The sequence below is a fragment of the Nothobranchius furzeri genome, chromosome 17, assembly GCF_043380555.1.
Source record: "Nothobranchius furzeri strain GRZ-AD chromosome 17, NfurGRZ-RIMD1, whole genome shotgun sequence".
In the NCBI taxonomy this organism is placed as follows: Eukaryota; Metazoa; Chordata; class Actinopteri; order Cyprinodontiformes; family Nothobranchiidae; genus Nothobranchius; species Nothobranchius furzeri.
In genome coordinates, this window is record NC_091757.1 from 57070544 (window position 1) to 57140543 (window position 70000).

The 70000-nt window shown below is 42.8% G+C and overlaps 1 protein-coding gene across 1 annotated transcript; it reads left to right on the plus strand.

Annotated features, from left to right (window-relative positions):
* Positions 1-25892: 25892 nt before the first annotated feature.
* On the plus strand, positions 25893-42543 carry tars1 (threonyl-tRNA synthetase 1). The gene is made up of 20 exons (XM_054731672.2): positions 25893-26056; positions 26725-26802; positions 27595-27672; positions 28558-28748; positions 29990-30113; positions 30333-30457; positions 31271-31388; positions 31463-31527; positions 31610-31688; positions 31843-31989; positions 33232-33330; positions 36729-36895; positions 38194-38356; positions 39465-39602; positions 40344-40421; positions 40505-40605; positions 40711-40815; positions 40922-40994; positions 41870-41984; positions 42092-42543. Exons 1-20 carry the CDS (start codon positions 25997-25999, stop codon positions 42238-42240), a joined length of 2253 nt encoding a protein of 750 aa, XP_054587647.2. The 5' UTR covers positions 25893-25996; the 3' UTR covers positions 42241-42543.
* Positions 42544-70000: the final 27457 nt, after the last annotated feature.

Sequence of the window (70000 nt, forward strand, 5' to 3'; positions counted from 1 at the left end):
ACTGGTGATGCAAAGGACAACATCAATTATTTCTAACACTGAGCTTCACTTTGCCACGAGGCCGGTGGCTGGGTTCTCTGTGTTCTCCTGCAGCACAAAGCAGAAAGACCAGCAGCACCTCAAATTAAAACAAGTATGGACGCTTGTTTTAGTTGTTCAACAGTGTACACTCTTTATTTTCTGCCTCTTATAAAATAAAAGATCAGAAAATCTTCCCAGTGGGATATGTCTCCCAGAGGGAAGTGTCTGGGATTCATCCATAATCAGACACCCAAACAACTTCAGGGCATCGGCAGGTTTAAGGGAGCCAAATTTAAGACTTTTAAAGACCTTTTAACGGCCACTTTGAATCTAAGCTATAATTTCCAGCTATTACCTGGAACCGGTGCTAACCACGTGGCGAACGTGGGATTAGCCATCCAGTTACCTTTAAACTTGCACTTCCCCATGGCGCAAGCTCCCACTAGCTTAACCAGCTAACATGCTCATCTAAAAATAGCCCCTTTCACAACCAACTGAATGTGTACGGTTCCGCTTACGGCAACATCGTACACAAAAAATGCTGAACACTAACTAGAAATTCACGAAAATTTTACAGAAATAAAAGAATCTTGTTTATTGGGTCTATGGTAATTTAAGACCTTTGTAAACTGTATTTATGGATTATTTGAAATTTTTAAGGATTTTAAGGCCTTAAATTTGGAAAAGCTAATTAAAAACTTTTTAAGACTTTTTAAGAACCCGCAGATACCCTGAACTTCAGCTGATTCCCTTTGATGGGGAGAAGCAGCACCTCTAGATGATGTATTTGCTCATTCTTTCTTGCACCCTAATAAGGATGCTTCTGCACCTCTGCAAGTAAATAAACATAAAACTTTACAACTTAAGCATTATTCACACATCAGGATTTTTCTGTTGTCCGCTGATTTTCACAGAGAAAGCACATTTGTGGTGATAAAAAAAACATGGAAATTCTAGTTTTGGACCTACAGTGTGTGGTGTGCACAAGCCCCCACAATGCGGCTCTAAAATTGAGTCAAACCCGGAAGTACCAAAAATTGCAGTTCCACCCTCATCCACTAGGGGCTGGTGTCAGAAGCGAGCAAATCCTCATTGACTCCCATGTTAAAAATACCAATTTCACAGCAGAAATATACATGTTTACAGCCTGGTACCAGAACATGTTTTTGGTTTAAATGATCTAGTTTACACTCATGACAACTCACCAAAACAGAGCAAGTTCCCATTGACTCTAATGTTAAAAATGCTCATTTCACAGCAGAAATATACATGTTTACAGCCTAGTTCAAAAACATTTTAGGTTTAATAGATTTAGTCGAGTTAAGCTAGCTAGTGGCTACTGTCACACTCTGTCCTGTCTCCCCGTTCTGTTCAGTCATGCGTCACTGTTGATTGCTCCCACCTGCCTCTCATCACCCAATCACCCAAGCTCCCAGCTCCTCATGCATTTAAACCCTCTCAGTTCTGCGTGTCTTGTCGGTTCATTGTGTCATTGTCCTGCGTGTTCTCTAATAAATCCTCGTTAACTGTTCCGGTCTGTCTGCCTGCCTGCTTCTTCCCCTGCATTCGGATCCTCACCTCTGCTCCGACCGTCTGCACGCCGTGACAGCTACAATAGTTCATTTGGTTACAACCCTCCAACCGTAACAGCTCCACCCTCAACTCCACCTCTTTTCCCATTTTTGGATTGTCTGGGTGTGACAAGACCTGTGACGCGGCTAAAATAGCAGTGGCGGGAACCTGGGCAATGGGCAGAGTGTATCCATCCTTTGGCTTCCACCAGCTGCAACAGGTTGCGTTTTGACAGCGTCCCAGACGAGCAGGGAAGGGTTTCTCAGGCTTTGAGTCTACATTTTACACGCTGCACTTCCAGAATGGGTCGAGCTCAGCAGTTCAAATCAAGCCAGACATGAAGTCAAACACAAAAGTTGTGCAAAACATGTAGAAACTTTCAAAATAAAAGTCATGTGCAGATTTTCAGTTGCTTAAAAGGAGTATGGCATTTCCTGTAAAACCTCTGTAGCGAAGGTAAACAGGACACAAAAGCCCCATTCCCACCTGTACCGGGTCGGCCCGGGCCGGGTAGCGTAGGTTGTTTACATATCTGGGTGGCCTGGAATTTTCCCGGGCCAACCAAGGCTCATTCTCGGCCCTCTTCCCGAGGGGTACTGCTTCAGGCCGACCAGGGCCAACACGCCCACTGCTGACAGCAAACTCACACCTTCCATTAGAGCAAGCCTCTGATTGGTGGGTAGAATCAGCCCACATGGGCTTAAGGCAAGGATGTGTGGAATCAACCGGGCCAGGCTGGGGCCGACTGGGGCTACCCGGCCCAGGCCGACCCGGTTCAGATGGGAATGGGGCTATAATAAACCACAGACCTTTAGTAGACATGCTGCCGTCTTTCTCCTTGCTTCGTTGTCACGTGAACCACCAAAACCATGCATGGTGTTGCAATTTTCCTGTCATTTTGTGACCTTGTGGGACCGCTTAGGTTTTGACTCGTACCATAAAGGCTCCCAGTGGGATGAGGCGCGTTGCTGAGCTTGCAGGTAAAACGCGTTTATTATGTAACGCATTGATCTGGGTTACAGTTTAAAAAGGTGTTATTTTTTGTTGCAACTGCTGAAAGATTGTTTTTGGCTAGAAGATCAAACGCTGTTTCTTAACAGAAAAGCCTTTCGGTTCAAATTTTATTTTTGCTTTCCAAATTTCTGTGCATTAGCAAAGCTCTCACATCTGTCAGCCAATAAGAAAACGTTTATATTGTTGAAGCTGAATAAATGGCCTTGCTTCTGTCCATTTTCTGGTTTCAGAACACTCTTACGGTGAATGAAAGCTCTCGGATCAGGCTGAGCTTTCTGGAGACCCAAAGCACTCAGTAAGTGTTCTTCGAGCACTCTGCTGTAGAGTTAAATGGAAAGTCTGCAACCTTCTACTTTATTGGATTGTGTGGGCGTCTGCACCAGGCATTAGGCTAAATAACTTCTCTTTCTCCCCAAACCCTGTAATGGTGTTCAAGGACCTCTGTCTGCCAAAGGTCAGCGCCTGTCAAAGACAACAGCCGTTAAATTAGAAATACGCCCTTCTTTCCTTCGCTTGACCGCCCGCGGTGGTGGTCCCATCAGGTGTATTAGCCGAAGTACAGGGACAGTGCATGTCCCTCAAAAGTAGATGAGTTCGTAATAGCATTCTGCTCTTCAGACATCAGACGCCTATTGTGGACAGAGATTCTGACCTTGAAGTTCAGGGGAGCTTGGCGTGTAAAGAGAATTTATAACAAGAAAGTTTTGGTGTTGTCAGGATCAGTTACAGCCGGCGGGAAAAGTCATTTTTCTGTACTTAGAATCTGACTCTGAAGGTTTAGAGAGAGGGAACACAAGTCTAGGAAGGAGTGTGTGTGCGTGTGTGTGTGTGTGTGTGTGTGTGTGTGTGTGTGTGTGTGTGGGGTGGGGTGGGGGGGGCAATTTAGTGTAACTAATAATTACGTGTTGCAGGTAATGGCGGAAGAGGAGAAGATGAGGAAGAGAGGGTTGGAGTGTGTAAATGTAATTTTCTAACAGGTGATTTTGTAAATTGAGGTAATTTTTGTAAATTAAAGCAGGAGAACGATTTCTGCAGGAGCCGCTGAATGCTTATGAGCTGACTTATAAAGGAGATGCGAGGGAAAAGCGAAGTCTGAACGTTTTTGCAGGAAAAGTGAAGGAAAGGCTGAAGTTTCATTCGTTTCCACAGCGGCTCTCAACAAGGTGGCTTAAGGAGAAGATTAGGCATTAATTACACGGTCGGCTGTTTATTCCTGCGCCTTTTTTCTATGATGCTAAATTTGTGTTTCATCACTAATAAATGTGATCTGATGTTTGACATTGAGCTTTTGTCTGATTGTGATCACCGACATGGATTACGTTGTTATCAAGGCTTGTTTGAAAGAAGATGGTTCTGATTTTATCGTGGTGGTTCAGAGTAAATCACTTTAAGAAAATAAAACCATGACTTTATATTCCCATCTTAAAAGGGAAACATAATCTTATTGCACACGAATGAAATGAAATGACCCTCTTCCAGGTTCTGATGTGAGCTGCGACCGTGCAGGACGCATTAGATCTTATCTGGGTGTCGACTGACGCCAAAATCTGCTTTAAAAGTTTAAGAAGTTGACGTGTTCCTGTACATTAAACATGTAAAGAAGTCATACACTCATTATTTCAATAAATCTGGTCTGTTTTATAAATATATGCCTTGTGAGGCGTTTTCTGAAGTAAAAAAGTTCTGGCGCTCCCGTTTTAGGGAATAGAAATCAGGAGTGTGGTGGAAAACGGCAGAATTTGGAGTCTTAGCTCAAATCCACACTGAAGGCATCAGCGGCGCGGAGCGGCAGCGAAACCTCGCTGCTTCAAACAGAATCTATCGTAGTTTATTATAATTGATACAAAACGGTCGCAGAAGCAGCTCGCTGCGCCGCAAAAGAGAGGATTGGGTTTTGCTGCGAGCTTCTTCTGGGACACATCCATTTCTGCAGTTACCGTAGGGCTAGACAGGAAGTCGTGCACGGTTTCACAGTAAAATGTGCTAATTTTCTAAATAAAAGATGTGATTTATTATCTATTTAGATGAAGTCAAACATGTGACCTAATGGCTAATTTACTAGCAGCATCCTTCGAGAAGTGCAACCGTGTGATTTTTCATGGCACAAAAGGATATTTGACATCAGACACGGAAATGAAACGTGATTTCCTTCTTTTTGGTTTGTTGGCAGATGGTGTAAACCAACCATGACCTTTGAAGTCTCGAGGGATCTTGTGATCTTGTGGGTCCGGCGAGGAGGACGACTGAGAATCCTCTGGTGCGGACTGATGCACCACAAAGCAAACGGGGAAACCGTTCCTTTGCCGTTCCGCACCACTGATGCCTCCTGTGTGAATTTGGGGTTATTCATTAATATTCACGATGTTCTGAAATCTTGCCTCTGATTGGCTAACAGCAACTCAACTCTTCCTCTGACTTCATTCCCTCTTCCTTTTGATTAGGAACAATCCAGTTCACCTGCATCAGCACGGTGGTAGCGCTCTGTGCTGATAAAAAGCTGAGTTCAGACAGAATTATGTTTCTCATAAACTATAAGAAGTCAGGTAATCGACTTTAAAATACGTTTAATGGTTTTTAAGTGTCTTAATGGTCTTGGGCCTTCTTATCGTTCAGACCTGCTTTTACCGTATGAACCCACGCGGTCTCTGCGCTCCTCTGGCAGCCGTCTCCCTGTCATCCCTAAAGTCAGGACTCATACTGTATTCACGCCGAGGCGTCTTTCCAGTACTACGGTCCTCGCCTCTGGAACGAGCTGCCAGGGGACCTCAGTGTCACGATACGAGCAAGGAGGAGGTTAGGACCCAAAATGCAGAACCCAGGATGACACGAGGCAGGAGTGGAGATTAAGAAACTCCTTTATTTAGGATGGCCCAAAACCAAAAATAAACCCAAAGGGGCGGGAAGCCAAAAACCAAAAATATCCAAATACTGATCTGGAGATCCAAAAACACACTAGAGACTCAAGAAGCACTAATAACACTAGAGATCCAAACGAGACGAGACTGAGAGAAAAACAACGGACCGACAAACATACAGAGACACAGACACTGGGACACTGGGAGGATGAGAGGGAGATGAACTGCAGGTGTGTGGGGAGAGAGAGACCAGGTGAACTCAACACTAATCAGGGAGAGGGCGGTGAGTAGAGGAGGAATAAAAATAACAAGATCTAAAACAGAACCTAAAAACAAGAAGAGCCAAATAACAACTAACAATCTGGGAAGAGAAACACACCAGAAGAGACTAATAAATGAACAGCTGAAACTAACGGAAAAACACGACAGTAAGAGACACTACAGGGGCGTGACTAAGGAGGACCACGGGGAGCACACGACCTGGAGGGAAATACCTGGGGGGGAAGGAAAACTAGAGGGGCTGCAGCTCTGGGAACACATGAGGAAGGAAGACAAGGACACATGAGGGCGCTAGGAGACACAAAAGGAGAACCTAGAGAGGGATGGAGAACACAAGGAGACACATGAGGAGAGACCCAGACGCAGACCATGACACTCAGAGCCGCAGAGAACGTTCATGTTTTTGGAAACAGGCTCAAGACCCATCTTTTTAGCTTAGCTTTTAACTGATTACTCTCACTTTTTAAATAAATCCATCCATTTTCATCCGCTCATCCGGAGTCGGGTCGCGGGGGCAGCAGCCTTAGGCGGGAGGCCCAGACTTCCCTCTCCCCAGCCACTTGGGCCAGCTCCTCTGGGGAATCACAAGGCGTTCCCTTTTTTAAATTTATTTTATTTAAGGACCGTGCACATCAATAAACATTTCTCTACCTCAACTTTTCACCCTGAATGAAAACTAAACGTGCACAGAACCGTTTCATGAAAGCACGCTTTGATCTGGAGTGCTGTCCAACTCTTTGCCAGGCGACGGTGTGACAGGAGCGGAAAGCTCCGAGGTAATCTTTGTTATCCTGCTAGAAGTCATGTTGCCCACAGAGAGACGATTCCCAGACTGTTTAATCAGCCATATTAATCATACATTATTTATTACAATTACAAAAGCAGCTCTCCGAGGCCCTTCAAGACATGCAACAGGAAAAAGTGTCTGCATATATTAAACCAGCCCTTTGGCACTTCTCAGCAGAAAAGTCGTGGAGGCCCGAGTTGGCAGCCGTCTTTAAAGCAGACCCAAGTCCTTCCAGAGGCAGAAAGAAAGGACACACACTTTAGTGCTTTGTGGTACATCACCCAAAATGCCAGAAATGCCCTGAAGGCGCGCCTTTCTCCGCTGCGTCTGCTCTTAAAGGCGTCAGGTTGGAACGCTCAAGTTGATTGTCCCCCCCGGATACAAAAATAAAAGGGACAATGCAGGGATGTGAAAACATTGTAAAAAGACCGTGTCACAGTTGTCCTTATCGGTTTTTTGGTTCAGTGCCATAATTTTGAGCGTCTTCTTTGCCAGTACAGGTGTTGCTCCAGGCCATCCATCATCACGGCACGGCAGAGCTGAGGTATGCTTAGGTGAGCCTGATTAAAGCCAAGGATGCCTCCCGACCTGCTCTCTGAAGGAAATGAAAGGGGAGGGAGGGCTGGAGACTCCTCTCCATCCATCTCCCTGCTGCTTTATTCATGTGCTATCTGCTTCACTGGCTTTTGCATCGTGTTCGCTCTCCATTACTTGAATTGTACAGCAGGTGCTGGTGAATTGTGCATGTCTCATTATACGTTCCACAATGCCTTCCTCTCAGCTCCGTTGTGTACGGATAAGTGTGCCTGCAGAGATTATTTCCAATCATCTGTTCGCAGGATCTACCTTTTCATGAAATAAGAATAGAATTAACCAGTGAATTCATTATTTGTAGTTTTACGCATTAATAAATAACACTGCCGCTGCTGCTGTCAAGACCGGATCATAAAAGGCGGATAAAATTTAAGCTAATTTCATTAAAACTGTTTGTCAAGAAATGTCCTTTGTTGCTATTTTTACTGTTAAATAAAATCTCTTAGTTTAGCTTTTGTACCTTTTGCTCCAGCATACCAACCATTTTGTGTGCTTTTATTAGATAACACAATAATTGTTGCACTAAAGTGCACGTCGCATAAATGTCACAGATGGGAAAGGTCACACTGATTACTTTACGTAATGTTGGTTGGCTTGTGCATTTCCACACTCAGAGCAGTGAAACAACAGGAAAACTATTTATTTGTTGGTTCGATTCTGTCTCTGTTAAAATGCAAAATAAGCAGCAAATTCAAATAAAAACCACCAAAATGTTCCAAAGATCGCACTTGCATCACTTTTCTGTTTATTTTATTATTTTATTAAACATGCTGTCTCTGCATGTCTAAAAGCTAATGTTATTGTCACACGTAGACCTCTAACTAACCCAAGCATGCACCAAGATAATCTTCAGATCTGAGCGTGAGGCTAGAGGCTCAGTAGAGTTCAAATAGAAGCTTTGAAAGGTAAAATGTTTACCACGAGCCTCAAGACTAGATTTAACCATGCATTAAAAGTAATCAGTCAATTTTAAAATCAATTCTAAAATGTAAATCCGAGAAGAAATGCCTGAAATGGAACGACGTGATTTGGTTTCCTATCAGGCTCTGCAGACGGGGACGGGATTTCATGAGACTCAATACTAAAACAGAGCTTTATTAGCCAAACAGGCTTCGGTTGATCCATCTATAATTGCTAAAAGAAATCTCAGCTTTGAAGAGAAATGGCTTTTTTAAAGAAAAAGTTACCCTCTAGACTTTTTTCCTTTTAAACCCAGAAACATCTGTTCATGATCAAAAGATTTGGTTAAAGGTGCATTGTGTAGAAATGAAGTAAACATGACATCCTGTGGTAAAATTTGGTTACTGCAACCACATCTCTGGAGCGTTTTGCCGGCTGTCAAATTACTATTGTCTGCGCTGCAGTATTGGCTCACAGGAGACATGGCAACCCCACACTCATTGATGGTAAACAGTAGCTCATTTCTTTGTTTTAAAAGGATAACCTTCCTTAAAATGACTGAAACATTAGACTCTGTTGGGATTTTCTCACTGTAAAATTCTCACTATGTTCTTACATTTTGCACCTTTAAGATGTGAAAACACAAGAAGGTATTTCTCTGTTATTTCTCACAAGATGATATGAAATAAAAAGCGACTGTGCTCAGAGTCTGGAGGTGGACGAAGCTCGTCGTTAGAAGCCACGATCAGTCGTAACAGACAGCTTTCCACATTGATGCATGGTCTATGAGTCAGTCGGCTGGCAGCATATTTAGTCATATTTATGACTGACAGCTGGAAGTTTGGAACGATGCTGCAGGATCTTCCACTTACTGACGCAGGGAGGTCTCCAGCATTGCTTGTGGCTGGCATTCAAACAAACAAAGATACTTTATTAATCCCAGAGGGAAATTAGAGTTTCAGTACAGACAATTCTGAGATCAGACATACAGGCATAGACACATGACAAGAACTGGTGACTGTGGTCATTCGCAACCCAAGTCGTGCTACCTTAATAGAGATCAGAGGGTTACATGAGGATTGGTTCAGGTGGAGGGAAAAAAGACACTTCAGAGTTACCCTCCACCAGGAGGACAGCTTTGCTCTGCAAATAAACACCTCAAACATATATGCAACATACTTCAGACAACACAACATAAGTGTCCACTAGGTGGGGTGGTGGGTTGGGACTATCCCCACTTCAGTTCCTGCAGCCACGATAAGCAGCGCATGTCACCTCAGTGTGGATAGGGGGAGGAGCATTGAGGGTTGGAGGGTTGCAGTGACCCTGGAACGTTTCAGCGGCCTTCCCGCAGTCCCGCCCAGGCTGGGAAAGGAGACAGAGTTGAGTTGCCATAGCGACGGCACATTCCACATATCTTCTGAGGGGGGAGTTTTCGTTGGAGCCTTGCAGGCTCAAGGACGCCAGATTCCGATTAGAAATTGTTTTGGGGCCAGACAGAGATAATTTCCTCTCTGTCTTACAGTTTGTTGGTCCTCAACCTCTCAGAATCCCAATAATGGACATTAAACTATCCCAATCCGTGCTGATTCGTCCACTCTCTCCTTGATGGCATTCATCTTTTGTGCCGATGAATGAATCTCGGCCAAAGTTCCAAGCTTACGATTCATCTCGACAATTATGTTAGTCTGTGAATTCACAGCGCGGTGCAATCCATCTCTGAGCTCCGGGATCAGGCCAATATTCCTCGACAGCTCGTTAATTTTCCGGTAAGCCACGTAGCCTCCAAGGCCAATGAGCCGGAAACCCGACACCACGAATATCCACACGTCTTCAGAGTCCTCCACAGACAGCTGAGATAAACAAATCAAGTTCCACTGTTTCCAGGAGTCCATGATGTGTCCAACTGGGTCTGTCCCGGCGGGGCATCCGGGAGCCCCTTCTCCCGTTCTCATCGTTGAAAAAATTGTATCAATCTCATTGAGAGACCAGCTGACGAGATCCATTTTAGTGATTTCAGTTTCCAGAAAAATGCAGAAGCAGCCGTGCACCCAGCACACAGACAGACAAAGGCCTTGAGGATAAGATATGGAGGAGAGGTTGAAAAAAAAGCAACAAAATAGCCATTTTCACTCTGAACCGTTCTCTGGTTTGACGTTGTTTCAGCGGTCATCAAGGATATAAAGGTTACAGATACAATGAATGTCACTGGTGTTTTAGTTCACCTAGTAAGATGTCTGACTCACAAACAGAAGAACTGGGTTCAATTGCTGGTTTGTCATTTGTTATTTGGAGTTTTATTTATTTTTTTACAATAATGGGGGTTTTTTTTTACAGTAAGATGCCCAAATTTTTATTTGAGACTCGCCGAACGGCATTGAATTCACAGATAAAAAAGATGTGGGTTCAACTTTCATTTTGGAACAATTTTTCAAGCAAGGGAAGGGAATGATCTGAGCATGCAGGAGGACTGACCCATCATCAACCTTTGTCGGCTGTGCTGAAGAGAAAGCTACAGAACCACATTATTTAATTAATTAGCTGCATGTTCTCCTGTCCTCTGTCCTCTGGGCCACACACACACACACACACACGCACACACACACACACACACACACACACACACACACACACACACACACACACACACACACACACACACACACACACACACACACGGGACAGTCTCAGCTGTTATTTTCATTAAGGAGTGTGCACATACACCGTGCACACCTCATGCACAAGCTTACTTTTGAAGCTGCAGTTACGCGTTAGGCCTGAGTGGCGATCGCGAGCATAAATCTTCAAACTTCCTCATGGAGCGACGGTGGCAGAGGAGTTAAGTGCTCGCCCCGTAATCGGAAGGTTGCAGGTTCGAGCCCCGCTCAGTCTGTTACTGTCGTTGTGTCCTTGGGCAAGACACTTAACCCACCTTGCCTGCTGGTGGTGGTCGGAGGGACCGGTGGCGCCAGTGCTCGGCAGCCTCGCCTCTGTCAGTGCGCCCCAGGGCAGCTGTGGCTACATTGTAGCTCATCCCCACCAGGGTGTGAATGTGTGTGTGAATGGGTGAATGACTGATTGTGTTGTAAAGCGCCTTGCGGGGTTCCAGGACTCTAGAAGGCGCTATGTCAAATACAGACATTTACAGTCCCTTTAAGTTCTCGCATTAACAAATGCATAATATTTTTTTGTTTTGTATTTTAGGGAGTCGCTCCTCTGGAAGCATCAATGTTCTTTTGGCACAAGCAGAGGACATAAAGTGTAATCTTCTAATGACAGTCGGGCCGGCTTGGCTCACATATTGCTGCAAAGGTAGCTACAGCAGATCCTGTTAACTTCAATTTGCTCACTGCTGCTGAGCCAGCAGACTAAACTGAATGATAAGGGGCCAGATTCAAGCCTAATCCTTCTATCACGCTCCGTCTCTGTTCTCCACCCACCCCAGCACACACACACACACACACACACACACACACACACACACACACACACACACACACACACACACACACACACACACGCACACACACACACACACACACACACACACACATACATCCCTGTCAAACAAACCACTACCAGTTGATTTAGCGTCGCCCTTGGCTACAGAGATGCCAGTAAACGTTCCTCCAGATGTACTATGACGTGTGCTTTGTTGTTACCCATGTCGACTTATTTCTTACCAGAATGCAAATTTAAAAGAAAAGCTTTGTGTCTTGTCTCTTATCCTCTCCTTCCCTGCATATGCCATCCCTCTGGCTACACACAGAGTTTGGAAAAGGCAATCTTCCCGTAGCATTTGACATTTTGCTTCAATGCTGTAATGGCAGCCAAAGCCTTTTAATCCCGGCCCTCTTTGTCCCTCAGATGTGACCAAGAAGAAACAGTACACGTCTTAAAATGTGTGTTTTTTAAGGTCACTGTGCATGATTACTTTTTCATCACTTGCAAACCTTATTTCTCGATGGAGCTGCAGAGAAAGAAGCGAAAGAAAAACAGCAGGCTGAATTTCTACATCTTCATTCCAGCTTAGTCCTTGAACCCTTCTGAGAGCATCTTTTTTCCCCTTTCTCCATAAAAAAGAAGCAGCAGAAATCTTTGTTTATTGTGCTTTATTTGACTGCTGTCAGAGCTGTTTCATGTGCATCAGCATTTGAATTTCAACTCAAAGGGAAGAACCTCTGACTGAACCAGGAGCTCTGCAGGAAGCTCAGCACAGGGAGGCGACCCAGAAACGTGTGTGTGTGTGTGTGTGTGTGTGTGTGTGTGTGTGTGTGTGTGTGTGTGTGTGTGTGTGTTGAAGAATAGCAGGTAATATGTTGATGTAGATCAGAGGAGCCATTTTAATATGTTGCTTGCATTCACACTGAATGAAGCTGAGAATTATTCAGAAGGAAATTAAAAGGGAACAGACACACGTCATCTTAGAGCCCGACTCTGGCTGCCTTTAGAAATCTGAAACATGGATCATTAGCTACTATAATAAGTGATTTTTAATAACGTGGGAAACTGGCACCTTACCAGTTAGGAGCAGATCTCTGTCTGGTTTGATCCTTGGTGTTAAATTCAAATTCTATTGTTTTATTTGTAAAGAACAGGGCTTGTTAATAGTAATTTGTATTAAAGTTGGTTGTTGTTTTTCAGATATCTGCGTAGGGATTACAGTGGACTAAATAAAGGTGTGGTTTACTCATTTAGTAATTACATGCGCCGTGTTCTCTATAGGGTAAACCAATGCCTTATGAGTCATTAAAAAATACTATGATATTCCTGTTCTGAGATGCAGAAGTTTGCTGGTGCAGAGATGGGTTGAAAACAGCAGGATTACTCATTATTATTAATGATATGCAGACACCTCACTTCTGACTGGCTAACAGAACGCATTCAGCCATGTTGCAAAGTCACTATCACCAAGAAACTCTACACTCTCTTTCTCCTCGCTGCAAACATTTTTAGAAGAAGCCTTCCTGTGGGTGGGTGCGTGCCAAGATGGGCGAGGCCGTTAATGCAAATTCACACTGTGACATAGATATGTGAGGATTTTCAAAGCCTAACATTTCCCTGCCTGTTTTCTATAAGAAGCTAATTCAATTCAATTCAATTTTATTTATAAAGCGCCAAATCACGACAAGAGTCGTCTCAAGGCGCTTCAAATAATAAACATTCCAGCTCAGGTCAGTTCATTAAGCCAATCAGAAATAATGTTTCCTATATAAGGAACCCAGCAAATTGCTGTATAGTCACTGACTAGTGTCAGTGACTATACAGCAATCCTCATACTAAGCAAGCATGCAGCGACAGTGGAGAGGAAAACTCCCTTTTAACAGGAAGAAACCTCCAGAGAATCCTGGCTCAGTATAAGCAGCCATCCTCCACGACTCACTGGGGATCGAGAAGACAGAGCAGGCACGCACACACACACACACACACACACACACACACACACACACACACACACACACACACACACACACACACACACACACACACACCAAGCAATGTTTCTATGGTTACATTGTGATTTCTTAGTAAATATTCTATTTGGTGAGAGATAAACTTTATTGTATTTATCCTAGTGGATCTATAATTAAACGGGTAAACTAGTAGTAGCACGTCCAACGTCAAGGAAAGCAAAAAGCTACTATCAGGAGAGGGAGAACGTTTAAGTGGTTAGCAGCAGTGTGCTAGACGATGGCCCCCTCCATGAGGCCACCACAGCTCAGCAGAACATCGTTGTAGCTTCTTCTGGGGAGAAAAACACTTAGAGAGAAAATAAAGTTAACATCTGAAATAGCAGGAAATAGTACAGTTAAAGAGCAGATTGTAGAAGAAAGTAGTAGAGTGTGAAAAGTGGTCAGTGTATCCTCCAGCAGTCTAAGCCTATAGCAGCATAACTACAGAGATAACTCTGGATAATCTATCCTATTTAGATGGAGGCATGTTGGAGTCAGGGCAAGGGAGAGCCGTCTTTACCGACTGTACACTCCACCTCCCTCTACTCCCCCACTTGTCCAGATTTAGGCTAACATCAGATTTTAACCATAGGCCCTATCAAATAAAAATGTTTTAAGCCTATTCTTAAAAGCAGACAAAGTGTCTGCCTCACGCACTAAAGCTGGGAGCTGGTTCCACAGGAGAGGAGCCTGATAACTAAAAGATCTGCCTCCCATCCTAAGTTTAGATATTCTGGGAACCACCAGTAAGCCTGCAGTCTGAGAGCGAAGTGCTCGGTTAGGAACGTATGGAACAATCAGATCACTGATGTATGATGGAGCTTGATTATTAAGAGCTTTATATGTGAGAAGAAGGATCTTAAAATCTATTCTGAATTTAACAGGTAGCCAATGTAGGGAAGCTAAGACAGGAGAGATATGATCTCTCTTTTTAATTCTCAGCAGATCTCTAGCTGCAGCGTTTAAACAAAGGAGAAAGGTGTAATACTGTTTTTATGTTCAGCCTGCATGAAAAACACAAGAGTGACTAATTCTAATCAGAAATAATCAAAAAAATGTTTTTCAGTCAACCACACCTTTAACCTTCGGAGGCAGGTGTTGCAGATCAGCAACGTTAGAACCTACCGACCTGGTTACTCCACACATGTGTTTCATGAGCATTTTTAACTCAGAAGTACCCCTGAAGGACTTAGTTGTTCATCATTTTATCAAAACTTATTTTGAGCCTGAGAGGGTTAAGATGTGTTCAATTTTAAAACGTTTCCGTGTCAATAGTCCATCTATTTAGAAATGAAAGCAACAAAATTGTCATAACACAGTGACGAAAACTAATAATTCTCATGGATCTGTATAATAACTACATTTACGTCTACTCACACTCATGATGTAAAGATAAATTCTGAAATTCTATAAATAAATGAATACATTTAGTGTGCAGCATGTCTGTTTTCCCTCAGTAATGTGATGACGGTGCCATTCCACCGAAGGTTATTTACCCTCTCTCCTCAGATGCCTCTGACACAGTACTAAGCTGCATGAGACTGCCTCGAGGTCATGCATTCGCTTCTAAACTGCTTCTTTCCAGCTCAAGAGAAGAATGAAGACAAAGTTCTTTTAATAAATCAAAGAACTCTATTTTTAATAAAGCTAATCAAACAAAGTGTTAGTCAATAATATAATGTTGACCAATCTGTGAAATAACAATGTTATGATTAATATACTTTAATAAGTAATATGACTTAATCTAGCTGCACTAGACATTCTGACTACACGCAATGTTAACGCATGACACATTGTTTACTCATCCAATCAGAACCTTCCTTTCTGAAGCGTGGCATAGTCTCTGTGGTGTTTATAAATCTGCCAGCTTTGATTCGACCAGAAATCAAAACATCCAGATTAATAAAACCAGTCCCCACGCCATCTTAGTTCAGTTCTCTGAGTTCTCTACGGTTCAAAGTGTTCTAGAGAAGTTGTCGGAGTGGCCAATCCGTAACTTTCCTCTTCAACCGAAAGAAGCAACGACAAGCTGGATAAAATCTGTTGCTGTTCCACCTGCTGCAATGGTTCCTTTCAGAATAAAAGCTGAACCAACACGACCCAGGTTTGGGTCTCACTAGATGCCAACAAAACCGTCGTGACCCGGAAGTACGCCAGACTGGTCTGGTCGGCAACCGCTGCTTTTCCTACCGGCTTCGGTTCCAGAGAGGGTCCAGCTGGACCTCGACATTCCTGATCTAATGGGGACTTCTGCAGCATTGTTCCAAACTTCCGCAGTAGGCTGACAAAATGGCGTCGAATGTGTTATGAATCTCCTAATCGAAGCTTGGCGCGACGACATCACCTTCATTTCCCATCAGAACTAATCGTTTATCCGGATTTGCTGGTTCTGAGCAACATTCCATATTACACCGTTCTCCATCTCATTCACCTTAGTTACACCATACATTTAGTGTTAAAGTTAGTCCAGTTTAATTTGTTTAGTAATAAATCTTTAAACCTTTAAACTTGACTCTCTCTTCTGTTGTCTCTGAGTGAATACGAAGCTGTTGCATAATCCCTGCAATAAAAAGTTCCAATCTTCTGGTTAAAATAACCCAACAGATCCATAAGGTTGATTTCATTTTTCCAATGGAATCCTACGCCTTATGGCTTATTAAATAACATGTGATTTAAATCATTACATTGTGACCATCGTTGTGTGCAGCATCCATTATTTCATACCTTCCTAAAACACCATTTGAATTTTTATTAACATCCATAAAGTAAGTGAGTCACTTGGTGCACAGAAAGTTTTTATTATGTTGTTTCTGTTGCTCCAGACTATAAAAGACGGGCAAATAAAATTATGTGGCATCCAAAAACAGTTCAATGAGACGCTGGAGTTCAATAAACATTCATGCTCGAATGTGCAGCCAAAACAGAAGCAGCTGCAAAGGATAAAAGTTTTTAGAAAACCAGCCACAAAGCCATGAGCAGCTTTATCTGTACAGAGGTGCAGAAGACGGTTTTAGAATATTTGACAACACTTTGTTATGATGAGCGGTCTGTAGGAATCCCAAATCCACACATTTGTTAAGTTAAAGAAACCAAAAGCACAGAAATGTCAAACACATTTTAAACAACACGTCTAAATAAATAAGATCTAAAGGTGATACAAGGATGATGATCAGATACCGGATGACAATGAGACAAGTGGACCACATGCTCACATGGCGTGAGAAGATGGGTGGAAACCAAAGACAACATAAAAAAATAGTAGAAACCTGATTTACACCATTTTTTCAGTGGAATGGTATTTTTAATTAGTCTGTATTCAAGTAAATAATGAAAATGTCTCAGCTAAACCTCTAAAATCACATTTAAAATAGGAAAATAGTGAGATAAAATGGTCCATGATTATACAGTCAACTAAAACATTAATGCATAGGTTTACTTTTGATGACATTTTATTTTGTAACGGTCGTAAAATCTTATTTAGATTTCTACACATTGTTAATTTTGTCTCATTGACCAATCGCATTAATACTGAAATTAACATATAATGAAAAAATGAATCATCCAAATATAATTTGAGATAAATATTAGTCCTTTAGTTCACTGGATCTTTCATGGAAGTAAATTCAAAGAGTCGGACTACCCGGCCCGGAGGGTTACCGGGGTCCCACCCTGGAGCCAGGCCTGGGGTTGGGGCCCGTGAGCGAGCGCCTGGTGGCCGGGCTTTCGCCCATGGGGCCCGGCCGGGCACAGCCCGAACCGGATACATGGGCTCATCCAACTGTGGACCCACCACCCGCAGGAGGAACATGAAGGATCTGGTGCAGTGTGGATCGGGTAGCAGACCAAGGCGGGAGCCTTGGCGGTTCGATCCCCAGACAAGAAAATTGGTTTTTGGGACATGGAACGTCACCTCTCTGGCGGGGAAGGAGCAGGAGCTTGTGGCAGAGGTTGAGCGGTACCAGCTAGATATAGTCGGACTCACCTCGACACATAGCATTGGCTCTGGAACCCAAGTCCTTGAGAGGGGTTGGACACTCTCCTTTGTTGGAGTTGCTCCGGGTGAGAGGCGGAGGGCTGGGGTTGGCTTTTTGTTAGCCCCAAGACTCTCTGCCTGTGTGTTGGGGTTTACCCCGGGGGACGAGAGGGTCGCTTCCCTGCGCCTTCGGGTCGGGGAATGGGTCCTGACTGTTGTTTGTGCTTATGGGCCAAATATCAGTTCAGAGTACCCACCGTTTTTGGAGTCCCTCGGACGCGTGCTAGATAGTGCTCCATCAGGGGACTCCATTGTCCTGCTGGGGGACTTCAATGCTCACGTGGGCAATGACAGCGTGACCTGGACGGGTGTGATTGGGAGGAATGGCCCGCCTGATCTGAACTCGAGTGGTGTTTCGTTATTGGACTTCTGTGCAAGCCGTAGTTTGGCCATAACGAACACCATGTTCGAACAAAAGGATGCCCATCGGTACACTTGGTACCAGGGCAGCCTAGGTCGCAGGTCGATGATAAGACTTTGTAGTCGTATCATCTGAGCTGTGGCCGTATGTTTTGGACACCCGAGTGAAGCGAGGAGCGGAGCTGTCAACTGATCACCACCTGGTGGTGAGTTGGATGAGATGGCAGGGGAAGATGCCGCGTAGACCCAGCAGACCCAAACGCATAGTGAGGGTCTGCTGGGAACGCCTGACAGAAGAACCTGTTAAGACGGTCTTCAACTCCCACCTCCGGCAGAGCTTTGACCGCGTCCCGAGAGCAGTGGGGGACATTGACTCCGAGTGGGCCTTATTCCACTCTGCGATTGTTGAGGCGGCTGTTGCTAGCTGTGGTCGTAAGGTTGCCGGTGCCAGTCGTGGTGGCAACCCCCGTACCCGCTGGTGGACACCAGAGGTTCGGGGAGCCGTCAGGCTGAAGAAGGAGGCCTACAGGGCGTGGCTGGTCTGTGGGTCTCTGGAGGCAGCAGACAGGTACTGGATAGCCAAGTGGGGTGCTGCAGTGGCAGTTGCCGAGGCAAAATCTCAGGCGTCGGAGGAGTTTGGTGAGGCCATGGAGAAAGACTGTCGATCGGCTACAAAGAGATTCTGGCAAACTGTCCGGCGCCTCAGGAGAGGAAGGCAGCAACTCGCTCACACTGTTTACAGTGGGGATGGGGAGCTGCTGACGTCAACTGGGGCTATAGTCGGACGGTGGAAGGAATACTTTGAGGAGCTCCTCTATCCCACCTACGCGCATTCCGAGGAGGAACCAGAGCCGGGAGACCTGGGGATGGACTGTCCAATCTCGGGGCCAGAAGTTGCTGAGGTGGTCAAACAACTACACAGTGGCGGAGCCCCGGGGGCGGATGAGGTTCGTCCTGGGTCTCTCAAGGCTATGGATGTTGTAGGGCTGTCGTGGTTGACGCGTCTCTGCAACAGTGCGTGGTCATCGGGGGGCAGTTCCTGTGGAGTGGCAAACCGGGATGGTGGTCCCCATCTTTAAGAAGGGTGACCTGAGGGTGTGTTCCAACTATAGGGGGATCACACTCCTCAGCCTCCCTGGAAAGATCTAGTCCAAGGTACTGGAGGGGAGGGTCCCATCGATAGTTGAATCTCAGATTGAGGAGGAGCAATGTGGTTTTCGTCCTGGCCGTGGAACTGTGGACCAGCTCTATACCCTTGCAAGGGTGATGGAGGGGGCATGGGAGTTTGCCCAACCAATCCACGTGTGTTTTGTGGATCTGGAGAAGGCTTATGACCGTGTCCCCAGGGGCACCCTGTGGGAGACGCTCCAGGAGTATGGGGTGGGTGTCATTCTGTTAAGGGCCATTCAGTCCCTTTACCAGAGGAGCGTGAGTTTGGTCCGCATAGCCGGTAGTAAGTCGGACCTGTTCCCGGTGAGGGTTGGACTCTGCCAGGGCTGCCCTTTGTCACCGGTTCTGTTCATTACCTTTATGGACAGAATTTCTAGGCCCAGCCGTGGTGTGGAGTGTGACGAGTTTGGTGGCAGGAGAATCTCGTCTCTGCTTTTTGCGGATGATATGGTCCTCCTAGCTTCATCCAGCTCTGACCTTCAGCTCTTGCTGGGTAGGTTCGCGGCCGAGTGTGAAGCGGCTGGGATGAGGATCAGCACCTCCAAATCTGAGACCATGGTTCTCGACCGGAAAAGGGTGGCTTGCCAACTCCGGGTCGGGGGAGAGGTCCTACCTCAAGTGGAGGAGTTTAAGTATCTCGGAGTCTTGTTCACAAGTGAGGGTAGGATCGTGAGATCGACAGGCGGATTGGTTCGGCGTCTGCAGTGATGCGGACGCTGAGCCGATCTGTCGTGGTGAAGAAGGAGCTGAGCCAGAAAGCCAGGCTCTCGATTTACCCGTCGATCTACGTCCCAATCCTCACCTATGGTCATGAGCTTTGGGTAATGACCGAAAGAACGAGATCGCGGATACAAGCGGCCGAAATGAGTTTCCTCCGTAGGGTGGCCGGGCTCAGCCTTAGAGATAGGGTGAGGAGCTCGGACATTCACGATGGACTCGGGAGTAGAACCGCTGCTCCTCCGGATCGAAAGGAGCCAGTTGAGGTGGTTTGGGCATCTGGTCAGGATGCCTCCTGGATGCCTCCCTGGAGAGGTGTTTCGGGCATGTCCTGCCGGCAGGAGGCCCCCGGTCGACCCAGGACACGTTGGAGAGGTTACATCTCCAATCTGGTCCGGGAGCGCCTTGGGGTCCTGCCGGAGGAGCTGGTGGAGGTGGCCGGGGAGAGGACGGTCTGGAGCTCCCTAGTTGGGATGCTGCCCCCGTGACCCGGACCCGGATAAGCGGAGGAAGACGACGACGACATATTAGTCCTTCTTTTATTCACAAACCCCCAGTTACTACTACCTCTCCATTCTTAACATGGTGGATGAGATGTGTGTCCTGTCTGGGAGTGCAGCCAGCATCTATACAGATTTTGTGTCTTGGTGGAACAAGCGAGGGCAAAGGCAAACCTCTACACTGGTTTTCTAAATAAGACACCATCTAAGGTTGATACTGATTACTCAATAACCCTAAAAGCATTATTACATTAAAGAAAAATCACCACAGAACAAATGTGGAAGTAAAATAAACTAGAATGCAAATAATAATAATAATAATAATAATAATAATATGACTATAATTTAAAAACTTCTAAAATAAATTAAAGTACATTTGAATTCGCTACAGAGCATAAATACATATATACATCACCATGCACTGCACTTTGGCAAGGCAGCTTTATTTATACGGCACATTTAATACACAGGGGTAATTCTATGTGCTTTCCATGAGCAAGAATAACATAAACATTTAAATCAATGAGACGGCACAATTCAAATATACAATTTGACATACAAATATCAGATTTAAGAATAAAAAAACTTTGCAGTTTTTTTTCAGTTGAAGCAATAATTTAAGATAATTAAAATAACAGCAATAATATACTTTCAGTTCCAACGTTCACACGCTTTTTTAGATTTTTAAACTTTTATTGGGCTTTTTTTCTGTTTATTTTGGAGCATTTTTCAAAAAGAAAGGATGCTCTGCCATGTGAATGACTTGCAGGTTAAACCATTAAAACAAGCTGTTGTCCTTTTTTACCTGAGCAGAAAGTCTTCACTTATTCATGCAAATAACTCAGATCACGATTTGACTCTTTATAAAAATAAACTGAACTGAATTCATGACGGCAAAGATGAAGTTAAAAATTAAATCAATATTACACTTTTTTTTTATTATTTACTGCAACGGCAAGATGAAGTTTCACAGCTCCTGAAACTAAAAATTTAAAAGAAAATGTCTTTCTTTGAGCATGTTCTCTAAATATTATATAATCCTTACGGAGCGTAATAAAATCCAGATTTCTCCAAGACAGTGGTGCCCCCAAATGGGGGCCCAGATGGGTCCGTGATTATTTTGGGGTGGCACACCAAATTGGTTCTTGTGGTAACTCTGGGAGTATTTGTCTGTTGCTGTCTCAAATACTTTTGATATTAATGCATTTTTTTAAAAATGGTGAACTTCAGTGACATTTATTGAAATTATGATTCATTTGCTAAATAAAAATAATTTTTTTTGCATTTTTATCTGTTACAGAAAATGAATGGGGTTTGTGTGAACATAAATGTGATTTATCAAAGTATTTTGTCTGTTGGGGGGTGGGGGGCAGCAATTTTCGAGGGGTGGCCATGCCTCCCCGCCCAACCCTTAGGCACGCCACTGCTCCAAGATGACAGAGCTATCCTGTGACTTGTGATATTTTCACAAATGGCCTCTTGACTGCACCACGTAAGCAGAATAATAAAAATAAGCATGTTTTCTGTTCAAAAGGGACTCCTTTATTCTAACCAACGTGAGACTATGAGACTGAAGGATTCTTTAAAAAGCTTTAGTTTAAAGTCTACAGTTTGAAGACAAATGCAGGACTAACCCATCTCACTGAGGATTTTACAGCAGATGGTTGTCGGCTCAGATGGGGTGAACAACCCGCCCTTGTCTCTGACCTGGTGTCATCTCTTTCCAGCAGAGGCCAGTTGAAGGCCAGGAGGTTTCCACACTGGATTTTACCCTTGGAAGACACAAACTAGACAACAAGAATACTTTAACTCACAGAGATATTTTCATAAATCTGATGTCCCACAGCTCTCCCATCATCTCCACTTACTCCGTCCATCTCCAGGTTTTACATCTTTGTTGCATCACGCTCCAGCCTTTTGTTTAGAAGATTTCTTGCCTCGGGTATAAAATCACAAAGCTGGGGTTTCTGACATTTTTATATCTTTAAAGTGTTCTCTCGTGCATTGCACTGAACAGTGACTACACAGACGCTGTTTGAAAAGCGTATGATCATGACATCAAATATTTATAGTGCATTCGGCTCAAATCCCTCCATGTATTTGGCTCTGTAATTTTCTTTGACTGAGTCGTGAAGCGAAGTGAGGCAGGAACCCGGGGCAGCAATCTCCAGAGATGACAAATTCCAGCTGTATCAAAACTTCAGAGGGAGGTGACGGTGTCGGGCTGCATTGTCGGAGAGTGCAAATTGAAGACTGAAAGCAGCATTTACGACCTACTGCTATTCTGCCGTGTCCCTTGCTAGATTTCTCTACTGACACCTAACGGTCAGAGGCAGAACATAAGACACTATGAAGCAGAAATGAGAGGATTGCTCTGGACGTCGCACATAAATCTCATCCTCACTAGAGAAGGGTCTCCCTGAATAAATCCACTTTATAGAGTTATTTTAACAATTGTGTTTTGTGCCTTTTTCCTCACTTTCTCACTGGAAAAAAACAAAAACAAAAAAACGTTGTCATTGTTTCACACCCTTGCATCCTCTCCAGGCACTGCTTTATTTAACGGCTCATAGAATATTTACCTGCAATACTTTTACAATAAATTATTAAAGTAGTAACATTTTATAAATTATATATATATATATATTTTTTTTTTTGCACTCACTGGCCACTTTATTGGGTACACCTTACTAGTACCGGGTTGGACCCCCTTTTGCCTTTAGAACTGCCTTAATCCTTCATGGCATGGATTCAACAAGGTACTGTAAACATTCCTCAGAGATTTTGGTCCATATTGACATGACAGCATCACGCAGTTGCTGCAGATTTGTCAGCTGCACATCCATGATTCAAACCTCCTGTTCCACCACATCCCAAAGGTGCTCTATTGGACTGAGATCTGGTGACTGTGGAGGCCATTTGAGTACAGTGAAATCATTGTCATGTTCAAGAAACCAGTCTGAGATCATCTGAGCTTTATGACATGACGTGTTATCCTGCTGGAAGGAGCCATCAGAAGATGGGTATGCCGTGGTCATAAAGGGATGGACATGGTCAGCAACAATACTCAGGTAGGCTGCGACATTGCATCAATGACCAATTAGTACTAAGGGGTACAAAGTGTGCCAAGAAACTGTCCCCCACACCATTACACTACCACCACTAGCCTGAGCCGTTGATACAAGGCAGGATGGATCCATGCTTTCATGCTGTTGTTGCCAAATTCTGACCCTACAATCTGAACGTCGCAGCAGAAATTGAGACTCATCAGACCAGGCAACATTTTCCCAATCTTCTATTGTCCAATTCTAGCCTCAGTTTACTGTTCTTAGCTGACAGGAGTGGCACCCGGTGTGGTCTTCTGCTGCTGTAGCCCATCTGCCTCGAGGTTCGACGTGTTGCATGTTCAGAGATGCTCTTCTGCGTCCCTTGGGCGTAACGAGTGATTATTTGAGTTACTGTTGGCTTTCTATCAGCTCGAACCAGTCTGGCCATTCTCCTCTGACCTCTGGCATCAACAAGGCATTTTTGCCAAAAGAAGTGTCACTCAATGGATGTTTTCCCTTTTTCTGACCGTTCTCTGTAAACCCTAGAGATGGTTGTGCATGAAAATCCCAGATCAGCAGTTTCTGGAATTCTCAGACCAGCACCAACAACCATGCAACCTTAAAAGTCACTTAAATCACCTTTCTTCCCCATTCTGAAGCTCAGTTTGAACTGCAGCGGATTGTCTGGACCATGTCAGCGTGACTAAATCCATTGAGTTACCACCGTGTGATTGGCTGATTAATCATTTGCATTACAAGCAATTGAACAGGTGTACCCAATGAAGTGGTTGGTGTGTGTGTGTGTGTGTGTGTGTATGTGATATGTTAGAATTATAAATTGTCTTCATGTATTTAATGATAACAGTAATTTGTCCATAATTAAATATTTAAAGTACTTAACCTTAAAGGGAAAGTCATCATCCAGTGAGGTGTGTTGTAGCCTAATCGTGCTCTGGCGTCTAACGATTTGCGTTGTAAATTTGAGCAGCAACAGGAGCGGTGTTCAAAGCCCAAAACTGAGCCAAGAACTAAAAAATGGTGCCTGACTTTTCAAGCACTTTGAAGTTTAATTATTCAAGACTTTCCTCGCCTCACAACAAGCCAAGAACAGCAGGATCTTGCAGTGAGCGACAGCTTCCTTATTCCCTCAGAGACTGACACAAGTTTAAACCTGGTATTCCGCTTTAATTGAGATGCACAAATTGTCGGAAGTCTGGCGCCTTGCAAGCACGGCGGATGAAAATATCGAGCAAGCACGACCTGAGATAGTCTCCTCAGCAAGCAGAGAGGCATCAGTAGGATGATTATAATTACTAGTAAGATAAATCTGTCTGATGCATTCTGACTGTGATTTATGTGTGTAGATTTACTAGTTCACCTGTTTAATTATTAAAAAATACACCTGCATTCCTTAATGTTTAAACTGAACACATAAAAAATTCAAAAGCACTGCTTTATTAAAGAATGGCTAAATATTTAATATATTTAATTTATGCAACATACCCCTATTTCTGATTATGTGGATTACTTTGCATCACTATTCTATGCACGCAGTCCTAATATTTGCAGCATACTTTGGGAATCAAAATTAAATTAGGTATTGCAAAATGTCCAGAAGGCTATAGACAGCCGATCTAAAAATAAACACAGCAGTTGGCAGACAATGTAAGACTAATTGTTATAAAGCAAACTACCCATCTACTTGTAAGATTTACTCACACATATCTCAAGTCCTCACGCCCACTCATACTTTGTAAGGTGGAAATCAAGCTGGAGGAAGGATCGACTGAATACTTTTCCTGTTTCAGCGTCTTTAATGATTAAAGATGTGTATCTGCTCTATAGTTTTGCAGTCATAACAGCAGTTTGATCGGATGGGTGCAGCTGACAAATCAGTGTGATTTATACATTTGGGTTAGGGTTAGGGTTAGGTTGGTATTTTGCTCAAATAAATTCATAATAAATTATTGTACAGGTTCAAACAAATTCAAATTCAAACCTGCATGTGATTTGCTTTAACAAATTGTGTCTGTTTTCGTATACATGTGTGTGTGTGTGTGTGTGTGTGTGTGTGTGTGTGTGTGTGTGTGTGTGTGTGTGTGTGTGTGTGTGTGTGTGTGAATTGAGAATGTACATGTGGACTCTTACAGAAATGCAAGCACACATTTTTCTATAATGCAGCTCAGACTTTTTTTTTTTTAATTTTTATCAATTATTTTCCCTTTTTGTTTGGCTTTTTAGTGTGATGCCAGTATTGACTCTGCTATCTTGGTCTTTATTTATTGTGTGGAAAGAGGACTCGCTCGTAAACAAGATGTCTTATCTCCAGTGTCTTTTTTTATCCTTCTAAAACACAAGTTGTTAAACTAAATATAATTAAAATAAGGCTTTATTATTTAGTTACATGTGCATTGCATTTACATTTAGTTATTATGGGGAAAATCTTTAAATATTCTGCATTTGTCAGTGAACTTAATATGATATTTATAGAAAAAACAGAGAGAAAAGTAAATAAAATGCTTGTTATTATAATCAATTTCTGATTTTTAAAACAACCAAAGCTCCTCCCACCAGGTAATGTTGCATCAGCATATCCGGGAGACGTCATCAGCCGTCCGTCACCCGGTCCTGCTTTTGCCTTTTACTCCACGAGTTTGCTCTGGGTCTGGGATTTGACCGGCCTTTTTAATTGTTATGGCCGAACAAGCTATCGTCGAGAAAATGAATGGAATGCAAGTGACAGAAGGCAAAAAGGTAAAAGATTAGCTTACTAAACAGATAATGGAAGTTATTTTAAGCTAGCTAGCATCCTGTCAGCTAGCCTATACCAATGCGGTGCTAACATCCGCTAGCTGGTTCGTTTCATTTTCTTTTGTATGTATATAAATCTAACAATCTAAACGTTTGTTTCATGGGAACACGTTAGTTAATGTGTTGGCATCTTTTTGAGGATTGTTGTCTTTATTTGGTTTAGGCTAACGTTGCTCAGGAGTCTTTATGCGCCAAACCTAATGAAGTATTTTTGATATTTAAATGTGTCCTTGCCAGACAGTAATACTTTCCGATACCAGTTAACTTTCCATGTATTTTCTACCTCACCTCGTTTAGCTTTGTCGTTCGGCATCCAGATATGCCTCAGTGAGCAATATTTCCATTCAAAACACACTATTTTAGCAACACTTGCATGTATGGAGTAATCAAGAGTTCTAGTGTTGTCATCCTGGATTTGACTTAGCTTCACTGGAAACTGGTTTGACGTGTCCTGTATTTTTTCTAAATTCTTCATATTTAAATGGGACTTGCTGTCTGTAGCCTATAAATTTAAACAACTCGTTTTAAAACGAGAATGAATTAGTTTAGTGGTAATCTGAAAACTTATTCTTGTTTTGATTACTATATTTTTGGTATTTTGGTTTGGACAGAATTTAGCTGAAAGTGGGAAAGATGGTGGGAAGAAGAAAGCTAAGACTCCTGCTGGAGACTCTGCTGGCAAGTCTGAGGTGAGATATGACCCTAAGTGTCACATAATGACAATAGGTTTGTAAAATAATGTTTGAAAACAAACCAAATATTTTAAAAGTACAGTTATAAAATGTACAAACTGCATGAAAGACCTATTAGTTTTTTAAATTTGGCAGTCCTTTTTGTTATAGGACAGAGATTATCTTGCATGCAAACGGTTCCAGCTAAATGGCCTGTATTTGATATAGCGCCTTCTAGAGTCCTGGAACCCCCCCAAGGCGCTTTACAATACAATCAGTCATTCACCCATTCACACACACATTCACACACTGGTGGGTATGAGCTACCATGTAGCCACAGCTGCCCTGGGGCGCACTGACAGAGGCGAGGCTGCCGAGCACTGGCGCCACCGGTCCCTCCGACCCCCACCAGCAGGCAACGTGGGTTAAGTGTCTTGCCCAAGGACACAACGGCAGCGACAGACTGAGCGGGGCTCAAACCCGCAACCTTCCGATTACAGGAGTGGTACTTAACTCCTGTACCACCGTCGCCCAGTATTTTTTCTACATGCTTTTCCTTGATATATTGTCTCTGAACACAAGGCAACACAAAGCAACTTTATTTGTATCGTATATTTAATACCCAAATGCAATCGACGTGCTTTCTATTAGCGAGAATAACACAGAAATTAAAATAATGTGACAGCACAATTAAAATATGCAAATAAACTTACATGAAATTGTATACACAAATTCATTTCAGATTTATGAATCAGAAAAATGACACATTCTTGTTTTGATTACTATACTTATGGTACGATGCTTGGACAGGATTCAGCTGAAGGCGGGAAAGACGGTGGGAAGAAGAAAGCTAAAACTCCTGCTGGAGACTCCGCTGGCAAGTCTGAGGTGAGATATGATCCATAATGTCACAAATTGACTAAAAGTTTGTGACTTAATGTATTAAAATAAACTATTTCACCAAATATTTCAAGAAGGTCCAGTTACAAAATTTGTAAACTGCATGAATTGTCATAAAAAAAACCTATTTGAGTTTAGAATTTGTCTTTTTTGTTTTAGGACAGAAATTGTCTCGCATGCAGATGGTTTCAGCTACATGTTTTTGCTCGAACACAAGGCAGCTTATTGTTATAGTATGTTTCATACCCAGAGGCAATCCGATGTGCTTTAGCGAGAATAACACGAACAATAAAATAATGTGACAACACAATGAAAATATGCAAATACATTTAAGATTAAATTAAATACACAAATTTATTTCAGAATAATGAATCAGAAAAAAGACAAAGTTAAAGGGTGAGCAGTTACAGTGCAGATGGTGCAGCATAAGACACATTAATTCAAAGGCTAATGAATACATGAAAATTTTTAATTTTGATTTCAAAGTTACTAGTTGCTGCATTTCCCAAAGCCTGTTTTTTTTCTCTCTCTCTCTATTGCTGCGAAATTTAGAAATACATATGTGTGTGTGTGGGGGGTGGGGTGGGGGGGTGGGGGGACACATTACTGAAATGTATGAACAAAAATGTAACTTCATTATTATTAAAATCCCTATTTTACCTTCAAATAAAATGCACAAGAAAAGCTGTGGGGAAATGCAAAGAGAAGAATTACATTAAATACGGAAAATATATATATATTTTTATTCATTCATTTATTTACATTTTCTTTTAAATCAGAATTTATTTGTGTTAAATTAATATTGATAAATGTCATATTAAGAGCCTCATCTACTACCAGGCGTTTCATGCGCAGCTGTATCCTCCCCTCTAGCTGTCACCACCACCTCAGTACATCGAAGACCGTCTCACTTTGTATGCAAAGCTGAAAGCTGAGCACGACGCTCTGATGGAAGAGAAAGCTGCAAAGGATAGCAAACCTATCAAGGTGACCCTGCCTGATGGGAAGGTGGTGGAGGCGGAGTCCTGGAAGACCACCCCGTACCAAGTGGCAAGTGGAATCAGGTCAGTGTAATTACTGTAATTATTCTAATATTACACCTTGTTTTAATGTAGAGTTAAAAAGAAGCACATCATCGAAATTTGATTGCCAAAGAGGAACTGCCAGGATTATTTATGCAGCCTGTCGGTACCGTCACACTTTCCTAAAGGGTTCACAGCGTCAGTGTTATTAAAACCAGTGACTGCAAATGTCACCCGCCAACCTTTGACTGTTCATTAAAGGAAATAATTTATTAAATCGTCATGCACAAGACAAAAAAAAATCTCATTAGTTTATTAAATCTTGGTGAAGCATTGCATTAGTATTGTTCGTGTTACTCTGATATTATGGGAGAGAATTGTCAATAGAGCATTTATTATTAATGTCAGTCACATAAGATTTTTTGGGGTCTGGCGTGTTTATAAAATCATGATAAATTCTGAGTTTTATTTCTGGAATCATGCTGAAAATGTTCAGCTTAAGCAGCCCATAAACCTGGCCAATGAAAACATCCCTCAGTCTACCATCCTGACCACATTTCTTTATCATAACGCAAACAAGTTATTAAGTTAAATGGGTCTAAATTTTCTAATCGGCTTGAAAGTTTCTTAGTCTATTCATTAGTGTGTAAATATAAACATGAACCCGTATCTCTGATACATCCAATAGTAAGTGGAGCAGCCATTTTAGCTGATGTTAAAATGGTTTATTGGTGATCTTCTAATACTGACTTTAAGTATTTGTTATAAATAAGTTAACTAAGTCAAAATTACAATGAAATGTGTTTCTAAGTAAGATAATTATTAAAAAAGGAAGTAAGTTGTGTGGCTGATGCACTTTCTTCATCTTGTTTATGTGGTCGGGTCCACATGAGGTCCTCAGTCATGTTTAGTCTGAATTTCTTAGGACGTCTGACCCTTTCGACTTCGCCCCAGTGATGCAAATGGTCTGGTGTTCTCCACCAGTTCACAATTATCTCTTATCCGACATTGAGATTTAAGTTGTTGTCCAGTCATCAGTTACTCAGGGCCTTCACCTCGTCTTTATAGGTTGACTCATTATTGTACAAGATGGGGCCTAAGATGGATGTGTCATCTGCATATTGGATGATTGAATTCGTAGCATGACTAGCAACACAGTCATGGGTGAACAGGAAGTACAGTTGGGGACTGAACACACAGCCCTGTGGTGTTCCAGTGTTTAAGACACGTAAGGAGAGGTGTGATATTTTTCTGATGTGTAGTTTGTCGTATTTCTTGTGCAGTCAAGGCCTTGCTGACAACACGGTGATTGCCAAAGTAAACAACAGTGTGTGGGACCTGGACAGACCTTTGGAAGACGACTGTAGCCTTCAGTTGCTCAAGTTTGATGATGAGGAGGCTCAAGCTGTAAGTTCATCTCGTTTTTTATCACACTTTAGGTTTAGGAAATATTGTTGGGTGAATGAGGATCAAAACCATACCGCCTTTTTGTTTTTCATCAAATGAATAAAACATTGATGTAATACAACATTAGGCTTAAACCATTGTTGGGTTATTAATTAGAAGCACCAATGCTAAGAAAATCCTAGATTGTTCGACTTAATGATGCGTTTGTGTTTTCTTTAGGTTTACTGGCACTCCAGTGCTCATATTCTTGGTGAAGCGATGGAGAAGGTGTACGGAGGCTGCCTGTGCTACGGTCCTCCAATCGAGAGTGGCTTCTACTACGACATGTTTCTAGAAAACAATGAGTGAGTTTCAAAGACTGTGGGTTGATCCACACGTTTTCATTCCTTGGGCGTGCTTTTGGGCGTAACAGGCGTCTAACAGGTTCTTTTACATTGCTCCATAATATGAACTAAAAAATAACCGAACGTTATAAAACCATTGGCCTCCAGGTGGATCTTCTCACAGGTGTGGACTTAAAATGTTCATTTTTTATGGTATATTGGTGACACAGGGTGTTTATTGGCAAAGATCTGGCGATGCGACATAAATCACAAACCAGGGGAGAGGATATCGCCAGATCTTGTCCTGTCAGAATGAAGGTGGTAAAAACTGCTGCCACCTAGCAGTGAGACGTTGAATTACACCTCACAAAAAGAAATACGTATATGTTTGCATTTAAATTCTCCAAATCGACACACTGCTTTTAAATATCAAATCCGTATCATAATAGGAGATATTGTGATATTTCAGCGTATTTTCTTACATCCCGACTGGTAACGAATGTTTCCTTGGATTTTTTTTCACACCTTTGTTCCAGCTTTGAGAGCTTGGGCAGTGCTGTCTCTTTTATTCTACAGCCTACATAATGAAGTTGTTTTATGCTAATGGCGTTCCTAGGGACTGTTGTAGCAAGGATATTTTGGCATTGCTTAAGCCCTAAAGCCAACGACTTCAACTGTCTGACCTTTCTTGGCGATTAAGTTAAAGGTCATGGGCGTGAAGCTCTTTGGAGACGGAGGCAGAACTTACTAAGAGGTGGAGAAAATGTTTTTAACTGAAAAAGCTATGCTGCACGTACCGTTACTATTATTATTACCTCTTCTTGTGTGGGACAGCGGCGTATCGAGCAACGACTTTCCCTATCTGGAGAACTTGTGCAAAAAAATCATCAAAGAGAAGCAGCCGTTCGAAAGGCTGGAAATAAAGAAGGAAACTCTGCTGGAGATGTTCAAGGTATTATTAAACACGTATGAGTGATAACTAAAGATAATCGCAGTAAAATGTAATGATTGATTTACCCGTTTCAGTACAACAAGTTTAAGTGCCGCATTCTGAAGGAGAAAGTCACCACCCCGACGACCACGGTTTACAGGTGAGTCCGAGGCAGGAAAAACAACAGCTGCTCGCTTGTTTCATCTTCATCCAACAAACTCTCAGACATTTTGTCTTTTCAGATGCGGTCCCTTAATTGATTTGTGCCGGGGGCCTCATGTGAGACACACCGGAAAGATCAAGTCACTTAAAATCCACAAGGTTAGCGTGCGCTTCGCTGTGCACGTTGTTGCTGCACGCACTCAGTTTGTTCCCACGTTTGCAGGCAGCAGATTCACTCTTGTGTTCTAATCTCAGAGGATTTGATGGACTTTAAAGAACAATGAAAAGTTGTTTTTCCTCTGCGCTGCGCTAGAACTCGTCGACCTACTGGGAGGGAAAGGCAGACATGGAAACCCTCCAGAGGATCTACGGCATCTCCTTCCCCGACCCTAAAATGCTCAAAGAGTGGGAGAAGTTTCAGGAGGAGGCCAAGAACAGAGATCACCGCAAACTGGGCCGGGTAGGAGCTGAGATGTAGACAGGTTTAAAGCAGCCACCCGCAGGGTTTGCACCTGTGAGTCATTTATGGTATGTTGGTGTTTTCTGAGCTAAGGTGCATTTTTAATACTTGCAGAATAAATGCATTATGGGTAATACTTTAGTTTAGGCAACACAAATTAACCATTAATTAGCTGCCAATTAATATGCATATTAGTGGACTACTAAGTTAGAATTGGTCATTATTAAGCTATTATTAGGTGCTTATTACTAATGCTGTAATTCTAACATTAACAGGCCATAAATTAAGAGTTTCATCATAATAAGCCATTCATAATGGTTTGTTAAGTGAAAGTAAACGGTTTGTAGCTGATTAACGCACATATTAAGTAGCTCAAATCAATACGTGGCTTTTAAAGAAGTAATTCAAGGGGAATAGTTATTCTGCATTAATAACCAAAAATATTATGTTCTGGTATTATGTTAATAAACACCAAACTCCACATGTTATTAGAGCCTAAACAGCAATCAATGAACCACTTGTAAGCAAGAACATGTTCCCCATTCTAACGTCAGATTTAGGTCATACCTAATTACTAGTAGTTCTGTATTAATTAACCACATAAAGGCAAGAATATGTTCCCCCTGAATTACTTCTTTAAAAGCCAAATATTGATTTGAGCTACTTAGTTTGTGCGTTAATCAGCAACCAACCATTTACTTTCAGTTAACAAACCATTATGAATGGCTTATTATGATGAAACTCCTAATTTATGGCCTGTTCATGTTAGAATTATGGCATTAGTAATAACGTGTTAATAAGTGCTTAATAATGACTAGTTCAGACTTAGTAGTCCACTGGCAGCTAATTAATGGTTAAGTTGTGTTCCCTAAACGAACGTGTTACCACATGATGTTACCGCTTTACCGGGTGAACAGGTAAAGGTACTTATTAGTGATGAACACACATTCTGTCAAAGAATTTAAAAGAATGTTCCCATGACGTGTTTACTGAAGCGTTTCTAATCGATGCTAGTTTAAAGGATTTCATTGGACTTGTGGTAGTCGTTGCAGGGTGTGTGATCCTGCAGCTGCTCTGGAGAAGCAAGCTGAGCAGGATCAGGAGAACGGATGCAGACATGACTAAATATGTGACGAGCCGTTGCATAATGAGAAACAGAAACCAGTGTGACCTCAGGGTTACCTGCGTTAATTTTCCATCACTCCTAACAAACTTCTTTTATTTGTTTTTTTTTAAATACAGGAGCAGGAACTCTTCTTCTTCCATGAGCTGAGTCCAGGGAGCTGCTTCTTCCTGCCTAAAGGGGCCTTCATCTACAACACGCTGATTGAGTTCATCAGAGTGAGTTGGAGCTGTCGGGCCCGCTGTGGATTCCCACTTTGGTCTCGCTCCAAGAGGAGTCAGACAGTGGAGGTTACGGGGCAGAAAGTTTAGTTTTGCCAGCAGACCTGAAGAGAATGAAATGGACAGATTTGTAGTCAGCTGCTCCGAACTGAAGCAGCGTGTTCACCAGTGTTCGATGCGGCGCTGCCACGTTGTTCATGTCTACTACATCTCTGATAAAGGCTTTAGTAATTAGCTAAACATGTTTGGGATTTTGCAAATAAAAGGTAGCAACCTTAAAAATATATTAATTTTAGTCGTTAAGTGCTTTTATGAAAGCTAAAATAATAAACAGATTTAATCTGTATTGTTATTTATACACAGTTCAGCTGAGCCAGTATGTGGTAAATGACCCTCAGCAGGGTTCATGAAAGGTCACGTAGACCCACACCGCCCTCTGTTGCCAGAATACCGGACTTGCAACTTCAGAGTGCCGGTCCGGCTCCTGTTGGTTAGTGAGGCAGCAGTGGCTCAAGAGGTAGAGCGGGTTGTCCAGTAGTCAGAGGGTTGCAGGTTGAATCCTGGCTCCGGACAGAGAATTCTGTTGTGTCCTTTGGCAAGACGCTTAAGCCGCGTTGCCTGCAGGTGGTGGTCGGAGGGACCAAAGGCACCCGTGTTCAGCAGTCTCGCCTCTGTCAGTGTGCCCTGAATTGCATTAATGGTTACATTACCGCGTGTGTGAATGGATGAATGATACGCTGTAGTGTAAAGCGCTTTTGAGTCCTCTGACTCTGAGAGGCGCTCTACAGGTGCGGGTCATTTATCATTAAAGTGAAGCTTTGCCGGCGCTGGATTCTGCTTCCTGCATGTTTTAGACTGTGGACACAGCTGATTCATTTGGTTTAGTGATGTACCGCTCCTGTAGAAACTAAGGAAGGCTGAGGAGACATTTCAGCAGTTAGATTAAGGTGTTAAAAACACAAACGCACGGTGAGGAGATGCGTTTTAATTTTGGTTTCACTAGCTGAACACTAGGGAGGGCTAAAAGCAGGCTAAAGTGCCTAGTCTGCCTTTAAAGTGACAATGTGTAGTTTTTACCTTTAATCTCTGGAAATACCCATAGAAATGTAGTAAATTAATTACAAGATGGCCAGTAGTTGAAAAATATTGGTGGTTTCATAACATATAACCATTAAAATCTGTTCTAAAGTACATGGAGCAGGTCTGTAGGCTGGCCTGCCAGACTCGTCCTCTGTTTAATTCTGCACAGAGAGAGAGTCTGGTAACTCACAGGCAGAGAGGCACTTGAGGGGCGGGACTAGGCAGCTCAAAAACGACCAATCAGAAAAAAGACGGAAGACTGTTCCGCGTGACGCTGTAGTAAAAAAAATGGTGTCTGGCAACGGCGCAAACATCTTTTATTTCAGAAGAAATGCTTTTAGTGCTTCTACTTGTGGTGGTTTTAAAGACGCGTCCAAGTCATTTAGACCAGAGGAAAGAGCCTCAGCGAACTCCACCGCTGTCTTCGTTGTTTATGCGAAGCGTCGCTGTGTGTGACGTCCGCGACGCTGTAGTTTTTTAGCTGTAGTCAAAAATGGCGTCTGGCGACAGCGCAGACATCGTTCTTTAGAAGAACGAATTTTAGTGCTTCTACTTGTTGTTTAAAAGACGCGTCCAAGTCATTTAGACCAGAGGAAAGAGCCTCAGCGAACTCCGCTTCAGACGCCATGTTTATGACAAACTCGGCGTTATGGTGTGACGTACGCTGCTCAGCGCTGATTGGCTCGGTTAGAATTCTCAGGGGGCGGGGTTACTTGAATAGGAGGGTTCCCAGAGCCTTTCTCTGTGCAGATTAAACAGGAGGAGTCTGGCAGGCCAGGCTAGCGGGTCTAAGTCTCTGGGCGGCATCAAATTGGATGCCATGTTTCCTTCTACCGAAGCCCGTGAGGACAAAACGCATTTACTCATCTGTAACAAATGGTTAAAAAACTTTCACCGTTAATAAACATTGCTGCTTTACACATTTACCTCGTCACCCGTTGCCAGCGATTAAAGGGATGTTCTGCTTATTTTGCTGGAGGTTGCGCTCCCAGGGATTTTTGACCCTAATGGCCCTCCGTTGGTACGGTCTTATTTGAACAGAAAAATGATGCTTGCAGTGATTTAGGTATGTACTGCCCCCTATCGCCGGGGAAAATATGCACGGTCACTTTAAGCCTTATTTGTCATTTAGGCAGAACTACAGAAGCATGATTTATTACCAGCTGCTGAATAAAATGTAGGTGAGATCATTTTTGCCCTAAACTGCTCCGCGTGAAGCTGAAGCGTTAATACAGAGACCTCCATCAAGGAGATGCTGCAGAATCCTCCGACGGCCACTACTTTCTGCACAATCTTACTGTGTTTGTCAAGCTGCTGAAGAGAGACGTGGGGAGCTTGTTCTCAATCTCCCTGGCTCCCAATCTCTAATTTAATCCCCGTCTTCACCTCAAACTCAAACACAGCCTCAGCTGATGAATGGCAGGGCCCCGGACGTGAACGAATACGTTTTAAAACATGTAAATTAAATGTTTCTGACAGCTGGAGCAAAGCTCCGTTGCTCAATTATACAGAGCCAAAAATCAGTTTTCTAAATCTTCCAGCGTGTGCCGTCGGAGTGGAAAACACTTCTGGAAGCAATTTCATTTTAATGTGTCAAAATGAATTTCAGACCAAGCGGATTTTGAAGAATGAGGCTGATTTAAGAGGAACTCTTTAAACCCGCCAACATTTACAGCCAAATGCACAAGGATGGAGTTAATGAACTCTTTCATAAACATGGTTTTAAATGCAAATATATATATATATATATATATATGTACTTATATACATATAATAAACGAGCCTAGGTGCTGTGAAACATGAAGATTTGGTGTATTAAAAATAACATTTTCATTTGATCAAATCCTTTTAAATCCAATGTAGAGTTCAGTTTGCAGAACTTTAAACCTTTTACAGAATTCAGTTAAAAGTTATTTATGTATATATAACATTAAAGTTTATTTGCACCAAACAGAAACAACAATAATAATAATAATATACCATAAGATAAATAATAAGGTATTATAAAGCCACCTCTCTTATGTGAAAAGCAAATATGGCGGCAGGAACAGACGAGTCACCAACAGCTTTACAGGAGTTTATAACGATGTGGACACTAGCTGAAGAGAAGGCCCTCCATGTTTAGGGTCGAGTATTAAAATGCTTTAGAAGAACAATTGGTAAATAATTAGTTAATTAAAAATATACAAAACTAGATTTTCATTTTATGTTCAAACATCTACAACATTAAACGTGTGTGTGCGTGCGTGCGTGTGTGTGCGTGTGTGTGCGTGTGTGTGTGTGTGTGTGTGTGTGTGTGCGTGCGTGCGTGACAGAGTGAGTACAGGAAGAGGGGCTTCCAGGAGGTGGTGACACCAAACATCTACAACAGTAAGCTGTGGGTGACCTCGGGCCACTGGCAGCACTACAGCGAGAACATGTTCTCCTTCGAAGCAGAGAAGGAGACCTTTGCGCTCAAACCCATGAACTGCCCCGGACATTGGTGAGTCTTCTGTTTCGTATTAAAGCGGCGGTCCGAAGCGTGATGTCATCGAGGAGAGGAACGGCTGTAGCCCTCGCTCCTGCTCTTCCTGTTCAGATTTTCTTTAAGAAGCAAAAGGCAGCCGAGGACTCTGGAACGTCGTTACTGGTCTCGGCTGCTCTGTTACAGACTACCAGCTTCTTCTGGGTCACCCAGTAGTGCATACTGGTTACTGGGGCGTATTCTCGTTGGTTAAGAGCTCCCTCTTGTGGAGACGTAACTAGAGGTGGGAAAAATGATCGATTCTAAGATGCATCACGATTCAGCCGTGCATGGTTCTGCATCGATGCAGCAACATGACATAATGAGATTTTCTCCCTGTGTCTGTGTTCTGGACACGCGAGGACAATAAAGTTTAGAGGTTGTACGTCTACACTGGCAGGCAGGGATACAGGGCCAACATTACCAGTCATCAAAGATGCACCCGTTACATTTAAATCGGATGTCTGGGCTAATTTGAGTTTTGGGATGCTGGATGTGGAAGAACCACTTAACACAGTATTTGTTTACTATTGTTAAGTTCAGTAATATTCTATCTTAAAGCTGCTCTACCGAAAACATTATTTCTTCTATTATTTAAGTAATTATAGGCAGCACACTTTAAACATTATTGCTCACTATAGTGAATAGATTAATGTTCTGTTTTTCAGGGACATCGAAATAAAAAAGAAATTAAAAACTATTCTACTGCTTTTATTAAGTCATGAAGAATCGTGATGCATTTCAGACTCAAATCCAATCTTTAGGCAGATAATGGGATTGAATCGTGAGGCAGGTGGAGATGCACACCACTATACGTAACTAGTGGTCATTGGTCTAGACTCGCGTCAACGACTCTTTCTGCTGTGTGAAAGATGACCTACTTTAAGTCATAACAGCAGCAAAAGTCACGTTTTTAAGTTACTATAATACTTTGTGACTATGTACCTTAGCTCCAACGTCACCAAGAGATGGATGTCTTTGCATTTCTTGGCTGCAGAAGTTCTTTAACGACTTTATCTCAGCACATAACGGACCGGTGCTGTTGTGTAAAACGACCCGGTTCCATTTACTGCAGAACCAGCGGTCCTTTGTATTCAGATCTTCACCTGCTGGAGTCCAAATGGAGCCTCCCAGCGTGGTTTAGTGTGGTGATCATCGGTCACATCGAGCGTTTCATTCAGGCTTTCACAGACGCGGTGATGCATTGTGATGACTCCGGATTGGAGCTGACGGTTGCATTTTTTGCGCTCTGCTTGTTTTCTGCTGCTTGGCACCAGTCTGATGTTTGATCACCGTCCTCGCTCCTGGAGAGAGCTTCCCCTCCGCATGGCCGACTTCGGAGTCCTGCACAGGAACGAGCTGTCAGGAGCGCTGACTGGACTCACCCGAGTCCGCCGCTTCCAGCAGGACGACGCGCATATCTTCTGCTCCATGGAGCAGGTGAGCCCTGCACCAAGCCTGTCGGATCAAACGCTTCTCTTTTCTGGTCATTTTGGTTTAAGAAGAGAAAAAATAGAAATAAAACAGAAGTTTGTGGCTGATGTCTGCCTCAGGTGGCAGCGGCCGCTTAAAGATGATGCAGTTTTGACTCATTTAAAGATCAGTAAGGGGAGGAAATGTGAAAATAAAGGTTTCCTTTTCTGGTGCATTCACTTTCAGTCTGTAACATCGTCCCTATTAACGTCCAAAACGACACGATTGTTTGTTGTGGAACAAGTAAGAGGCAGAAGATGAGTACATCAGGGTCTTTTTGTGTTGTTCGTGATGAAAACTCCCCGATCAGCAGGGCCTCTCCTCAGACCGGAGTCGCTGTTAAACCACACAGAAGGTTCAGGAGACCGTTCTCATTTCAAGGTTCTGATGTGCTCGCTCTGTAATTTGGACTCGTGACGTTTTCTGTACCAGTAATGCCGGCGGCGTGCGCGGGCCGTTCTGCTCTTAGCAACAGCATCTTCAGTGTGTCGTTAGCTGCTGTTTTAGGTTTCTGGGAGCCAAATTTAAGACTTCTAAAGACCTTTTTTAAGGCCACTTTGACCAAATTTAAGCTACTTTTAAAATTAAATCTAAGCTATAATTTCCAGCTATTGCCTGGAACCGGTGCTAACCACATCGCCAACGTGGGATTAGCCATCCAGTTAGCATTAAACTTCCCCATGGCGCAAGCTCCCACTAGCTTAACCAGCTAATGTGCTCATCTAAAAATAGCCCCCTTTCACACCCAGCTGAAGGTGTACGGTTCCGCTTACGGCAACATCGTACTCAAAAAATGCTGAACACTAACTAGAAATTCACTAAATTTTTATAGAAATAAAAGAATCTTGTTTAGTGGGCGTTTGGTAATTTAAGACCTTTGGAAACTGTATTTAAGGATTATTTGTCATTTTTAAAGATTTTTAAGGCCTTAAATTTTGAAAAGCAAATTTACAACTTTTTAAGGACCTGCAGATACCCTGTAGCTACAGAAGCAAATGAAGTGGAACCGTCTGCACCGCTGATGGTTTTGGTTCGTGTTGAATCTACAGAAGAACGTTTGTGTCGTTGATCCCAGATCGAGGAGGAGATTAAGGGCTGTCTGGACTTCCTGAGAACCGTGTACGACGTGTTTGGCTTCACGTTCAAACTCAACCTTTCCACGAGGCCGGAGAAGTTCCTGGGAGACCCACAGATGTGGGACCAAGCAGAAAAGGTCATTGGAAGGCTTTTTATTTCTGCCTTTGCTTCATAATAAGTAAAAACCTCTCACTAGAGAACTGACATACGTGGTTTTTAAACGGCTCCAGCTGGAAACATCAGCTTTTCTTTGCTGGCACCTTCTTTGTTTCAACTGTAAAAATGTTTCATTACAACATCTTATTGGTGCAACTAATGTCTAATCAGGGTTGATTGGTTATGTTTCGGCTCTAATTGGCTCAGCTTGCATGTAAAACCAGCCTGAACAGACCATAATGAGTAATGCTCTTAGATGAACCGCTGGTGTTGCTCTTCTAGCAGAAACCTGCAGCCGATTCATGACGCATGTTTATTTAATTATTGTAGTTTTACATAATAACCCGGTTTATGCCCCCTGCTGTCTCGGTTTTATTTATTCTCACCCCGCTCCTTTTATTTCCTGTTTTCTGGCGCCGTAGGCTCTAGCTGCAAATACTTACTTTTCCAGATGATTGTGGTTTTTAACATTAGCTTTTCACAAAGGAACCATCTATTGTCAAAGATTCAGCTACTTGTTTACAAAACACAGCTGACTGGTTATTTATAATTACTTACGAAGGTTTTTCTGGCCTTCGATGACTACTGGCTGAATTCGACCCGTCACAGGACTCGCTTCCGAGAAATCATTTTATCTTCTGGATCAAAGTCATAAAAAACAAGCCTGCCGTGTCTTGTTTTGCCAGATTGAGGCAGAGCTGTAATGTTTATGTTTTTACAGCAACTGGAGAACAGCTTGAATGAGTTTGGAGAGAAATGGGTTCTCAACCCCGGTGATGGAGCGTTCTACGGGCCCAAGGTGAGCCGTGCAGCACTGATGACACTTAGCCGTAACTCAGCAGGAGCGCCGCCGCCGATCACATACGTGTCACATGTTTGCAGATTGACATTCAGATCAAGGACGCCATCGGGAGATACCATCAGTGTGCCACCATACAGCTTGATTTCCAGCTTCCCATCCGCTTTAACCTCTGCTTCATCGGGTAACGGCTTCACTGCTTTCCTTTATGGAAAAATGATCCTGGAGGAGATGAAGAATCAAACTAAATATTCCAAAGTTGATTATTTTAAGTTTTAAATGTGTGCAGTCGTGATGGCGATGACCAGAAGAGACCAGTGATCATCCACAGAGCCATCCTGGGGTCCGTAGAGAGGATGATCGCTATTCTGACTGAAAGCTGTGGAGGAAAATGGTTTGTGAACAACCAGGAATGTTAGCAGGGCTTCCTGTGGATTCGTTTTTATCGCTCAACTTTCCTGGAGATCATGTTCACCCTCTTCTGTTTTTCATTTCTTCAGGCCTCTGTGGCTTTCTCCTCGCCAAGTCATGGTCGTTCCCGTGGGACCGACCTGCGACGAGTACGCAGAGAAAGTAAGCGCTGACCCCGCCCGGCTGCTCCGGTGCAAACGCACGTTTCAGGGATGCTGACTTTTCCTGTGAACTATTTAAGTTCTAGTCTGAGACTGAAGGACAAACCCGCAGCTAGTTGTGGCTCACGCAGACGCTTCCTCGTGCACAGTAAAGCTACGCGCTGTTTCCTGGAATCTAGTCGGCTCTATGTTTCCATCACTTGAACAATTGTGGGCGTTTTCTACGTTGGTAAGAAATAAAAAGCAGCTAGATACACGACAGCGCCCGAGTGCGGCCGCGGACGTTGGGCTGATCTTCTTCTGGCTCTTCTTCGTTCCTCGGTTACGGAGCAGATTAGAGACCCGTTTTAGTCATTTTTACACAAAACCAACACTAGCCGACGCCGACTCATCAGGACGTGTGTGTGTGGGATTCAGAAAACACATTTAAATTTATAATCTTCTCTAATCTCACGAGTTTCTGCTACAAAACTTTGTTTTATTCTCATAAAAAAATCGGCACCCAGGACGACTTCTCAGGTTCAGTGAGTGTTTTGAGTGTATTTTTAACCCGGACTGCTGCGTCTAACATGTTGGAGGAAGGGAAAGAGACGTTTCTGACCAGAAACCGGGGAAAGTGATGCTCGGTGCGGGCAGCAGTAGGCTCAGCTGATGTGGAAGCATGAACGTCACCACAGACCCACGGAAACGCTGCAACCGTCCTCGTTTCGGTCGTAATCGGGATGTTTTGTGGTTAATCGCACGACGAGTAGAATGAATATTTGTACACGCCGGATGTTAACGTATTTGTTGCTAAAAGTTTAAACGTGGCCAATCTTAAATACTTGTTTAAACGTAAACTAAAGCGGGGTTTTTGTTCTTTTACTCACTTTGTAGGTCAAGCAGGAGTTCCACAGCAACGGCTTCATGAGCGACGTGGACGCCGACTCCGGCTGCACTCTGAACAAAAAGATCCGGAACGCTCAGTTAGCTCAGTACAACTTCATCCTGGGTCGGTGTTCCCACGCGTGTACTTTACACCCGCCTGTACTCGTCCCTCCACGTCTCTGGATGTTGATTCTTTTTCTTTTTACTGCATGTCATCCTGTTCGGGAGAAGTGGTGGGAGAGAAGGAGAAGACGAGCAACACGGTGAACGTCCGCACCCGAGACAACAAAGTCCACGGAGAGCACAGCGTGGAGGGGTGCATCGAGCGTCTCAGACAGCTCAAGGCCTCCAGGAGCAAAAATGCCGAGGAGGAATTCTGAGATTCCTCAAAAACGCTTTGCTCAATAAAAAAAAGAAAGAAAACTCAGCTGATTTCAAATTTGCCATACGGTTGAGATCCACATTGGATAAGGGATGTTTACAAATATCAACAAGTCTATGCTTGTTTTTCATAAATTAGGCATAAATGTCTGCTTTTCTGTTTCCATAACAACCAGCCTGGACGTCTGAACACCGGAGCTCTGAGCAAACAATCTACAAGATTTAATGTTTTATCATTTTCTGTCACTTCTTCAGAGGATTGTACATGAAGTACAGTTTGATAATTAAACTGTTCTCGGTGATCTCGTGCTGGTTTTTGTGAAGAGACCAGATGGAAGGATGCAAGACTAGATTTTCCAGGAAAAATAACATGTTTGGAAGAGTTTAAAAATCAGATTTCTAGGGAAGACTTGACTTTAGGATGGAGAACAGGAAGGCTGATGGTGAGTGCACTCTTCCAACCACTAGTAGGCGCTATGGCAGCATGATTTATTCAGTAAAGATCAACATCTTGGCTTATTTTTCAACAGCTGGAAAACATCTTGGTTAAGTTATTAAAACTAGTCTCATTTTTAAAATAATGAATTTTAACTAAACTAAGAACAAAGTTTAGTCATGCAGATGACCTGCAGTCGTTCTGCTTTGGTTGGAGTAGTTAAAACTGGTGGTGAGGAACTACAGAAGAGGCTGCAGGAGCCCAGCCCACAACACTTCATATGAATATTTTGTCTCGGCAGGATTATCTGAGTTCGTCGGTTATTTCGGCTCATTTCCATCGTTGGGTTTTTGCAAAGAGGCTCTTTTAAAAAATACTCAGCATTTATTTCAATTGGTTTAGTAGTTTAAAAAGTGTAGAATTGTGTTATTGTACTCAAATGTTTTATTGCATCAAAAAGTAAAAAGATTCAAGCAGCCTAATTTAAGTGTAAGTAGAATGATTTGATTGAACCAGATTAAACATCTGTTCTTGTTGGTGTTGAAGTCCCAAATCTGACCACAAGGGGGAGGAGCTGAAACAGGATCTGCTGTGAGGGAAAATGGGAATTGTGTTCATGTCGGTGGAGTGTGGGAGAGGAAAACATTTTGATAAGGGGTTAATGAAAAAGGAGAGTGTCAACAGACGGAGCGAGACAGCCAGAGGTCTCCGGGGATTCGGCTCCACTGTTGAGACTCAAGACTCTTCCCAGATCCTCACTTCCCTTTGTTCCCGTTGAATCCTTCCACTTTCCAGCCATGGCTGACTGACGACCTGGCCGTGAAGGGTCACGATGCTTCAGTGAACTGAACAAACGCCATTAAGCAGCCCGTGTTTAAAGAATCACTTCACACATTTCCTACTGGAGATCTTTGAGGCGCTGCCATAGGTCGTGAAAACTTCAGAAAATCGAATTTTATTAGATTTTTGCACCAGTTTTTTTTAAAGATTATATATATATATATATATATATATATATATATATATATATATATATATATATACATATATATATGTAATGGTACATTTGGTTTTAAAGTACTTCATGAAATTTTAACACGTTATCTTTTGAAAGCACAGTTTGTGGCTCCATAAATATCACATGTTGTTTTAGGTCACGAGCACACGTAGCTGAGTTCATGTTTTATCGCCCGCTCATCTGGGGAAAAGCTCGGGTCCGCACCGTTTTCAGCAGGAAAACACTCCAGTGCATTATGAAGCACATTCAAAGGCATGCCAAGCCTCGGAGATCCCGGTGACGGTGGCTAGAGCTACTAGCTGAAACAATAATAATAATAATAATAAATAATGTTTACAAAAAATGGAATATGACAATCCTAAAAGTTTGGTTATTTACATTCCCAAGCAAATGCTGACTACTGAGGATTTGCAAATCTCCACTTGGGTCGTAGTTTTTGAAAGAATCGTGTTTGGTGACGTTTATCTTCATTTTGGTGAGGATGGCCAGCCGAACCGTAGAACGTTATCCGTTTGTGGGATACCAGGATACGTGTGTCCAGGGTCCAGACTACAAGATCTAATTACAACCGAGTAAAGTTCACCAGCATGTTGTTAAAGGGGAACTAGGCAGCTCTGGCTTGCTTTTAGCACCCCCTGGTGTCCGTTTGTAGAATCGAAAGCAAAACCTATGTTCTCACTGTGCGTTCGTCTTTTTAACACCTTAAACATCTGAAACGTCGCCCCAGCCTTTATTAGTGTCTACAAGAGTGATTCATCACTAAATTAAATCAGCTGGGTTCATGGTCTAACACATGCAGGAAATGTGCTGGAAGCAGGCTGCAGCGCCAGGTATGTCACATCAATTTTCCCAACCGAGCGTCCCGCCAGTCTGATGTTGCAAGTGGCTTTTATTAACCCTGTGAAGGGTCATTTTAGCACATAATGGCTCGAGAAAATGATGTAAAAATATGAAAAAGTTGCAAAGTGTCCCATTGACCTCAGCTTTATCAGATCATCTCAGTGACAACTTCCTGGCACGTTTGTTCTTCTTAGCTGGTTGTGCACAACGCCTTTTCACAAATGAAACCTCATCATCTCATTTGTTTATAGAATCCCGTTCTATTTATCCTTTTTTAGGTTTTGCATCCTGACAATGTGGCTTCAGATTTAAATATAATAAATAAGAAATCCATTTTCCTATCAAGAAGCAAGAAAACAAATGAAGTCAAACTGTTCTGGTAAACCACGTCGTAAATGTCAAGATTTCTGTTGCCATCTTTTTTTCTCTCCACACAAACTGTTCATTTTGTTTTTTTGTTTGTTTTTCCTCATCACTATGACAACTGGCTGCAGTCACAGCGGCTGCATCCTCAGCCTGTATGAGGCACGGGAAGGTTTTAAAGTTTTTTTCACACCAGTGACACTTAAAAGCTGAAAGCCTCCCCGCGTGACGCAGCGACGTTCCTGCCGACTCCTCGTTCTTTCATCCCGGCGTTGTCTTGCTCCTGGGCCAAACAAACACATACGTGACTCCTTACCGACCATTTTCCTCTCCCAAACACCTCAGTCTCTGGAGGAACGCCTATCATCCCTGCCTCCCTACACACACACACACACACACACACACAAATGCAGCAAACCCCCAAATTATGGTCAGCCGCTCATGAAGTCAGTTTTGCTTGGGAAAACCGAGGCTGCCAGCTTTGATATCATAAAGTTACTTAATGATACGGTTCTAATTAGAAACGGTTTGATCACACGGCAGCTGGAAAACTAGCGTGTGACCTTGGTGTGCTTTTTCTCCTCTCGCTCTCAAAAATATGACCTCTGCTTCTGACCCAGCACAAATTAAAGCAACCGCTTTACGCCGAGGAGAGGCCCGCGCAACCAGTCACACCCTGCATGTAGCCAACAGCAGCCGCTCAATGGGGATAGCTGGTGTAGGTCCTGAGAATACACGAACATGAAGCAGCTGCATGTGAAGGCAAACTAAGCGGTAAAGTGGTGGGGGTGGGCTGCACTCCATTTTTCCCAGAAGTTGGAGTTCTGATTGTGGAATAACAGCACATCCGACTCGACCGGATGCAAATCAGAAGTGATGGAGCTCACTACCAGTACCCTCCAGTGAACAAGTGTGCTTATGCATTCCGATTCTGCAGCAACGTGTGTGTGTGTGTGTGTGTGTGTGTGTGTGTGTGTGTGACTGAAATACTGAAGTAAATAGAAAAACATAAAGTCTATTTCTGCAGCTTTCACATCTTTTCTGGGTCGGCCATATTGGATTTTAAAGTTGGAGATAGTCAGGAGTCTCAGATCAGACATTCTATTGCCGGGGCGTTCCATCTTTCTTTTAAAGACTGAAATATTTAAACTCCTCCACTTGGGGAAGGATCTCATCAGGATCTAACCCTAACCCTAACCCTGACCCCGGAGAAGGCATCATCCTTTTTCCGGCTCAAGACATCCCAGATCTGACAGGACCACATCACTTACAAAACACAGAGAACTGATGGATCATGGAAAGTGGAGTTAGAGGTAGATAGGTGGATTGGTGCTGCGTCTACAGTGATGCGGGCGTTGTACCCGTCTGTCATGGCCAGACAGCAAAGCTCCATTCCTTACCTCCTCTATGGTAACGAGCTTTGGGTAGTAACCCCCCCCCCCCCCCCCCCCCCCACACACACACACACACACAAAAGAAAAAAACAAGATGGCAAACACTATCGGCCGAATGAGCTTTCTAAGCAAAAGCTTATTTTCTTAAATGTTTACAGACGTTTAAAGCACGTAGATATCAGCTGGAGGAGAAACTAGCTTCAGACGACAGAATTTGAAGTTGTATTACCTGATGTTTAGACATCTTGTCTCCGATTGGCTAACAGCAACACAACTCAACCACTAAATCCGTTCACTCTGCAACGTTGATGTTTTATCCCCACAAATAACACAAGCCTGGAGGAGTTCTGCTGTGTGGTGGAGTTGCTAATGCTGATGGTTAGCTTCTACTAGTCAGACGTAATCTGCTGTTACTGCGATGCTAAAACAGCAGCCTTCGACAATCCTGTCGCAAGTGAAGATGGGTGAGACTGTTCATGTTGAACGACAGTTTGACGTAGATCTCATTTTATCTTAGGTTCTTAGTTTTTTTACTCATTTTTTAATGTTCCGATCATTTTTGTTTTGTGGATTTTTTTTATATCTTATTGCATTTTAATATGTTGTATTTCTGCATTTTACTATATAGCTGTTTTATTGTGTTTTAGTTTATTCAGCACCTTGGGTCTGCTTGATTAGTGGTAGGAAGGGGCTTTATAAATAAAGTTGAATATAATTAAATCTGTCGAGATTTTATGAACAGAGTGTTTTTCTTTTGTTTCCTAACAGAAGCTAATGCAGGAAATAGGTAACAGGAGTAGAAGACTATGTTCACAATCAGCCTGCATGTTAAACTCAGAGTTACTGATCATTTTCAAAAATAATAATTAAAAGTTTCTCAGTGAACCTGCTCTTTAAAGTGACAGAGCCCTAAAACAGCTCATTCTGGAAGGTACTGAAAATATCAAGAAAAAACTGCTGAAATTGCTTTATGTGCAAAATAAAAATGACTTTTCTAACTTGTGAAAAGTCAGTATATCTGCTTTAATCTGAGATGTTAAACTGATTATTCTAGTCTTGACGTGCCTTCTCTTGCCTACATTTCCTAAAGATCGTGTTTCTTATGATGCAACAGCGAAGTTGTGTATTTGCTTTTCTCAGTGGTTTTAAAAGTCGAGGTCAGAACCTCAGCTTGGGTCACCAAACACCAAGTTTACAGTCAAATATCTTTATTGTACATTTCCACTATGATCGCTCCTAAAGGCAACCACTGGGCATCGGATCACAAGGGGCTCTGCATTTAGCAGGGACAATTAAATGGAAGCTGTTTATTTTATTAGGTCCTTGTTTGTTTAACCTTTCAGCAAAGTTTAGTTCAACCAGCAGAGTCCCAGGTTGTAAATCCTAATCTGAGATATTTTGTATCTCTAAATCTGAATACAAAACACGAGATTTCCCATCCTGGTCTGTCCAACAATATAGTTTACACATTCTTATTGATATAAATTATTTATTAAAATTTGACATTGTTGAATTGCAGCTGCAGTGAAAACAATTGGCCCCTAACTCTTCAAAACCCCAGTGTCTTTCCCACAATTGCAATCTTCCTGCAGCACCTTCAGCATCGCAGCTGCAACCTCGGTGTTTAGTTGTTCCTAATTTATAAACATATATTTGTAAAGACTCCTGTAAATCGCCCTCATACATAGTCCACCTTCTGTCTTAATTTCCGTGCTTGTTGAAGTTGGCCCAGAGCACGAGTCCAAGATAAATCCAACAGCCTCATTACAGCTGAGCAAAAGCCCTTTACTCGCTCTGCCTGCAGGGAATAACACCTTTTCCTCCATCAAGCAGGGAATAAGTGTCGTTACCCAGAGTTTCCATGAGTTTCACCACACATCCTGATGCACAATTACTCCCCCGTTCACGTACGTAAGTGGCTTCATGTTCAACAGGTTTTCCACTGGAGCTTTAAACAACTTTGTGCAGATTTTAAAACATTTATTGTTGTGAACAAGGATGTTTCATTACTAAAACATCATTTTTCTCTCTCTGCTGGGGCTCCCAAGAAGACTGAATTGAATGCAGCCAGATGTTTAAGCTGGGAGTCTTTGCCCGAAGAGGCCTCAGTGGTCAGCAAGGTGGTTGTTTTTCTAAAGTCTATTTTCATTTTTAACCCGAGTTTTTTAATCTTCCTTTCTGCTTTCGGGAGCGGTTTACTCTAGCCCCAAAGTAGTAGGTGTTAAGGCTTGGCCAGCACATCCACAACTCACCAGCGGTTGACGGAGCTGATGAAGTTGAAGCCGACAGCTGCATAAATCACGGGCTTGTGGTGCTAATAGGGGGCGCTATAAAATCAAACAAAGACCACCCATGCTGCAGGAAAGGCACAGGAGCATCAAGTCATATCTCGCGTAGTGTACAGTGGAGCTAACACAACACACACACACGTGCACACACACAAACACACACACACGCACGCACACAAACACACACACACACACACACACACACACACACACACACACACACACACACACACACACACACACACACACACACACACACACACACACACACACACAAACACACAACGGCCGCTCCAATCCAACGGGCTCTCTCTAAGCAACGCAGCAAAGGCCCGTCTGGCATCCACATTGCAGTGATTCATATTTGGCACTTTCATAAAGGTTCGGAGCTGCTGGAGGTTTTTTGGGCCTTTTGTCCGACGTTCTCACTCTCAACCGGCCCTTTGGGGGAAACCTATAAACTTTTCAGGGCCAATCAATGAACAGAAACTTGTTTTTTTCTCCCTTTTTCTTCTTTCATATAAAGATGTCAGTACATCACCAAATTCATCGTAGCCAGAAAGGGTCTCACATTCACCCAGATTTTTCTTTCTTTTTACATTTTCCTTGTCTGAATGGAGAAGCGCTTGAGCTCCCAGGAAAGAGCTGCATGGAGAGGTGTGAAAGAGGCTGTTTGTGAGGCTCCTCTTTGTGAAATGAGAAGATATAACACAAGAAAGCATAAGGAGGGGCGGACCCTCGCTCAGTAAAGAGGCAGGGACCACTATTTTGGTTTAAGGGTCCTTGTGTCACTAAGCTAGGACCCAAAACTCCCTGATTTAAAGCAATGAGGTGCAATCCTGGTCCTTGAGGGCCGCTATTGCATGCCTTAGTTGCCTCCCTGCTCCAATACACCTGATTTAGTGGTTGAATAATCCGTGGCCTGAAATCTCTGCCCCCGATGCCATTAAGCTTCTACAGGTTTTCCTTTATAGCCTGGAAATGGTTTAAGGTCATCTGTCATTAAACTAAAGTGTGCTACAAAATGTGTCTGGACTACCTTTTCCCTGGACGAGTTTTTATGGCAGGTACCTGTCTTCACTCTCACTCCCCGGCCAGGTGGGCCAACACAGAGACGTAAAGTTTGTATTTAAGGTCATTAGTTAGGCTGAGCGCGCGGCGAGGTTCTGTTTTCTTTAAAACAGATAATGTTGCAGAATATTTAACTAAATAAAGAAGTTTTTCTCATGTTGCAACTTCTGAAACGCTATAGTATTTTTGTAGGATGATGAGTTTGTGAACATAAGTAGTACTTTGTGGTGTTTGTACAGTCAGTGGTCGGACTTTTCCCACACAGGAGAGACCAAGCCATGACTGTTAGTCTGACCAACGACCACAGCTGAGTGGCAGTAGTGGTGAGCACAGAGTACCTACCAGAATGCATCGGTCTACATAGTTTTCCTGCACATGGTGAGAAATGTGGGCATAAACAAAAACACTTTTCATCTTCATGAACTATTCATGAACATGCAAGGAAGCGGAGATCTCACAATTGTTTGCAACCCTAATTCATATTTTTGTAGCTTCCCTAGGCAAGGCAAGGCAGCTTTCAAACACGGGGGCAATTCAATGTGCTTTACAATTAACATGAAACGGCACGACAATAAACAGGAGAACACAAATTAAAAATATACACAAATAAAATTATAATTTAGAGCTAAAAGGAAAAGACAGAATTAAGGCTGAGAACTTACCGGAACTGCGCTGCTCTGGGTGGCTGCATGTTGGAGTAGCTCTGTTGACTATATGTGAGTTTTGCCTTTTTTGGACATTTTTTCTTCTAGCTTCTCAAGAAAAACGGTATTTTTTGGACATTTTACTTTTCAGTTTCTGGCACTGTGAAGCTTAGAGGATTTTTACTGCTATTTTTTCACTTTTTGAGCATTTGTTATGATGCGTAACCATGGCAACAAGCTGGTTTACAGTCGGGAGCAGCTGATTAAGATAAGATAAGAACAACTTTATTTATCCCGAGGGAAATTGTTGTGTCATGTACGTGCTCAAAGCAGTAGGAGAGACAAAGGAAAAGGTTAAACAGATATAAGATATATATAGTAAAAATAGTGTACAGTAGTATACAATAGGTTAGTGCAAGAGAAATACTCAGATAACTCAACAAATAAAATACATGACTGTATCCTGGTGAATAAGTAATTAAGCTATCAGTGCAGGCGATTTTCGAAAATGATCAGAGTATTGTGAAATAGAACTAAGGGTAGTAGCAGCATATGAAGGAGGGATGCACACATATTTCCAATAAGAACTCTTGGGTAATATTGCACGGTCTGGGATGGAACAGATTAGCCTAGGTAATAGCATTAGGAGAATTAACATTGGAAAGGTTGAAATAATACCTCAACTGAAGCCACAAGTCCCAAATGAGCTAAAACGCAAGAAGCGTGGGTGCAGAGTGGGAGCAAAACGGAGACAGAAAAAGAGGAAATTCAAACCTTCTCTTCCATCGATCATAATGGGCAATGTGAGATCACTGGCCAACAAGATGGAGGAACTCCAAGCCCTTTCAAGGACTCAGCCAGAGTATCGGCAGTGCAGTGTTATGTGTTTCACTGAGACGTGGCTGCAGGAACATATCCCCGATTCCAGCGTCTCTCTGCCAGGATTCCTGACTGTACGAGCAGACAGGGATCTGAAGAGGAGCGGGAAAAGAAAAGGAGGTGGAGTGGCAGTGCTTGTCAACAACAGATGGTGCCATCCAGGTCATGTTTCAGTGAAATGTCGTCTCTGCAGCCCCGATGTTGAACTCTTGGCAGTAAGTTGTCACCCGTATTATTTGCCAAGAAAGTTCACCAGTGTTGTCTTGGCAACTGTTTATATTCCACCTTCATCCATTGCTGAAAGTGCATGTGATGCCATCAGTTCCGTTGTCGCTAAGCTACAAACCTTGCACCCCAATGCATTTGTGGCTAAATCTGGTGATTTTAATCATGCCTCGCTCTCTGCTACACTTCCAACATTTCATCAGTTTGTCAGCTGCTCCACCAGAGAAAACAAGACATTGGATTTGTGTTATGCAAATGTAAAGAATGCATACATGTCCAAAACTAGACCTCCTCTGGGACAATCAGATCACAATCTTGTTTTTCTCTGCTCAGAATACAAACCACTTGTTCAGAGGCAACCTTTGACAAGAAGAACTGTTAGAAAATGGTCACAGGACGCTGAAGAAGCCCTGCAGAGTTGTTTTGAGACCACAGATTGGATGACTCTCTGCCAAGGACATGAAGAGGACATCAATGCCATGACTGGATGTGTCACTGACTATATAAACTTCTGTATGGACAACATCATACCCACCAGAACAGTGAGATGCTTCGCTAATAACAAACCCTGGATCACCAGTGAACTGAAGAATCTGCTAAATGAGAAAAAAAAGCCTTCAAGGAGGGAGACAGGGAATTACTGAGGAGTATACAGAAGCAACTGAAGATCAAGATCAGAGACAGCAAGGAGGCATACAGGAAGAAGCTGGAGAACGAACAACAGAGGAACAATATCAGAGATGTCTGGTCAAGGATGAAGAAGATCACAGGCTTCAAGCAGAGGAAGGATTGCACAGATGGCAGCCTGGACACAGCCAATGAACTGAACAAGTTCTTCAATAGGTTCAGTTCAGGAACAAACCCAGCATCCTCCTCGCCTGTCCCCAGCCAATCAGACATTCCATCCTCCTCTGATCCAACATTTTCCTGTCACACGCCAGCTCTTTTGTCCTCTAATGCAGTCATGGACTCATCTGGTTCTATAAATCTGTCTTCAACCAAGTCAGGAGATGCTGCCCCCCCCAGCCCCCCCCCCCCCCCCCCCCCCCCATTTACCTCCCCCTCCCACCTATCTGTCTCTAGAAGTCAGGTGAAGAGGCAGCTGGAGAGACTGAACAGAAACAAGGCTGCAGGTCCAGATGGTGTCAGCCCCAGAGTACTGAAGGCCTGTGCAGAGCAGCTCTGTGGGATTCTGCAGCACCTCTTCAACCTCAGCCTGGCCCAGGAGAAGGTTCCAGTCCTGTGGAGGACATCCTGCCATGTTCCAGTTCCAAAGAAAACTCGCCCATCAGTCAATGACGACTACAGACCGGTTGCCCTGACATCCCACATCATGAAGGTCCTGGAGAGACTCCTGTTGGTCCACCTGAATAAGCAAACTAGAACATATCAGGACCCGCTGCAGTTTGCTTATCACCTTGGAGTTGGAGTTGAAGATGCCATCATCCAGCTGCTTCAACCAATCCACTGTCATCTGGACAAAGCAGGCAGCACTGTGAGGGTCATGTTCTTTGATTTCTCCAGTGCATTTAACACAATCCAGCCTGATGTACTTTGCCAGAAACTCCAGAAGACACAGGTGGGGGCCTCAACTATCACCTGGATTAAAGACTACCTGACAAACAGACCACAGTTTATGAGGCTGAAGAACTGCACACCAAACCAGGCGATCAGTAACATTGGAGCACCACAGGGGACTGTACTCTCACCATTCCTTTTCACCCAGTACACCTCAGACTTCCAGTACAAATCAGAGACCTGTCATCTACAGAAATACTCAGATGACTCTGCAGTTGTCGGGTGTATCAGAGATGGACAGGAAGCTGAGTACAGAGAGCTGGTGGAGCACTTTGTGGCATGGTGTGGAAACAACCATCTGACCTTGAACGTGAACAAAACAAAGGAGATGATTTTAGACTTCAGAAGAAACAGGGTGGAGTCAAACACTGATTCCATCATGGGAGAAGAAGTGGAGGTGGTTGAGGAATACAAACACCTTGGAGTTCACCTGGACAACAGACTGGACTGGAGAAAGAACAGCGAAGCCGTTTACAAGAAGGGACACAGCAGACTGCACTTCTTGAGGACGCTTAGGTCCTTCAATGTCTGTAGCAAGATGCTGCAGATCTTCTACAAGTCTGTTGTTGAGAGTGTAATCTCTTCAGCCACCGTCTGTTGGGGTAGCAGCATCAGAAGCAGGGACCTGAAAAGGCTCAACAGCCTAATAAAAAAGGCTGGTTCTGTTCTGGGGACGACTGTGGAACCGCTGGAGGAGATAATGCAGAGAAGGATTCTCCAGAGAATCAAGAACATGATGGACAACCCTGAGCATTCTCTTCACAAGACTGTCCGACAACGGAAGAGTGTCTTCAGTCAGAGGCTTCTTCAGTTTGGCTGCAACACTGACCGCTACTGGAGATCCTTCCTGCCAACAGCCATTGTAATATACAACAACTCTTTGATGACTTGATTATTATTATTATTCTGAGCTGCTACAGCAATCAGTTTCCCTCTGGGATTAATAAAGTATTTTTAAACTGAATTGAATTGAATTACGTCACAGATTACAGTGAAGATGATGCTGCATAAGAAACAATTCATTCAAAGGCTGATGAGGTCATTAGGGTTTTAAGTCTTGATTTAAACACTAGAGTTGGGGCAGATCTGAGGTCATGGGGAAGCTGATTCCATATGTGAGCAGCATGGCAGCTAAAAGCATCTCTACTAGAGCCCTACACTGAAGCCCTAGGCCCGGGGGTCGGCCCGGCCCGACGGCCCGAGGGCCGGGCTTCGGGCCAACAACTGTGTAATTGCCTTGGACACGGGCCGGGCCGGGTGCCTTTATTTATAATCGAATTCATTAAAAAAAAACTGAAACACTTGAACGCAGCAGCACCTGCCTGCTTCTCATGCACCGTTAGCTCAGTTAAGGTGTGTGTGGTTTATAAATGCGCCGATATAAACAAATTCTCAAACTGCTGATTGAAACATGCGCCTAGGGCTGGGCGATATGGCAAAAATAGAATATCACGATTTTTCCAATATTTTATCACGATTTCGATTTTATCACGATTTTTTTTATCCATGAATAGCATAACTTCAATTGCGTATTAAAGAAGAGAAACATTGAATAAATAAACATTTATTCATATTAGGGATAATCAGCACAGTGCTAACACACTTATATTTTAAACTCACACCAGAGATGATAAAAGCCCTGAGAAACAATTACAAAAATCAGATTTTCTCGTTTTTCAAGTAACTTAACATGAATTAAAATCGTAAACATATTTAAAGTGCAAACATGTCAATTGTGAACGTATTGTGCAAACATGAACTTGTTCAAAATACTATGTAGCTCCCAGTTGCTCATGTAGTGGATAGTTAAGCTCAAATACGGCTCTGATGTGCGGCTGGACCAGAGATCGCTTGTGGTAGCAAATAACTGCTCATTCTGAATATTTTCTGCAACAAGTCTCTAAATAAAGTAAAAATTTCCAGTGCAGAGTGGAGACAACCCATAGAAGCACTGATTTGATCTCATTTCAGAGAAAAATAGAACAGGTTAGATGCACCTAATAAATAAAATTACTAACAAACTCAGGAATCTTTCTTTGCTTCACTGTTCTGGTGCTGAAAACATCACTAATGTGGATCAAAGGAGATACACAGATGAATGCACCTCTTATTTATTATTTGGAGACTACATTTGCTGCAGCTGGCAGAGGCAGAGATCGTTTCTATTGATACACGGATTTACAGAATCATTTTAAATGTTAATAGGGGAAGACTGCAGGAGGGAGCGGTAAAATACAGGGGGTCCCAGCAAAAACAAGAAACTACGAGTCTGATGAAACCCGCTGGTTTTCCATCAGGCAGTCACGGGGCAGCTCCAACGACCCAGTGACCGAGCTCAGTCCGGTACCGACACCGGCTCGGCAGAGGGTGGACGAGCCGAGGCGGCGTCGTGCTCTGCTTAAGAAGCGGTGTTATTTTCCTGCTTCAGAAGAAGCGTCCAACGTGTTTTTACGCTTTCTCCGAGACATGTCACGTCGCTAAGTTGTTAGCGCCGCGCGCTAAGGAAACCCTGCGTTCCTCTTCGGAACGAAAACCTCGTTGTCGCTCAGCCGCGACGAAGCCATGTTTGATCACACACAGGCGAAAACAAGCGGGGCACTAACATATTACTATGACTCACTCTGATTGGTTAAGGGTCAAACAAAGGCGTGTCATTCCCCTGAGGTAAGTTCCCTTTTCATTCAGAGGCAGAAATTCAACAGCAGAGCTGTGAATCGTGATAAAACGGTCTCTCAAAAATGACAGACCGTCAGATGTGTGGATCGTAAAACGGTCTAAAGTCGTCATATCGCCCAGCCCTACATGCGCCCCTGTTCTAATTTGCTGTTTTATGTCCACTTTGATGTCAGAAACATTCGTTTATCCTCATGAAAACGGCAGCTTTCTATTCTTCTGTGAATAAATTCGCTCTGCAGTTAAATAAATACCTCATTCATCGCTGGTTGTTTTCTAACTGGACGCATTTTCAGAGCGGCAGATTAAATTTACAAACGCTGTATTAACTGGGGGCGTTTATTTAATCTGCCGCTCTGAAAATGCGTCCAGTTAGAAAATTAGAACGTTGCTTTTTTTTCTAATTGCACAAGAGCGTGTTTTCAGAGCAGATTAAATTTACAAACGCATCCAATTAATATAGCGTTTGTAAATTTCATCTGCCGCTCGAACAATACGCTCTGTTAGAAAAAAAAGCTGCATTGATGCTGTTTTTCTTTCTTTTCTTTCTTTTTTTTTTTTTTACTGCAGAACACTTCTCACAGATAATCAGAACGCTGAGCGTTCTATCACGCTAAAACATTATGAAAGGTTAAAAAAAAGTCAGCTCGGGTCGGGCTTGGGCTCCACCCCCTCGGGCCGGGCCGGACACGGGCTCAGATTTTAGGCTCTAATCTCTACCATGTTTGGTTCTGACCCGAGGTTCTACCAGCTGATTGTTTCCTAAGGATCTCAGAGCCCTATTGGGTGTTTATACAGGAATGAGATCTGACATGTATTTTGGTCCCGTGCCATTGAGTTATTTATAAACTAGTAGGAGCACTTTGGCATCTATTCTGTGGTTTACTGGTAACCAGTGTAGGGATCTAAGAACAGGAGTGATGTGCTCCGTTCTCCTAGTTCTTGTTAAGACTCTAGCAGCAGCGTTCTGAACAAGCTGCAGTTGCTTCACAACTTCTTTGGAAAGACCAGTTAGGAGACCATTGCAGTAGTCCAGCCGACTAGAAATAAAAGCATGAATATGTTTCTCTAAGTCTGGTCTGGACACGACACCTCTGACTCTTGGTCTTCGATGGTGATAAAACACTGATTTAGTTATAGCCTTAACATGTCCAGAGAAGCTCAGGTCTGAGTCAACGATAAACCCCAGATTTCTGACCTGGGTCTTTGTCTTTATCCCCTTGGAGTCCAGCTGAGCAGTTACATCCCTACTCTTGCATGTCGAAATATCTGCTGAGTGCTGAGGTTGTAATTTTTTATAAATAGTCTAAAATGTCCCTCTGACGTACTCGCTCAAGTTGATCATATGCTTGTTAATACTGTTACCAGACGTGTATTTAGAATTAAACATATCTGAAGATAGATTTCCATATAAAGTGAGAATTTTCGAATAAAGGCAATGTGGAAATTGCAATATTCTCAATATTTAATGTGTCTCTCAAGGTATTAATGATAGAAAAGTAATGCAAAAGAAGTGGACGTGGGATTTTCCAACAATTATTTTACTAAATCACACCTTGACAGTGGCGGCTGGTGAAAAATATTTTTGGTGGGGCTGTGCTATTTTTTTTTTAAACAAACTTGTGCTTTCTGAGTTTTGTGCACAACTTCACTATTTCCTGAATTAAGCACAGCTCTTTTATTTCCTGTCTTACATCATTGGACAAACTGATTAATCCAGGTGTGTGACTATTGGCACGCTGCCTTGCGGACCAAGGTTGAAAAATACTGCATTAAATTGCACATAAAATAACATCAATCAGATTGATGTATGTACAAATTTACTTGAAATACACATTTACGTGATTAAATATGTATAATAGGTATGTGTGTTGAAATTAGTTTTTACAGTTATTGCACATTAAACATGTTATTAAACAAATGTCCCAGTTTGTGGGACAACCAAGAATTTCTGATTCTGATTGTCTTGTTTACAGAAATGTAATGTACAGCTTACCTCTGACCTTGACTCTTTTCTGTTGCATAAAAGTTTTACTGCTATGTTTGACTAATATGCTTTTGTTCAGGAATCTTTAAAAAATAATAAAATTAAACACTAATCTCTTTTTATATCTATTTTTTGCCGTAAACTGGACGATTTACTGCAGTCCTGTGTGATGTGGCATCCCCCTCTGAGCTGACATCATGCCATGGAGAAATGTGCCTTAACTCAGCGAGCAGCGGAGCTTTTAGGCTGCCTGACTGTGAGTCTAAAATGTTGTCATGGGAGAAGGTGACTGCATTTGCAAGAGCCAAACAAAAGACGTCTTTGTCCCGCTGTCCACATCTGTCCAAAATCACCTCCCATAATTACCGATGGTTAGTCTCTGGAATTGACAACGTAAATATTAAACTGTCAAATTCCGTCTGTTGGCAACACGTTTCAGTGTGAGTCACTGCTGAGGTGGAAGGAAAACAACCCTCTTTTTGTTTAGTGAAAGAGAAGCACAGAAAGCACCTTCACAGTTCTTTTTTCCTCCCTTTTACCTGTCAGAGCAACATTTTTCACATCTGTTTAAGTGATTACTCAGATTTTTTTCTGTCATGGGTCATATGAGTTCAATCTGGGTTTTATTTTTCACCAACATCTTTTCCCTGATCTGCTTTAGACACTGATGACATTCAGTCTGATGAGACTAAAGACTTCCGTGCCATCACGCCAGAGCAGCTAGGCTTTTATTATAAGAACAAAATCTCATCAATTCATTTGTTAAATTGCATCTTATAAAGTTAATTGTGTACAAGTGTTTTAAACCACATGACTCTGTTATTGCTGAATGTAGGCAGCTAATGTAGCGCCAGCGAATGGTATGTGCTGTCTTTGCTTTTTATGTAAAATATTAATGCTGTAATGGTGAGAAAAATAAGTTTGTTTTGATCAAAACTGGGTTTAGCGCACCTTGATCGTAGACACACACTCGTACAGTTGCATGTCTTAATCCACTTCAGAGTTAGCAATATATAAACGGTCAGAGTAACGCTAACCCCAGAACAATAGTAGCCTGAGCTACTGCCAACACTAGCCTGTGCTATGGCTAACACTGCTAATTCTAGCACAAGCTACAGCTAACACAAGCCCAAATGCCTGCTAATGCTATCCTGAGCTGCAGCTAACACTAGCCCAAATGCCTGCTAATGCTATCCTGAGCTGCAGCTAACACTAGCCCAAATGCCTGCTAATGCTATCCAGAGCTACAGCTAACACTAGCTCAAATGCCTGCTAATGCTATCCTGAGCTACATCTAACACTAGCCCAAATGCCTGCTAATGCTATCCTGAGCTACATCTAACACTAGCCCAAATGCCTGCTAATGCTATCCTGAGCTACAGCTAACACTAGCCCAAAAAGCCTGCTAATGCTAACCTGATGCTAACATCCTTGTTGAATGAAAGGAAAACAACAAAACAAGAATGTTGGGAGCACAAGATGTACTGGGATGGATGAATGAATGAATGAATGAATGAATGAATGAATGAAAGAATGAATGAATGCCAGATAGATCCACTGCTCTCAGTCTTTGTCTTCTTCAAAGTTTGCAACTCTTGTGTGTGTGTGTGTGTGTGTGTGTGTGTGTGTGTGTGTGTGTGTGTGTGTGTGTGTGTGTGTGTGTGTGTGTGTGTGTGTGTGTGGTGTTGGCGGTGCAACTAACCAAGCATAATTTTTCACCAGCTTTTGTTTTTTGTCCCTTTTCCAATTTCTTAGATAAAAATAAACAACAAAAAAGTGATGGGTACAACTAAAGAGAAATTTTAATGCAAAACCAAACAAAATCTAAGGAAAGCCCTTGGAACATTTCTATTATTTGTGAAACAAAGCTAGTGTTTGGTTAGAATTGAACTGTTTCAGGTGAAATAAAAAGTGTCTTGAGCAGACATCGTTGTTTCAAATGTTTTACAAAGCTGCTATTTTTGTTTTGACACCCCACCCAAAATGTGTTTTTGTTTGTTTTGTTTCAACAGAAAAGTTTATCTCTTAAAATAAAGAAAATGTTGTTTTGTGTAAAATTTGAATGGATTAATAATATATGCAGCAAATAAGTTTAGTCCTTTCATTCAACTAATACATTTCTATTTTTACTGATATAACAAAAACATTTTGCTTCTAATTTTTTATTTGTACTTTTTGTTTTAAGTGACATCACCTAAACTCTGAAATACATTCTGGCATTTTGGGAGTCATTTTCAAATAAACCAATCAACACACACAATGCACCTAAATCTATTTCATTGATGCAAATGTATAAATATGTTTCTTAAATGCCAGTTTGCTCTCTGCTGTTTAGAAAGATTCCTGCTTCCGTTGCTCTCTAGTGCCTTACATGTTTTTCTTAGCAGAAGATGCAGCCCGCGTTAAATCTAAGGATTTTAATTAATTGATGTGCACTTGCTCCTGCTAATGCAGGAATGTTTGGAATTTTAAAGATACGAGTAGACAGCCATAAAATTACTAAAACACGTATTTACTTTCAGAAACCAAACTCTGACTTGGGCTTTTTCTCTGCAGCACAAACATACAACTGATGCTTTCTCTTTTGTCTCTTTAAAGGAACAAACTAGCTTCATCACAAAATCCGTTTTAGATTAGCAGAAAATGTGCATAAGAACTGGTGAAATGAAGGATTAGGAACAAATTACTGTTGTTGTCACCTGACATGATCCTGCACACCTGTGGATAATCTCCTGTTGAAAAGTGAATCTGCAGACTTTAGGTAGCACCAGGCTGTTTCCTTACAGCACATTTGGATGAAAATTGCTGCTAACTTTAATGATTTCCCAGACAAAGCCCAGGATTGCTTCTGAAGAAAGGTTCAGACTGCAAATCTATCACCAGTGATCTTTTCAGATGTGAACGATACCTTGAGAAAGGGAAATAGAGCCGTCCTGACGGGCATAAAAGCTAAAACAAACTACGCTGACAAGACGGAGAGCTGTGCAAACAGAAGATTAGAGGGGAGATGAAAGAAAGTGGAAGCAGCCTCGGTCGGCTGCTGCCAGCAGGCTGAGGGGTTTGTGATGACGGTTTCCTGTAGACATTAAAGCTGACTGTGGAAACTAAAATCTAAAATATTTCTCTAATGGTATCATTCCTGCATTTCTGTTCCACGCTCATTTGTGACGACTTTTTGAAACGGCTCATTTTAGACAAATAATTCACTTACGACCAGGCTCATTCAGGATTTTTCTCCAGCCACTACTCTTCTTTGAAGATGATGGGTCCCCACTATCCTTCCTGGACGGTTCCTAACCAGTGTTAGTCGTTTCTGCAATCTCTTGTGTCCTCTGCTTGATGCGTGATAATGGTCTGACCCTTCTCAAACAGACTAACGTCTTTTCCTCGAACACCAGATGTGTCTTCCCAGATGTTTGTTTAAGAAATGAGAAACAACTCATTGCACCAGCTGGGGTAAAAAACTTGTTTCCAGCTGAAAGATACTCATGCACTAACTAACTAACTAACTAACTAACTAACTAACTAACTAACTAACTTTATTTATATAGCGCCTCCACATGGCCCCAAGGACCAAACAAAGCGCTGCACAGCAGAAATAAACATAAGATAAATAAATAAATAAGAACATATGAAACCATTTAAAAACCAACAAAAACATGCAGTCATTATCCAATAGGATGCTCGTAACTGTTGGCTTAGATAAAGCCAGGCGGAGCCTTGTATTTTGGCCAGGTAGTGTATAAATAATGATGTAACTACTACTGAGGAGTTACTACTACAGAACTACTACTACCACTACTACTACTACTACTACTACAGAACTACTACTACTACTACATACCATAATAAACATGGGTCATCTCTGGTTCAGGTGACTTACTCAAGTCTGAATGATTCATGTGAACACACACACACACACACACACACACACACACACACACACACACACACACACACACACACACACACACACACACACACAGAGCAGCCAAACACAAATGGACAGACAGAGTCAGTTGCTAGACAACTGAGGGAGGCATTCTTGGAGATGAGCAGCATCACAGTGGGTCTTTAGGACCTCTGGCTGTGCCGTGGGTCGTCCATGTCCTGCCTGCAGAGAAGTGTGACACACAGACCTGTCAGCCCTGCTGCCTTGCCCAAGAACACGCTGTCATTGTGGGACAATAGAATCAGACTGAGTGGCCCCTGGCCTGTACAAACGTTGTGCCCCCCTCCGAACAATTAGAAAGAGCTTTTCAACAAAAAGAGGCCGGTGAGGAGTCCATGTTAAATTAGGCATTTGATTCAAGACTTGGTCAGGAGGGCAAAGCAATCAGAGGAAAATAGGAAAAACGTATTCCAAGGCCTGAAGAAACCTAATAGAAACCGACTGATGGGGTCTGTAAACTAAGAAATAAGGAAATTACGGAAGTTTAATAAAACATGTAAAACAAAACGGTTCAAATTAAAGAGCCAAGCTTCAATACGATAACTACTGAAACATCCAGCAATGGTCAGTTTAGGTACAGTCTGACCTTTCATCATCTATTCAGCATCTGGTCAGAAAGGAGACACAACACTGCATGTGTTCCCTTTAAATGAGCCTGCCTTCATACCAGCTGGGACTCACACACTCTGCAAGTCTGAAAGATAAACAATAACTTTCTTTCCCAAGGTCCCATCTGTCTGCCTCCACAGAAGGAACAACTCCAGCTCCAATCAGTTGCTAAATTCAAGAATGATTTCCTAAATCAACATGAACTTCTTCCATGACTTATAATCTAGATAATCATTAAATAAACATCTGTTTATTACTACTTATAATTAATTATAGTATAATGAAATGCTCCATTAATCTGTGTTCACTGAATGGATGTTATGTTATGTTTTCTACTAGAACCTGCCTTGGGTTCACCATGTTTAGACGACGAGGTCCTCACACCTGCACTCACACCATAACACGTAAGGTTAAGTTAAACCCTGACACACACATCGTATTAAACCAGTCAGAACATCCGGTATCAAGAAGGCGTGTTTCTGAGTTGTCTTGGTAACATCTCAGACTTGTCAGCCTCTGATTGGCTGTGCAAATCATAACATCAAAACCTTAAAACTGGATCATCCTGAGTGATTGGACAGTTCTAGAGAGTCGCTCAGACCGGCCACCTGTAGCAAAACCTCTTTAACCATCAAAGATTTTGACACGTCGTCAAAACCTTTTTGCACCTGCAAAGCTGATGAGCGAACAGTTCCTGCAGAACAAAGCTGATATTGTTAGACTCCTTAAGAGTCCGCCAGACGCACGGTTCCATCCAGCTGTTGTGACCCAAGACATCTCTGGACTGAAGAGTCGGTACCACGGTATTCTACAGCCCTCCGGTGCCAGAGGTCAGCCGACCCCTGCGACTTTCAGATCCACCAAGAGGGTCTCTCCAAAACGGGTGAAGTAGACATGACAGATCGCGTCTGATGTTCTTCTGATGAGAAGAACTTTGTAGCTCAGAGCAAACCAAACTCTTTTCACCAGAACTCAGCGTATTTTGATAAGGAAGCTCTGACTGGCATCATTCACACATAGGTTCCTCCAGCTAGGGCTGGGGGTAAACGATTATTTTTAAAACGATTATTCTGATGATTATTTTATCGAATAGTCGACTATTCTAATGACTATTTAGAAAACTAATCTAATGATTATTTTTCTATTGCACAATTAACAAAAACCAGAAAATCTCAAATAAATTCCTCAAAAAAATGGATAAATTCTTACTGTAAGAGAATAAACACTACAGGCCTTCCATTTTGTATGCCACTGCTTTTATTGTGTTGGTTGGTTATGTTCTGATGACATGAAGAACCTGGGAGTGCAGGCTGCTGCCTGAGAGGTGGTAGAAGATGGAGTGTCTCCATGCTGCTTTGTTTTGGTCACTTATGTGCGTGAGGCGAGTGGTCTTACGGGTTAAACCAAACTCAGGTGATATTTTACACTAAACCGAAAACCCACAACACTCTAAATGTAATAAAAGGGAGATCTGCACCACAAAAAAGATGAACTCTAAACCAAAACGTAACAGCTTATCCCAACGCAAGAAGCTGTTAGCGAAGATGCTAACAGTAGCTTTACCAACGTTGAGTTCAAGTTACCAAGTTTAAATAAACCAAAAACACCCGGCAGCAAACAGACCAGCGCGGAGGAGAGACTGCTACCACCAAAACAGCTCTCCTCATGTCTGAAAGAAGCTCCTTTATGAAGGGAGAAGCGCTCCCGGTGATTTTCTACATCTGCGATAGACACGAAGCAGCGCATCTGACCCCGGAAGTTGTTGTCCGTTGCCGGGAGACGAAGGCGGGCAAAACAGGAAAGGAATCTAGTAGCGGACGGACGTTGTTCCGGGTCTTCGGTATTTGGCGGAGATGTTAGTGAAGGCGGAGAAGAGGGCGAACTAGAGGAAAAACAGGCAGATTCCTCCTCTATTTATAAACTCCTGGGGATGCAACAAGTGGGCGCGGTGCGTCGACTTCCGGATCTGACGTCGACAAATTTTTAGAATCGAGCCGTCGACTTCGTCGAGGCTTCGCTACAGCCCTACCTCCAGCACATGTAGTTACATCCACTCACAGTAAATGCTTAGTTCATTAGTCATGTTTTAATTGTTTGTAAAATAAATTCTTACTTTTATAAACCTGACTCTTTCTTGAAGTAACACGAAGTGTGGTTGATAACTGAAAAGCAAAAAACCTGGATCTCCTGAATTAAATCCTAGAATCTTCTGAATAACATAAAATAAAGACCTAGCAGGTTCATATTTCATATTTACATAGAATATTACATCTTCCTGGTCATAACAAATAAAAATCATTCCACTTGCCTACGCTACACTACATTTGTCATGAATGTCTGCGCATCTGTGAGTGAAGTCAGAACGTTTACCGATGTTGTTGGAGGCTTTCGTGCTACACCTAGATTAAAAACGTCATAATTTCTGTTAAATAAAAACACTTTTTAAAGCTTGAGTGAGTTAGAATCAAGCAGAGCCAGAATCATAACCTGTTGACCAAAATGTCACAGCGACAATCCTGGTTCTGTCTTTGCTACCAGGTTCATCACCTCTGCAGTCCAAAGCAAAACAAGAGTGAGGTCATCTGGCGGCCGTCCTTTCCCCTTCTCCTGTTTTTGTTGTTGTTGTTTGTTTTGCTTCTCTGAGCTTACGGTTGTTGTTTTTTGAATGAATTAAAGCTCTGAGCTACCACAAGGGGTTAAAGGAGGAAGGAGATCAGCATAAGATAATGACAATGGAGGGAAAACCTCATCAGTCAAAGGAAATCTTTCAGGTTTATCCAGGAGTGAAAGGACTGCTTGTAAGCCCTAAATTAATTCTACTTGCAGTGAGATGTTTAACACAAGAGAACCCCCTCCTTTCCACTCGAGCCCTGGTGCGTTGGGAATTTTGAGTAGATCACCAAAAAAAAGGAAAAACGATTGGAAGAGAGTATTGAGCTAGAGGGGCTCCTATACCCACGATACGTTTTTACCCTTTAAAGGGCACAGAAACACTTGGAATTGTAAAGTTTTAGCCCTTTTTTTAACCTTTTTAAAGTAAAATTCTTTTTATGTTTTAATTACTTTCTAAACTCTTTATATTAATAATTTTTATTAATAATTTTCTTTATTTTTTCTTACTTTTAACTTCTTAACTCTCACTTTTATTTTCATTTGTTTTTAACTTTAAAAAGTTTCAGATATTTTCACCTAAGCTGGCTTCATTGCATCATTATTTTGAACATGTTGGATGTTTTTTTTCACTGTACCAACTTTATCTTTTCTACCCAGGCCCCCAAAATGCGGCTCAAAAATTGAGGCCAACCCGGAAGTACCAACAATTGCAGTTCCACCCTCATCCACTAGGGGCTGGTGTCAGAAACGAGCAAATCCTCATTGACTCCCATGTTAAAAATACCAATTTCACAGCAGAATTAAACATGTTTACAGCCTGGTACCAGAACATGTTTTTGGTTTAAATGATCTAGTTTACACTCATGACAACTCTGACGGGGGTGAATCTTTTTCTCACTCTTCTGTTTAAGTGTATTAAAAGCCTAAAATTGTGACTAATTAATGAGCATCAGACCCACGTGACCACAGAGCTAGCTCCGTGGAAAGGCCTCAGTAGAGCCTCGGCCTCGCCTGGAAACTGTTCGGTCATTTTCAGTCTCTCAACTTAGACCTTTAGTTGTAGCGTTTGTGCGTTCTTTTGGGATATTTTTTGTGCAATTGTTGGACAAAATGACTTGCTGTGGCATTAATTGCACTAATAGAGCGTCCAAAGAGTCTCCACTTAATTTTTTTCGGTAAGTAAAATTATATTTATCTATTTTAGGTCACTGCCGAGCTGAGCTTAGATTTCAACATGTACTGTTTAACCATGAAATTTAAATGTAATAGGGTAAAACCCAGCCTTTTTGAAAATGGGTTGAAATATAACATGTTGGTGGAGCTGGGTTCCGACTATCGGTATGGTCCCCTCCCCTCAGCGGCAGCTCAGCGCATCTCTGTCTGATCGCAGCGGCGCCCGTCTGCTGGGCGGCTGCCGGCTTGTGGAGCTCTCGGGAGACTTCTGTGTTCCACCCGGTTTTACCCAGCGGTCAGCCCGGCGTATCTCTGACTCAGAAGCTCCGGTGTTAACTTTGGTTGTAGCTAGGTGGCTACCTCCGTTAGCTTAGCTCCCACCTCTGCATTAGCTTTGGGTTAGCTAGTAGCTACATGACTTCAGTTCGACGGGTGTCGTCAGTCGATCCCAGCCTTACAGCCCCACCCTCAGCTCCACTTCTTTTCCCTCTTTTGGAATTGTCTGGGCTTGATGGAACCGGTGACACGGTCAAAATGGCGGTGGTGGCCACCTCCCATTTTGGCACAAAAATTTATAAATGGAGCATATGGACACGAATTGTCCAGTATATGTCGATGTTTCTACCTCATTTTTATTAAGTTTTAAATTAGTAAGTAAACTTTATTTAGATAGCACTTGTCACAGAATGCAAATCACAAAGTGCTTTACAAAGATCCACAAAACAAATCACAGACATAAAGACTTACAGTGATCATTAAAACAAAATAAATTAAAATCACAAAATTACAGACTTCTACGCTTCTTTTATCTTCTATTTTATTTTATCTATTTTATGTTATTTTCATCTATTGATCCATTATTTTTATTTTGTTAAAAGTTGTGGAAAGGAGACATTTTCTTGCTAAACTAGAAAAACCTCTAACCTTGATCTGATCAAATATGTTTCTGCAGCAGCAACTTACTGAAATCTCCAACTAACCTTGGGTCGCTGGTAAACCCACAGTCCTGTAATCACGCCCTAAAATAATATGCTAGCCTCTTCATTTTGAATTTGTGGTAAATTCAACTGAATATTTCAAGTATTTCTTGCACTTATTTAAATTTTTTTTATGTTTTTTGTTCAATGTAAAGCCTTTTATTCCTTATTATTTTAGTCTTTGCTCCTGTTGTTAACGTGGCTGCTGCTGTGACACCATTTTCCCACTGTAGGACATTAAAGGAGTTACAGCCTGCATTTCTAATTTCCGATACCTTTTGACCCCAAAAAAAATAAAAAAATAAAAAATTGCCTCCAGCCTTCACGTCCCACCTGTCATGTTATGTTGTGGTATTTGTTTGATTTTCCAGCTTTTACATCCTTTCAAAATTTTGCTTCTATGCTGATTTATTAAATGATTTGTTTTTATAAAAACACTGTTTTTACTGCAAGTGTGTCCTTCATATTGCTTTGCATGTAGGTAATAACTGAAGGAGACCTGTCTATGTCCTCATACGGAAGCATATTACTGTCAGTGCTTGGAAAATATAAGAGCAGTATCTTGTAATAACAAGAATTTTTCACATTAACATATAGAAGCTGTTTTAAGGCGAAAGTTTTTTTAAATGACACGTTAAAAGTTCACTTCCTGTTGGTGCTTTTTCACATTTAAAACGTTGCCTTTTGCAGCAACCTCTACGAAGAGCTCATGTAATCTGTTCATTTACGCACCGTTGGTCTATGGTTTTCCCAGCTGTTGATGGCGCTGCTGCAGCTGCTGTACTTCCTAAAAGCTGAACATCAAGAACTGCAATAGCTGCCTCGTTCGTTCGGAGAACACCACACATAACCGTCGTGTTGCGTAAACAACCTTTCTCTTAATAAATGTGATATTAAACATGTTATTTCAAGAAACCTTCTTGTTGAAACAACTTCTATGTTAGGGTATGACAATTCCTCGTTAAAACCTCGTGTCATGTGTCGTCATTGTGATACTATTTTTGCCCCTCCCACTGACAGCGATAAGCTTCCATATTCTCATCCTCAAGTTTCAGAAATATTAAAAAAAAGGCTCGTTTTCAAGCCTGAAAGGAGAGAAAAGGGCAAGAATGAGTCCAGACAATTAGAGATTGTTACGCCGGGGACACACTGGCCGCGAAGCGCCGAGAAGCGCCGCGAAGCGCCGAGAAGCGAATCTCTCACGAAATTCGGCCGCTGCTTGCCGCTCCTCAGTTCAGATCAGACGCGCCCCAGTCGAGGCGCGCCTCGACTCAGCTGTAGTTTTTCTTTTAAACACTTGGTGTCCTCCATTTCCTCTCTGCCTTTTCTCAGCTATTTTCCTCTACGTTTGAGTGTTTGTACGCGTGTGCACACGCGCGTCTGTGTGTGTGAACCTATGGTATGAGTTGTTTCTGCCAGTTGAATCTCTTGGAACCGGCTCCAATTCTGCAGCTGTATCCTAGCAGTTTCTTCCGACATGGGTAGGTAAATAATGTTTTTCGGGGGTCGTACAGCTCCTCGTGTTTCTCAACTTCCATAATTAATTTAAAGTCATCCATCCTAACTGCTTGCCTCAGACTTTCTGCCTCTCTGTCCTGTTTGCTCCGGTGAAAAAACACCCAAAACCGCACCCCCCTTCACGTGGTCACACACCACACAAGTTTGATGTGTGTGTATGAGTGTGCGTGTTCGTGTGGTTTTTCTGCAGTGTCTGTTTACGAACACGTTTGACTATTGCGGAATTTTATTTTGAAATGCTTTATTTTGTTAACTTTACCGGCCTGCCTCTTATGTCTACGTTTGACTTCCTGCCAGAATTGACGCGATTCACCCGCGGCTCGCGAAAAAAATAGAGCCAACGCCGAAATGATCGCTGCACGGCGCGGGCTGGAGCGCCGGCGCGAGGCGATTCGCGGCGCTTCGGCGGCCCATGTGGTCTATAGAATAGCTTAACAAGGGCGCCGAATGAAGGCGGTCCCATTTTCGCGGCGCTTCTGCGGCCAGTGTGTCCCCGGCGTTACCCCTCCTTTCCACCGCAGCCGTGACGGAGCCGTCAGCAGCACGTCATAGCTGCTGATAGGAACCGCTGTGGTCAGCAGAACCTCTTCCACCGGAGCAGTCAGCACCCGTCAGCAGAGCGAGTCGGCCGCGTCTCAGGAGCAGCATGTCACGGCCCTTAAGCGCCGGTTCTACTTTCTACGCGCTACGCCTCTGAAACGGGTCAAGTTCGACATTTTTGGGGAAGGAAAGGCAGGAAACAGAGCGAAGCTTCCCGAGATTTTCAGAATAAAGAAACGTACTGCCTTCCAGTTGCTTTACTTTAAAAAAAAGTTATCACCTAGCTAGCGGTCTCCTTTGTTTTTCCATAATGGACGACGAAAGGTTGATTACTGACGTGATTACTCCTGCTTGTTGTGTTTACTGACGAAGTCACGCGTGATTTTGCTAATGTCGTGTGATTTCGTGCTCTGTCGGTGACAGCTGCTCCCCTGCTGCTTCGCGTCTCGTGGGAAGGGCCAAACAGCAGCTTACGCGAGCAAGACGTGCTGCTGCAGTAACGTGCTGCTGACGGCTACGGTGGAAAGTCAAACGATCAGAGAAAGAGTCCAGCGGGTTCATCTCTGCTCGTGAAAACTGAGATTTGAATTGTGACTTTTGTTTGTGGAGACAGGCCGATCAGAGAGGAGATGGCCCTTGAGGCTGGTTGATCTGAGCCTGTCAAAGGTCTAGAGCCCGCTGCTTGTGATCATCAGTAGCTCTGATGGCTCAGCAGTTTCTCTCAACAGACCACTCATTCTGCAGCAGCTGCGCTTTCCTGCGGGGTCACGACCTGCGCCGGACAGGAAGAGGCCTGCAGGCTATCAATCACTGAAGTCTACAAAAACCTTCTGCTTCTTACTGACAGCAATTTTCCAATTTCAGTTCATAAATCAGCAGCACAACCCAGGATTTGATGTAGAAGCACGTCTGACCTAGACCTAACATAGAAGACACCTTTAGTAGACTGATGTGGCGGCTTCCAACGAATATCACCGACAT

Excerpts from the sequence above, each read along its gene's own strand:
- tars1 (XM_054731672.2), top strand. The coding sequence starts at position 25,997 with ATGGCCGAACAAGCTATCGTCGAGAAAATGAATGGAATGCAAGTGACA. Across the intron at positions 40,995-41,869 it reads GCGACGAGTACGCAGAGAAA|GTCAAGCAGGAGTTCCACAG; the intron begins GTAAGCGCTGAC and ends CTCACTTTGTAG. Across the intron at positions 41,985-42,091 it reads TCAGTACAACTTCATCCTGG|TGGTGGGAGAGAAGGAGAAG; the intron begins GTCGGTGTTCCC and ends GTTCGGGAGAAG.